Here is a 72089-nt window from a genome sequence, read left to right as displayed (position 1 = left end):
AAGTAAAACCTTTTTTCTTTTCTTTTTTTTGGCAAACAGGTTCAGAACTAAAAAAAATGTTACATAATAATTTTAATCTAAAATTTGTAAGAAGAGAAATAGCAAGATACCAAAATTGTAAAGATGTAAAGTTAGTTCCAGAAAAGATTGTGCCTTATTCTAAAATGAAATTTGGTGTACTTTTCCTCATTCAAATGGCCATTTAGAAGCCAAATGTAAAAATGAAAATCACTGATTTACACTGAAAATGGGTCTTCATAGGATATATAGTTATTACAGTGAATTCTTTATGTGAAGAAAACCTTGCTTTACATTGAGAAAAAGAACATCTTTTCTCTAGCCATATGTCTTTAACACATATAAAGAGGAAATTTATAAGTTGCAATGTACTTAGAAAAAGAAAATGCTCTTCCAAAAGTAAAGGAAAACCAAATATCTCTCATACTGAGACTTCTACAAATTAATTCATTTCAATTCAATTCAATTTAAAAAATTAGTTAAAAATTGTTCCAATTGTCACTTTGTGATAAACTCTGGGACATACAGAAAAGTGGGGGTCTCCCTAAGTGTCTATCATGGCACATCTCTTCTTTCTTTTTATTTTCTATTTTATTGGGCTCATCAACTTTAAACTGTGCAAATAACTCTTAAATATATTCACTCAGGTCTAATCTCTCTCTTGAAATCTTGTGCTACCAACATCCTGATAGACATCTTAAATTTATTATTTCCCCCTAACATATCCCTCTTAAAAGGTCCCTATGTTTTTGTTAATTTGTAGCTTACTCAATATGCAGCCTTAGGGGATTTGTTTCTATTTGAGTTTGATACCACTGATCTCCAAAAATGCTAAAATAACCTGCCTCAAGCTTCAGTCTGATCGTGTCACTTCTTTTCAATCCATGGGCCGTATATGATTCTCTGACAAAATATAAACTCCTAACTCTGGTATTTAAAACCTGACATAGTCTAAGTCCAACATAACTTTTCAAATGTATGGAATGGTACTGAAATTAAACACTGAATGCTTAGGAAATATATGAAAGAATAAAGTTTGGATGATGACTATGGTTGTCTATTGCCCAAACTTGGCATTCCCTTTTCCATCTCTCTGCTATAGCCCATGCATGGAATTCACTCCCTCTTCACTCTGCCTTTTAGAATAACTGGCTTCCTTCAAAACCTAGTCATTCATCACCTTTTGGAAATCTTTTTGGATCCTCCTTAGCTGATAATACTCCCTCTCTTTCCTAGTAATACATTTTCATTTTTTAACCATTTAATGTTATAGCACTTAAGTAGAGTATAAGCTCCTTGATGGTTGGGGTGTTTTGGCACCTTCTCTGCAATTTATAGTCTTAGAACACTGGTAAGATAGGTGATTTGCTCAGGACTTACAGTAAGCCTACCTGACTGTGAGGTCAGTCCCCTATTCATATCCCACTCTGAAGCTAGGTGGTAGAGTGGATATAGTGCCAGGCCTGGAGTCAGGAAGATTCATCTTCCTGAATTCAAATCTGGTCTTAGATTCTTACTGGCTGTGTGAGAATAGCCATTGAACTCAGTATCAAGAATTGAGAATCAAGAACTCTCAGAACTGTGGGAGGAGAGGTTTTGCTTTTGGGGCTCACTCATTGGAAGAGTGTTGGTGTGGAGACTCTAAGTAGCCATTGAGGAGCCCCCCAGCTTTGAAAATCCAGATGGTAATGTTTCTCTCTCTGGTAACTATGTATGTATAGCTTTGGTCAGACAGCTAGAAGGCTGTCTGTTGATTTGTGTTATTTGCTCTTTTTATATTTTCTCTGTTTGTAACTTCTGTTTGTATTTGCTCTGAAGTTCAAGGTGCTGACTTTTCCCCCTGAACTAAGTGAATCATATACATATGCTTGATTCAAGTGAGATTGTAAACCCCTTAAAGTTGCCTTCCTTAGAAAAGCACATCAAAGAACAAATGCTGGCAGCCTAGCTGGTGTTATTGGCCTTACACAGCCACAGTAGCAGCAAGTAACATTGTTGTTACAGCTACAGACGAGAAGCTTTATAAACTTATGGGGGAGAAATGAAAACCACAATTATAGACTAAAATGCTGCTTAGTCATTCCCTTTAGTCATTGGGAAGTTAGATGTAGACTCTATGTACAGAAGATAAACCCATTTATTCAGTAACATTTGAAAGTATATTTCAATGCCATACAGTTTCTTTAGAAAATTTGGACAGGCATAGGAATGAGAAATGAAGCATGAAGAATATTTTCAATTGAATTTCTTTTGAATAGGGAAAAAGTATTAAAATGTCTAGTTTGAATTCTGTGGATTAAAGAAGAAATTTAAGATAATTTAGTCCTTCAGTTCTCAAAATAAAAATAAACAAATTATCTTGGAGAGAAATACTTATAGCTGTAAGCAGTTAAAAATAATTAGTTTTCCAAATATATGTTACCTAACCACATTTATACTGGTCCTACTAGTACTTGGAGGAAAAGTTCTGGAACATCCCACTAATCCCTCATGGTTTTTAGTGCAGGCCTATGGGAGTGGCTATGCCTATTTGAGTACCGGTTTGATTAGTTTTTGAGATACTCAAAAACCAGATATTTGGCCATTAGTTTGGCAGATTTTTTTTGTTACAATTTGTTTGGTAATTTTCTGGTTTTGTACAATTGTTTGCTAGAAGACACATTAAGTCCTTAGATGTAATAATGAGCAAAGAGTTAAAACAGACATTGAAACCATAAACAAACTTTGGTACCTTTGTTCTTTGTATGGGTGTGTGACTACCTGTGCAAATGAGAATTTCTTAGAAGCAAGCCAAGGTTATGAAGAGCAAGCTCCTAATTCTATGAAAATAGTCCCAACCAGAAAAGGTGTGTCATACTCTCTATCCTTTCCCATTCTCTATCATCCAGGAAATATTTATTGTGCATAAAATATTGATCCAGAAGTGGAGGTGATAGATAATTCTATCAAGGAATAATTCTATCAAGGAGTCCTTGATTCTTTACAAATTACTATTCTAAACTCTTAAAAGCTGATCTAAGTTGAAAAGGAAACAATGTGTATATCTAGAAGGGGTGTAGAAGTTTTCTGGACTTGTACAGAGGTGAGAGGCCTGGGGGACAGCGTGGGAAATGGTCTTTTATAAAGGTGTGTAGATTAAGAATTAGAAGGGCAAGGGAAGAAAAGGGAGAGATTATTAGAAGGGTGGGTAGAATAAAATATAGGATGGTAACACAAGATAAGATAACTGGGATAGGGTAAAAAGAGGTTGAGAACAATGGTGAGCAAAAATAAGATGCAGGGAAATTCACAAGTAGTGCTTATAACTTTGAATGTGAATGGGATGAACTCATCCATCAAATAGAAATAAATAGAGAATGGATTAAAAATCATTCTGATTTTAACATAAATAATATAAACAATGTGTTGTTTATAAGAAACACATTAAGAATGAGAGATACACACAGATTTAAATTGGAGGGCTGGAGTAGAATTTATTATGTTCCAGTTGATACAAAAAAGGCAGGGGTTGTAATTATGATCTCAGACAAAGTTATGACTAAAGTAGATTTAAATAAAAGTGATAAACAGGGAAACTGCATTTTGTTAAAAGGTACAATAGAAAATAAAGCCATAGCAACACTGAATCTATATGCACCAAATACTATAGAATCAAAATTTTTAAAAGAAATGTTAAATTACAGATGGAGATGGATAGTAGTACAATGATAATGGGGGACTTTAATCTTCCCCTCTCAGAACTAGATAACCTAACCAAAAAACAAATGAGAAAGAAGTCAGGGAATCAAATAGAATTCTAGTTAAGCTATATATAACTGCTATCTGGAGAGAATGGGATGGGAATAGAAAAGAACATACTATGTTTTTCTCAGTGGTTCATGGTACCTTTACAAAGGTTGATCATATATTAGGACATAAACATTTTATAGTTAAAAGCAGAAATATTTAAAATATCTTTCTCAGATGACAATGCAATAAAATTATATTTAATAAAGGATCATGTTTCTTACTGTCTTTCAGAGGGAAGAGGGTAAGTGGGGAGGTAGAAAAATTTGGAACTCAAAATCTTATAAAAATGAATGTTGAAAACTACACATAATTGGAAAAATAAAATACTATTTAAAAAATAAAGGATTGTGCAAATGTATATTAAAAACTAATTAGAAACTAAACAACCTAACCTTAAAGAATGAGTGCATACAACAAAGCATAGAAATAATCAATAGTTTCATTAAAGAGCATGACAGTAAAGAGACAACATATCAAAACCTATCAGATAGAGCAAAGGCAGTGATCAGAGGAAAATTTGTATTTCTAAATGCTTACATCAGTAAAATGGAGAAAGAGCAGACCAATAAACTGGGTATTCAATTAAAAAAAAACTAGAAAAAGAACTTAAAATTACCAATTAAACACTAAATTGGAAGTCCAAAGCTTGTGTTTGTCTTTCATTTTCAAAGAGAACCATGACTTCACGCAAATGATGACATAATTTGCAGTTGACTTTGATTTGAGTGAGGGAGGGCTGTGCAAGGGCACCAGTCTCACTTTCTCCTCCAGAGCCATGTGGATACAGTGACCAGATATTCATCAGGATGACTGCAGATGATCCAGGATTCAATGGGGACCCTGGCCCTTTTAGGCTAAAGCCTTTTCATGTACTCAGTTAGAGTGAGGTAACGCCCATGGAGTGAATAGGCCTCCTTAAGAAGTGAATAAAGGCACGGCCCCTTCAATTAGAAAAAAAAATCAAGCTGGAAGTCCTAAAAATTAAAGGTCAGATTAATAAAATTCAGTGTAAAAATCATTGAATTAATAATTAAAAGTAGGAGTTGGTTTTATGAAAAACCAATAAAATAGATAAACCATTGTTTAATTTGATGAAAAAGAAAACCAAACACTAGTACCAAAAATGAAAATAGTGAATATACTACTAATGAAGATAAAATTAAAGTAATTACAAAGAGTTATGTTACCCATTTATATGCCAATAAAATTAACAATTTAGATAAATGGAAGAATATTTACAAAAATGAAATTGCCTAGGTTAGCAGAAGAGAAATAGAATATTGAAGTTTCATGTGCAATCATCTTTTCTAAAAAATTATACTCTGTTACGGAAATGCTTGTTGTATTCCATAAAATAAAAATAAAATAAATGTATTTTGTTAAAAGCTAGGGAGCATTGGTAATGCAACATGAGATTGGACTTTTCTTCCAAAAAGGGAAGAGCTCAGAAACCATATTGGGAGGAACTATGACCTTTTCACCTCAATCTGGCCACGGACTTGGAGATTTGCAGAATTTCTTTGTCTCCAACCCCTCTACTGAGGCCTATTTTGACTGTAAAAAATATATTTTAAAAAATCTCTTTTGGACATGTGTTCTATCCTTGTAGTGTTGATTCTGTTTTACAATGTAATCATTCATTTAGAGCAGCCTTTATTGAAATGTTTCTGTGAAACTGATCAACTCTTCATTTTAAAACTCTTAGAACTGTCACAGTCTCATTCATATCAATGCAGAGTAGCCCTAACTTACAAAATAAATTAGGAAAATTATCTTCTCAGGTACAGAAGGACTGCAATAGGCTTCAGCAAAGGGGGAATCTCATTGATACAATCACAGATCTTCACTGTACTGAAGAGTTATTAGCATTTTATATTTAACACTGCACCTAATCAATATGTGTGGGAAAACTGATGCTTTCCATTGACTATTATCTTGTCTAGGTGGGGGAGCATGATTGACCTACACACATAAGAACAAAAACAATGTAGAATCCACTGATCGCTTAATTAAATATTCAATAGCGGTGTAAGAGCTGGAGGAATTGAGAAGCATGAATGACCCACAAGGGTTAAAATAATCCAGATTTCAAAGAACAGTTGAAAGTTGACCTGAATATTGAAGTTTGGACAGAATTCGGAATGACAAAACAAAAACTAAGAACATTCCAAATAAGGGGAACAACATGGCTAAAAGAAAAAAAATGACTAGCAAGTAAGGCACAGAACAAGATATCATATTCATTTGAAATCCAAAGTCAGATTGCATTAGGACCATAATGATCTATTTTAGGCTCTTGGCCATAGGCTCATACTTACTTTCATGTCTCTATGTTTCTAATATGAGAAAGTACCATCAACTAAAAGATTATAAAACATGCCATTATAATTTAGAAAAAAACAACCGGAATTAAGATTTCGCTTGAATTTTTTTCTGTTTACATTTTATTGCTTGACATAAGGTTTTCCTAAATGTTAATCCATTTGTACATCATTTCTTATTCTTTTAAACTTTGAATATCAAATACTGTATACTCCACTTAATGGGCATGTACTTTCAATCAGGAAATGTACTTAATTGGGACACATCCCAGGGAACTAAATTAAATCTAATGATACTTAATAGTAAGACCTTCTACTTAATTGGGATGGTAATTCCCTTTAATAGGGACACCTGCAGGTAATTAGGTGAGGCTCAAATGTGGCTATTGAGTCCTTATGATGCTTAGAACCTGTTGGCATTTTATTTGCCTGCACAGGATCTCTGTTATCAATAACATTACAAAGTGAAGCCACTTTAACACCCATTTTAAGGCATTTTCAACTGCTTCTTAAATTTAATTATGGAAGTATGTGTCAGGACCTCTCTACCACAAACTGCATCTTTCCCTTATGTATACATTCATTTTGCTTCATCCAACTATTCCCATTCATGCAGGGCAAGGTAGCTATAGTTGTATCAACTCCTGCCTCAACTAGAATCATATAAAAATGTTGTTCCTGAGCTATCCAGAGCTGACTTAATGATCAAGTTATCTGGGTTTTAGTACTATGCTTCTTAATGTCCACCCAAATACTGTGGATTGAGTAATTGATCCTAACTCAGACATTCCATTTGACATTAAGATACTTTTATGTGCTCCCAACTCTAGCCTGTTTACTTGGCTCTAGACACTTAGTTCCACTCATTAGGTAGAACTCATAATTAGGCTCATTTTCTGGTTTGATATACTCCTGTACCTATCTTTTTCTAAAATCTCTCCTAATCTTGGCTTTTTGCTTGTTACCTGCTGTCATTTACTATACCAATATAGGTACACAAGATGTAATCAAACTCATTATTAGATCTGCCAAATATATTGATCTTTTTACATGGAATAAAAGATGTTTAGAACCTTTTTATTATTTCCATGTTTGTAAAACAATCAATCAACAGACATTTATTAAGTACCTATTATGTATGAGCCTCATAAATACTCATTATTCTCACTGATGATGGATATATTTATGGAAGAAAGTGCCTAACATTTTGGAGAGAAATGATCTATTGCAAATCTCCTTACTATGTCTTTTTTATTAAATGTATTGGCTTTGAATTAGTTATATCCTCTGATTGACTAAAGAAAAAGTAAGCACAGTAATGGAGGCTCATTAGCTATTCTTTTGAATAGATGAGGACCTACAGAATACTTTGAATCTGGGGTAGTCATTTTTGCAAACCCCCACATGTGAGAAGGCAGTAATACTGCTATTCTGTGCTTCAAATTCCATTCATTGAACTACCCTATTTGCCTGTTTTCTTTACATTTTCTTTTTTCCTGCCCTTTCTCTATCCTGAGGTGAGATATAGGATGTGTTCAGAGAAGACAAGTACCTCTGATGTCAGGTCTGCTGATCTCTTTTCAGGGCTGCTTTCCACCTTTGGTGTCCACCTGACCCAATTCTTACCTGGGGCTCCAAGAAACTGTAGCATGCAAGTCATGCACATCCTGATAAACTGTTTTGTCAGAGAGATTGAGCAGGAAGGGGCTTCAAGCCCTTCAGTGAGTTAGGGGAGTATCTACCCCAAGTGTGTGAAAACTTCCCCTAGCAGAATGGGCAGATGTGAACAATTTGTTCTAACAGCCATGAAGGTGGCTGAATCAGGTAGCATGGAGCACTTAGAGCTTGGTTAGACATCAAAGATGCCAAGTTCTTCCACTGTACCCCAAGCTATCACCAATCATCTTAACTTTGTCTTTCCACTGGACTTTGATGACTCTGGAAGAGAGAGTGAGGCCAAGGACTTCACACAATTCTGCCTCACCTATATCCAATTTATTCACAATTCAAAATACATTACCCATACCATTTTATCATTTTTACCTCTCTCAGAGTCCTGTGGGTAACAGACAAGTGACAAAGCAACAGGTACCAATACACTGGAAGCTGTAGTCACAACCCTGCAGACAAACATCCGAGGCCATAAGGTCATCTTCTAATTGGAAGCAGCAGTGAGATTTGGCAACTCCCTGAGTGTCAGAGCAACCTTTCCTATGGACAACACTGCTCAACAAATAATGTGACGAAGGGGCTAGAAAAGATGCCCTACAAATTGTCTGCTAATCCCAACCCTGGTCTGCTTACCATGACAGCCAGGGATTCCACTCTGTGGTCAAAACACAAAAAATGTGTACAAAAATCTTTGCAAAGAAGATGTTATATGGGATTGTGATACATAGGGCAAACACAAAATCGAGTAGCCTTGAATGATGAATAGCTCTTATTGCGAGAGAACTTAGCAGGTATCACACCCAAATAGTGGCTCCTAGTGAAACAAGACTGGCAAATAAAAGCCAGCTTGCTGAAGTCAGAGCTGGATACATGTTTTTCTGGAGAGGTCACAGTGAAGAGGAGTGTCTTAAAGCTGGTGTACATTTGGCAATCCAAAATAATCTAGTAAAGAAGCTTATATGCCTAACAAAAGGAGTGAATGACAGACTCATGACCATGCCATTACCACTTACAGGAAAAGCACCATGTCACCATCATCAGTGTATGTGTTCTCACCGTGACAAACACTGATCAAGTCAAACTAAAAAAAAAACTATGAAGACCTGGAGACCCTCATTATCAATGTGCCGAAAGAGGAGAAGTGTATTATTCTGGGTAACTTAAAATGCAAGTGTAGGCACAGACATCCAGACATGGCAGGGAGGAGTGGAGTCAGAAACAGCAATAGCAGTGGTCACTTACTACTGAAGACTTCTGCATCTCATGGCCTTATCATCACCAACACTGCCTTCTGTTTACCTAAATGTAATAAAACTTTGTGGATGTACTCTAGCAGCAAACACTGGCATTTAATAGACTATGTCATTGTAAAGAGAAGAGACAGACAGGATAGGAGATGATGAAGGCAATGTGTGGCACAGAGTGCTGGACTGATCATAAACTTATCCTCTCCAAGCTAAATATTCCCATTCAGCAAAAGCAGTGCCCCCAAAGCATAATACTTAATGTCAACAAATTAGAGCGCTTCTCTGAGGTGGAACAGTTCCTTGCTAACTTGAAGAAAAATCTGAGCCAATACAGTGCTGGTAACAGTCAAGCAGAAAGAGTGGGCAACTTATAGAGATTTGCTGTACAGCACTGCAATTTCCTCATATGGGTCAGAACACTCGCAAACATCAGGACTGGTTTGATGAAAATGATGGGGAAATTCAGAAGCTGCTAAATAAAAATTAAAAACTCTACAGGTTTTGCCAGCTGGATAGTTCATCCATCTCTAAGAAGGTAGTGTTTGACTCCATCAAAAGTAAAGTAAAAACAAATCTTAGAGAGATGCAGGATTCTTGGCTTAGTAAGAAGGCAGATGAAATTCCATTTTATGCTCATAGTAAAAATCCAAAGTGCTTTTACGATGCCCTAAGGGCCATTTCTGAAGAAAATACCTATGGTATTTGAACCTTTCAGTGCTGATAGAGCCTGGAGAAATGAGCTGAATACTTCCATAGTATTTTCAATAGACCATCACTGATTAATGTTGAAACCATCGACCATATACCTCAGGTTCAAGGCAATCTCTCTCTAGCCAGATTTCCAACTGAAGGAAAGGTTTTGAATGCCGTTAGGCTCCTCTCATGTGGCAAAGCTACTAGTGCTCATTTTATTGCAGTTGAGATTTACAAGAAGTCCACTGTTCATGCAAAAGCTGACAGAAGATTTCTGGGTTATGTGGCAAGAGGGGTTTTCCCCCAGTAGTTCTAGGATGCCCCCATTATCTCTCTATAAAGATAAACAAAATAGATTGTCCTGTGACAATCTTTGGGGGGCAGGGCAGGTGTCTCTCTCCTAATCATTGCTGGAAGTATTCTTGCTAGAGTCCTCCTTAATAGGCTTATTCTTCTCCTGGAAGATGTTCATCTACCTGAGAGCTAGTGTGGCTTCAGAAAGGGCAGTGGAATGGTCGATGTTGTCTGCTGCCCAATAACTCTGGGAGAAATGCCAGGAGCAGAACAGACATCTATAAACAAAGCTTGTGGATTTGACCAAGGCTTTTGATACCGTCAATGGCGAAGGCATGTGGCAAATTATGTCCAAATATAGTTGCTTAGAGAATTTCATCAGTATTGTACATCAATTTCATGACAGTATACTTGCCTGGGTTCTGGATATTAGATGATGCTCTCTCATTTCCCCAATCACCAATGGAGTGAAGCAATGCTCTGTTCTTGCTCTCATGCATGATGTTTTAAGCAATCTTATCAGATGCCTTCAAAGAAGAAGAAAATGGCATCAAGGTCAGCTACTGCACTAATGGTAAATTATTTATCTTGAAAATGATAAAGCCAAGAACAAAGTAGAAGAAGACATGGTCCATGATTTTTTGTTTGCAGAGCCTCTGAAGCTGATACGCAACAAAATATGGATTGATTCTCTACTGCTTGTGCTAATTTTGGCCCAACAGTTAACACGAGGAAAACATAAGTTCTCCACTGGCAAGTACCACACCATTCATATGTAGAACCATCAGTTACAGCAACTTGAGAAATTTTGAATACTATGCATATTCATTGACCTTGACAGTATATTTTCCAGGGATGTTCACATAGATGATGAGGTTGATGCATGCATTGCCAGAACTAGCTCATTGTTTGGGAGGCTCTGAAGGAAAGTATGGGAGAGATGTATTAGACTATCTGCCAAACTGAAGATCTACAGAGTCATTGTGCTGACTTTATCATTGTATGCCTATGAAATCTGGACATTATACTAGCACCATGACAAGAAACTAAAATGCTTCCATTTGAATTGTCTTGAGAAGATTCTGAAGGTCACCTGATAAGACAAGGTACCAGACAGTGAGGTCCTTTCTTGTTCCAAACTGCCAAGCACTCAAACACTAATGCAGAGAGTGCAACACTGATGGTCTGGCCATATTCTTTGAATGCCAAACATATGACTGCCTGAAAGACTGTTGTATGGAAAACTAATCCAAGGCAAGTGCTCACATGGTGATCAGAAGAACCAATACAAAGACACTCCTGAAGAACTTTGGAACTCATTACATGACATGGGAGACACTGGTAAAGGACCACCCAGCATGGATTCCTACATCATAAAAGGTGCTATACTCTATGAGTGAAGCAGAATTATAGTAGCTCAAAAGAAACATGAAATGTAGAAATTTATATACATCTTTCCTCCATATGTCCATATGGACTATTTGTACCAAACCTGTGGTAGTACTTTCTGAGCTCACACTGGACTGATCAGCCATAGTAGGGCACACTGTACCTTGACTCTGACATAGTGATACCATTTGTGAATGAAGGACAACAACCAACCAACCCTAAGTATCCAAAATACATCCATTTGGGTACTTCATCTACTCATTTTATGCACTCCTGCTCCAGGGCTAAATTGTCCTTTCAGTGAATTTAAAGTGAAAACTCACACTGTTAACCAGATCTAGCTGTTCTCAGACCTGCATAGGTTTCATAAATGATTTCAGCTGTTCATTCCAACCATCTTCTTGCCACTTGCTTTGCCATTCATTATATAACTTCCCCTAACCACTCTAGCATTTAATTTCTCTGGTTACCAAAATAAAAATTGCTATCACCATTGCTTTGGAAAGGTTATTTTAACCTACTCTATATAAGTCAAATCGATATTATTGCAACTTCCTAGACCAAAACTTCCTTGCATGGCATTATTCCCTTATGTGTTGTTTCCCCCTTCTTAGAATGAATGTCAACCATACAAAATGTTAGACTAGTGTGAAGCAGTAATGCCTAACTCTCCCCACCCCGAACTACTACAATTGTAACTTCAGACAAATGCCAGACTGAATAACGATTGGGAAATTGAAGAGTAAATGATAGCAAGTCATCTTTCCAGTACAAAATCACAAGTTCAACCAACAGGGAAGTGAATATGATAAAAAAAATGTGCAAGTAGGGAGAGCTGGGATCAGAAACTCCATACCCAAAGTTCTGCTCTAGGAGAGCAAAACCAAGTTGCCTGGAGTTGGTCATGGACACGGTCTCTGGGCCAAGGCAGAAGAATAGTCTTCTAGAATGGCCAGTGCCAGAGAGTCCATTCCTAGATTCTTGAGAGTGGGTGAAACAGAGTAGAACAGAAACTCAGGATTCTGCTCAGCACAGCAACACAAGTATTTCTCAAAGGCTTCAGGATAAAAATTTAGCCTTCAGATCTCACAGTTAGGCCAGAAACAGTAAATTGTGGACTGAATTCAGAGGCCATAACAGTTCTAATCAAGCAGTACTACAGGAGTGAAGCAGGGACATGGGACTAGATTCGTAAAAGGGCAATGTGAGCACCAAAGTTGTGGGCAAAGTTATTGAGCCTTCCAGGTATCTAATGGACTTTTATTATAGCATCTATAGTAGCTTGATCAAGGTCTAGGATTAGAACCTAAATAAGTCAAGAACGGCTGGCATAAGAATATGCCCTGGACTTGACTACATAAGGCCCACAGAAAGTTTGGAGTTCCCAGGATCAAGCTGCTACTGTGATCCTGGAAGACTCTAGCAATTAATAACAAAAAAATCATAAGGGCAGGAGTAGCAGGTCAAAAACAACAGTCAAGATTACAAAATATTTATCAACAACTATTATAAAAAAACAAAGAATATAGTTTGTGGCATTCTAAATGGCAAAAGATATAAGCTTATAACCATGCATAACTTTCCCAGAAATACTCAATATAATATTATTGGATCTTCAATGAAATACAGGACTTTTGAGAATTCCTAATGAAAGGACAAGAGAAAAGTAGAAATTTTAAATATTGTTATGGGAACAAATAAAAAAATATTAAAAGGAAAAATACAAAAAAGGATGAGAAAAATAGTTTGAATAAGTAGAATATTCGTATTTTTTAGAGAGTGTATGATACAAGTATCTCCTAATAATCATAATAATGTTGTTTGGGTTTTGAGGTAGTCTAATGAGATCAAGGATGTGAGAGATGATCTTCAAAAGAAGAAAAAAGGAGAAAATAACACTTTACGAAAAAAGAATGTGAGGGGAAAATTTATCAACTCAAATACATTTGTAGGTATTCAAGGATAAATCTAAATGGACAACGATGTGAGGGGATGGGTGTCACTTGAATCTCATCTGTATCTAAATTTGTCATAGGAAAATAGAACACATATACATATTCACACAAATTATTTGATATAGAAATACATTCAATCAACAGGGAAACAGGAAGAAAAGGGAGGTAGAAAAAGAGGAAATAAGAAGGGTAAATTTAGGAAGAACTGATCATAAGCAAAACATCATATTTCAAATGAGAGATCACAAAGAAAGAATTAAAGGAAAAGAAGAAAGCAAGAACTTGTGATTGGGAACAAGATAAGAAGAAGAACAGGAAAGTGGAAGCTGTTTGCATCAAGCAATGAGCATTGGTGTTGAATACACTTCTGTTCCATGTCCCTCTTTTTGTAAATAAAGAGGAGATATAAAGAAGAAAGAGAAAAGTATAATACAATAGACAAGAGCAAAATATGCAATTAAAGATCACAGCTGTGAATGGTAATAGGACAAATTCACCCACAAAAAGGAAGAGAATAGAAGAAAAGATGAGAAGGCAAAATTGAACCATAAGTTGTTTATGAGAAACATACTTGAAATAAAATACATATTAGATGAAATAAAGGGCTAAAACAAAACCCATTCTGCTTCAGATGAATTCAAAGGAATCATAGGTAATAGTCAAGATCTCTGACTATGCAACAATAAAAAATATATTTGATTTAAAAATAGGGATATTACATCCTGTTGTGAGATACCATAGATATTTAATTTCTATATTTTACATAGATACACAGTAAAACATAGCATCTAACTAATGAAAGAATAAGCTAAATAAGTTGGAGGGGAACATATAATAAAACCAAATTTACTGAAAGACTTCAATCATCTCTTTTTCCAGTTTTGCTGTTTTATTTAAATTTCTCAAAGATTTTAGAAATTTAATACTTTGCCTTTCTGGTAATAACACAAACTTTAAGTTTTCCATATTGAACTAGTGATTCCCAATTTTATTTTCTGGTGAACGGAACCTACTCAGCTAGCTTATTTCCTGACAAATTAACAATATTTTTCTACATTTTTCTGAAATAGAAACACTTCAGTACTTCTAGTGTAGCTGAACTCTTAAAAAATAAAAGTAAAACTTTAATTTCAGATCACATTGAGTTTATCATGTTATATTGTGGAAATAATAATAAGGACTTTTTTTAAAAAATAGTATCTGAAATCAACCCATGAACAAACTTGTTTATCTCCATTTATTCTCCCACATTCTCAAGTCCTTTTTTGAGGGGGAATAACTTCTCTCCTATTGTTACTGATATTTTGATACTATCACATAATCTCAGTGTTGGAAGTAAATTTGGAGATCAATCTAATCCAATGTACCTGGAAGAGGAATCTCCCTTCTAAAAATGCCTGAGATAAGTGGTTATTGTTGGTCTGCTGAAGATTTCCCATGATGGGAACTCATTACTTATTGAAGATGCCCATTTTAATATGTATATCTAGCTTCTTAACAATTTGTCATTGTTAAGAAATTTTTCCCTTATAGAGACAAAATTAGCCTGTGTTCAACTTCCATACATTGCTCCTAGGGCACTTCTTTATCTAAGTTTGTCAGCTTAATGCAAATTATTCCTATTTAAGAACTCAACTTAGCCTTCCTAACTTCAGCAATATCCTTTCCTCCCCAATCTTAACCACAAAATTTATCTATAGTCACTTAAATTTATGTTGGCAAATATGATTTTGTTTAAATCTCTGCTTTTTAGTGCTCTCCACAGATATCATCTAGGGTGGTTTTCAAAAAACATTTCCAAACACAACATCGTCATGGAAATATAAATATATAACCTTTAGTAAAATTCAAGACTCTCTTTAGTTCTATGGAATGACATCAAGTTTTTATTTTCCCTCATCCATTCATGCATAGAATTAAAAATTTTAATATACCATAAACATTCAGTCAAAATCATTTTGGTACAGACAAAAGATGGCAGATGTTTCTACTATAGTCCCTTTCCCATAGTACCTGTTTAAATAAATACTTACTATTCAACAATTATAAAGTTACTATTTCAAAAGATAAAGGAATTGAAATTTAAACTTAGGTCAGATTTGTATCCAAAAGTCTCTAATATAAACTAAACTCTATTATTGCACTGAACCATGACACTCCCTTAAAAAGACGTATTAAGGGACACTTAGATAAAAATATAAACAGACGAGGGTCATGGTCATCCTCAAGAAGTATAACAAATTTTTGGTACTTTGCATATGTTAATTTTCAACCTTTCTTTGAAGCCAAATATTCCCTACTGCTTAATCACTAGAATTTTGGAGAGCACACTAAGGGCAACACTCAAGACTTCATACTGTTGCAGATGACAAAGTTAGAGATGACTAGACCAAATCATAGTGCTAAATGTTGCAAACAGAATTTCTTGAAATTATGATCATTTTAACTAGAATTAAATATCCAAATTAAAAAGAAAAATATATGCGACTACTGATTGTGACACCAACTTGTATTTCAAGGAATATTTACAGAAAATTGAATATATTTCATACCTTGTGCAAGCATGTTTAATTCCAAGAACAGTGCTATGTGATAAAGCTCCATTGCTTCTTGAGCCCTAGTCAAATTTGGCTTTTCTACTACCAGAGCTTGAATTTCATTCAGACTCCCCACAGAAGGACTGGAGTGCAAAACTGAGAGGTTGACTTCGTTGGTATACATACAGTTTAAAATAACTTTAGCATATTTTTTTTTTTGGTATGGTGGACTCATCTAGTATAATTCTAGTGGGAGTCCGCAACTTTTGGTATTTAATTTCTTCACCAGTACATATTGTCCTTTGTAAGAAATTTGGAAAAAACGGGGACTGTGCTGAAATAATATCCTTATGAACTCTTAAGTTCTTCATTTAAACAGTTCTGATTTCCAACAAAAGCTTCAACTACAGGGTGTTCCTAGAGTCTGGACACACAGACAAAATGCATATTTTCAAGAAATGAAATGATTAAAATTTTCAACAACATTTTATTTAATTGGAATACTAACAAATAACATCTTCAATATTATTTCCACTATTTGTGATGAAAAGGTTGATGTGCTTTGCAAAATTCACTTGAACTCGATGGAATAACTCAATAATTCCACATCGCGATCAATTTTAGCACATTCGCTCTTGGAATATGAATATTAACTCATATAATGTTATTTGAAGTTGAAGATGTTATTTGTTAATATTCCAAATAAATAAAATGTTGCTGAAAATTTCATTTCTTGTAAATATGCATTTTTTCTATGTGTCCAGATTTTAGGAACACCCTGTATTTCAGAGTCTGACAAAAAACTGAAGACAACATCATCGTAACACATATAATCAAATAGTCCACACATATCTATATCAAGAGAATTTAGAGTTCCATCCTCATCAGAGAGCTGCACTACTATATCAACATTCTGAAATCTTGAATCTTTCACTCCAAATTATCCTGTATAAAGATAATGTAAGAAGGTAGAGAACATGGGCATATCTATACCTGCTGTATTGATATCCATTATTATCTCTGCTCCATACTTTGGGAAGGAAGAATGCAGGGTCTTAAAGGATGGACAGCTTCATGTTAAAATGGCCCCATGTACAGGAAAACAAGTTTCTTGAAATATTAAATCTACATCCATACAATACTTGTACTCATCTGGTCAGGCCATGCTGGTTTGCAGAGAAAGTTCCTTTAAGGCTGAAGTTCCCTCATGTTCCTCTACTAATGCATTGCCATCTCTTACATCCCACCCCTGAGAGGAGTTTTTGCATCTGCTTAGCGTGGTCATCAGGGTGACTGGATTTACAAAGTTTAATATTTTTTTCTTGAGGGTGGCAAGGCCAGAGGTTTTCTTTTTCTTGTCTTGTAGCTTTTCATGGCTTTGGTCAAGTCTATGTAATTTTGATTCACATCCATACCCTTGATGAGAATAGGATGATGTTCCTATAAATGTTTGTTGGGCTTATCAATGTCCCCCTACCCTTGGGGAGCATGAATGGGGATAGTTAGATACATTAGCACTCATTTTCTTCAGTCACTCAGGCATTTCACCTGCTGGCTCTTCAGAAGACAATCCCACAATCCATTTTGAGGCTTCAACCCTGGGTCCAAAAGCCTCTTTTCATTCATTTCCAGCAAGCTCCTCCTGCCACCATCACTGACCACTGCTCCTGCTGCCATCACCTTTACCACTACTGCCACCTCCCCCAGAACCTCCCTCCCCCCAAGGCATGCACTCCAGGCCATCCTCCAGCAGCCTCCATGGCTTCCTCCTCCCTTCCCATTCCTGTCACACACAGACTCCAGATCTGCCACTGCTTTGGGTTCCTCTCACCACCATTTTGACTCTTCAGTAGGGTCTCACTCAGCTTGGCCCTAGGGACTTCTGAAAGGCTCTGCTGAGCCTGCCTGGAGTGGGAGACTGAGCTCAATTATCTCTTTAAGAGATAGACAAAAGTAACAAAATAAACAAAAAAACCCAAAAAACAAGAAAAAAAGTTAAAGACATAAGTTGAATTTTATATAAGTGAGATCGATATATATCTAGAAATTATTAAATTGAAACAGAAAAGAGTTACATATTTCTCAGATGTAATGAATGGTACATTTCTAAAAATTAACCACATCTCAAGATATAAAAAAAAATAAAAATGAAACATATTCATTTTGATTGAAATCCAATGAATTTAATAAGGGGCCATTGATTAAGGGATTAAAATCAACTGGAAACTAAATAGCTTGTTCTTAAAGAACAACAGCATAGAAACAATAGATTATTCCATTGAAGATAACAAAAATCATGCAACTTACCAAATTTTTAATGATGCTACCAAAACAATCCTAGTGGAAAATTTAAATATCTAAATATAAGAAAAAAGGCAGAAAGGACAATAAGAAATTCTAATTCACCAACAATATGGAAATCCTGAAAATCAAAGATGAGATAAAATTGAGAAAAAAATTAATTAATAAATAATATTAAGAGTTTCATTAAAATCCATGAAACATACTAATCTTCCATTAGTTTGATAAACAAATGAGAAAACTAAATTATCATTATCAAAAATTTAAAAGGAGAATTCATAACAAATGAAGAAATAATGTATATATCAGAAAAGTCTTTTGCCTAACTTTAGGCCAAAAAAATCCCCAACAAAGTAAATGAATATTTACAAAAATAAAAAAAAATGCTCATATCCCTAGAATGAGAAACAGAAATTTTAAATGACTAAATCTTTAAAAACAAAAATGAAATAACAATTTATAAATGAACCAACAAAAGGGTGAAAAAAAGAGAATTGTATGGCTTTACAAGCAAGAGTCTGTGTATTAAGAGCCAGCATCATAAGTAAAGAAGTTAAACTAGAGCCTTTTCCAATAGACAACACTAGCATTTGACAATGCTAGAAATGCTACTTATAACAATAAAAGAAATTGACAAAATAGCTATAGACAAGTACAAAACAAATATTAGTCTTTAACATATACACTGGAAAACTTAAAAATTCAGAAGTCAACTAAAATTAATTAAAATAATTGTTGTTGTGTTTGTCCTTCATTTTTGAAGAGGACCAGGACATTAGGAAAATTCAATGTTTTGTTTTTTTTTTTACTTTTAACTTCATTAATCTCTCCTTTGATTTTCAGGATTTCCAATTTTATGTTTAATTAGGGATTTTTAATTCATTGTTTTTATAGTTTTTTTTTCCAAGTTGCATACCCAATGCACTAATCTGCTTATTCTCTATTATATTGTTGTAAGCATTTAGAGATAGAAATTTTACCCTAGTTACTTCTTTGGCTGCACCTCATAAATTTTGGTGTCTTGACTCATTGTTTTCATTGTCTTTAATGAAATTATTGATTGTTTATATGATTTGTTCTTTGGCCCACTTATTCTTTAGAATTAGATAATTTAGTTTCTACTTAATTTGTAATCTATATTTCCATGGCCCTTTAATGAATGCAATTTTTATTGCATTATTGTCTAGAAAGAATGCCTTTTAATATTTCTGCCTTTCTGAGTTTGATTGCAAGGTTTTAATTCCCTAATACATGATCAATTTTTGTGCAGATACCATGTACTGCTGAGAAAAAAAATACATATTCTCTTTTTATTTCCATTCAGTTTTCTGCAGAGGTCTATCATATCTAACTTTTCTAAAATTCTAATAACCTCCTTAACTTGTTTCTTTTTTTATACTTTTGGGTAAGATTTATCTAGTTTTGACAGAGGAAAGTTGAAGTCCTCCACTAGTATATTTTTACTGTCTATTTTTCCTGTAACTCATTTCACTTTAAAAATTTGGATACCATACCATTTGGTGCATATGTGTTTAGTATTTATATTACTTTATTGTCTATGGTACCTTTAAGTAAGATGTAATTTATTTCCTTATCTTTTAAAAATTCAATCTATTGTTTTTGCTTAGTCTGAGATCATGATTGCTACCTTGCTTTTCTTTTTTTGTTTCTTTCTTTCTTTCTTTCTTTCTTTTTTTTTTACTTCAACTGAAGTATAATAGATTTTGCTCCAACCCTTTGCCTTTACTCTGTGTGCAGCTCTCTGCTATTAGAGTATAAAAGGGAAGTAATGTATAATGAGACTATGAATATATAACAAGGTTTAAGTTGTTATAATTGAAAGACAACTGTCTCTTGAGTCATATGAGCTGAGTTCAAATCTAGCCTATTCCTTATTACCAGTGTGATTTTGGACAAGTCACTTCACTTGCCTGGGTCTAAATTTCCTCTTCTGTAAAATGAGGGAGTTGTATTTGATATCCTTTATGGGCCCTTTCAGCTCTGAATCTCTGATCCCATGGCTATTAAAAATTTTTTTAGGAATAATGAATTTGGAATATAAAACAGAATAATCAGAAATAGCATATAAGCAAATATGACATACTTGATTCATGTGCCTCAGTGGTTCTCAACAGGTGCTCAATGATATCATTTACAAAATATAATTCAAGCTATATACTTCCTCACTGATTTCACTGTTCCTCACAGCTGCTCAAGCAACTTGACTTTTGGTACAAAATACATGCAATATGCATCACTGACTTTACTAGGCAACTAGATGATGACTCAAAAATGTAGATGGAAGTTATTAGAAAATATTAAAAAGAGGCTCAGATTCAATCTAGCTCAGCTCAGATTGATCTGACCTGCTTGTGAAAACAGTCATCACAAAGGGTGGGATTTCTTAAGACAACCCATTATGCAGAATCTTTAAAAAACTTTGTCTTTATCCTTGGCTGAAAAGGCTTGGGTTGAATTCACTCGGCAGGACCCGGCGTGTCTGTATTTCAGGGTCTTGAGTACCCCTCAACCGCAAACCTCATAAATATTATCTTCTAGGCCAATCTGAAGTCACTAAAAATCTGTACAGCTCCTTAGCCCCTTTTCAAGTAGGGCCTGAAGCACATCCAAAATCAACCCCCTATGTGGTCTATGCCCTAAGTCATGTGGCTTGAGATATCTTATGCATTTACTCTGGAAGTGTATGATAGATGTGTATTTCCTTTGGTCCAGCCCTTCTCTATTGCCTCAAAACTCCTAAAATTCATTAAGTACCACAGTCCTGTTTTTTTTCTCTCAACCTAGGAACATGGCTGCCATTTTCAGAGATGGTTTTGAAAATCTCATGGAAGAGCTCATCCACTCCCATCTGCTTAGACAAGTTCACTAAGCCAGTGACTACTAACTGCGGCCATCAGTTTTGTAAAGAGTATCTGCTAAGGAACCTGCAGGAAGGCCTGCTAAAAGTGCAGGGGAATCATCAACTCTAGGGACCACATACCCAGTCAGCACCTGGGGAATCTGGTCATAGTTGCCAAATATCTCCAACCTCTTTTCCACAGTACATCAACAGCCTGACCAACCATGACACATACAAGAACCGTAACTCTTCTGTGCATATCAGCATAGTCTGTGGCAACTATTTGCCAGTCTTGGAACACATGGAACACCACATCTTTCCCTTGGAAATGGCTACTGAGAATGACCTGGATAAACTCCAAGAGAAGTTAAATTATTTATGGGGAAAGAATAAATAAGACTGCAAATGCATTAACTGAGAAGAATGTGAAGTGTGCATGGTGTAAGGCAAATGTGCCAATTATGAAACAGGCTGTTGTATCAAAATATAGTGGAATGTACCAGTTCTTGGGAAAGGAAGAACAGCAGGACCTATAAAGACTTGACAATAAAGAAAGAAAGAACTTGGGAAAATTAAAGAAGATTGAGTTAAAACTGTCCCAACAAGTTCAAGATCTACAGAGAATGGCCATACAACTTGGATTGGATTTTAAGAAGCTAGATTTGAAAATGGTACTGGATGTGAAAGACATGTTAAATAAGAGTGAAGTATTGCTACTTCAATATCCACAAGATGATTTCCCCAAATGGACAATGTGCCTTGTCGCTGGGCTGAAGGAAATGATGACAATCTTCCAGAGAGATGTAACACCGGATCCTAAAACAGCCAACCCCTGTCTCATCGTGCCTCCTGATCTGAAGAGTGTGAAACACTCATGTGTCCCCCAGCATGTACCTGACCACCTAGAGAGATTTAACTACTCTGCCACTGTGTCGAGTGTTCAAAGTTTCTCCTCAGGTATACACTACTGGGAAGTGGAGGTGGCCAACATGACTGAATGGGAAGTGGGGATCTGTAAGGACTCCATTAACAGGAAGGGGAACCTCTCATTGTTACCTGGAGAAGTAATTGCCCTGAAAACCTTTAAAGTGGGAGATAGTTTTAGCCTTGCAAACTCGCTCATTGAAGGTAATTTTCACATAAAGAAACCCATGCCAAAGATTGGCATTTTCCTTGATTATGAAAATGGACATATATCATTTTACAGTGTTACAGATGGGTTCCTTATCTATAGTATATCAGTTATTGCCTCTTCCAAAGACCTCTTTGGTCTTTCTTCTCTCCTGGTTTTCAAAATGAAGATAACACTGCGAGATCTCTGGTTATTTGCCCATGTATACCCATTTCTTAGCAAGTTCATTTACCTAAACCTTCAGACCTAAGACTAACAAAGAGCTGATAATGATGATAATTCTCCCAGAGACTCAATTACAGGTGACTGAAAACAAGTGGGAAAATAAGTATTTTTTCTACAAATTGGAATCTATTTTGAATTGATCAATAAAAAACTTGAGACTTAAATGTCAGACCTTATTCAAACTCTGCTTCAAAGTCCAATTGCTTTAACCTCACAAGGTACTGGCAACCACCTTCACCAAGTGAAACCAGCCCCTCCCTCCCCAAGGGACCACTACTTTCCCTATATCTCAAAGAATCTTGGCTGCTTAGGTAGGGCACTGATCTAGAGTCCCTTTGCTGAGTTCAACTTGATGATCTTATCAAGAGTTACTCCTTTGTGCAGAAGTTTTGTTCAGAGTGATGGAGGGGATTTGACTACATTTCCTTATAGAACATGGGTTCTTAACCTCACACCTGTAAACTTTTATTCTTAATATTTTGACAAATTTTAATATATTTAATTTTCTTACAATTCTATGCTTGTATTTTCTCCATTAAACGTTGTGGGAAAGAGTTTATAGGTTTTGTTGGCCTAAGGGAGTCCATTACACACACACACACAAAAAAAAAAAAACTTTAGAAGCCCTGCTGTGGGGAATGGGATGATTCAGTGACTGGAGGATTGACTCTTAGGAAGATGGACATTTGTCATAATAGTCATCCCACTTTGCTGGCTTATAAAATGGTGAAGCCCTTGCAGCTCTCCTATGTTTTTTTTTTTCCTTTTGAAGATCGACAAAACCACCCTGTGAGGCCTCATATTCCCCCTGGGATAAAGCACACTTTTAGAGTTGGTCAATAGAAAATCTTCCCATTGCACCCCTGAAAAAAACATCTGTAAAGTCAATTGCACTGTGTGAGTGTACAGTCTATCTGATATACTAAGATGTACATCATTTCGCTTTTTATGTGAACATCTGATCTGTCATTGTATCTAATGAAGACATGTTAATGACTTGAAAAAAAAGAAAATATTAAAAAATATTCCTTCCTATTGAATAGAAAACCAGTAGTGATATGCAACAGATATAATGATAGCTTTGAAGTTAGGAAGACCTGATTCAAAATATGCCTTTGGAACTGGCATTCAGCATGATGTTAGATGTCATTTAATTTTCCATTACCTCTGGTGACTCTATAGAATTTATCTCCTAAATTAAAGTAAGATTGCTATTTGATTTGATGGAAGGAGTTACCTATTCTTATCAAACAATTATGATCCTTCACATATTTTCATGTTAGAAAAATAGTGACTAACCCATGATCATATGAGTTAGTTACATGTGACATAATTTCCCAACATAGTCTTTTCAAAATGCCAGCAAACAGTTTGGTATGGAAGTCCTGTATTCTCGTATAGCAGAAAAGAAAGTGTTACGAAAAAAATGTAGCAAAAGTACTGAGGAAAAGAGGAACAAGTAGGGAGGCAGCTAGGAAGAACAGATTGATTTATATTCAATCCTTAAACCAATACTGGAATGATTGCATATAGAAAAGGGAGAAAATGAGAGAAAAAGCAATTAGCTGCTAATCCCTTCATGAGTAAATTTGGTTCAATTTGGTTGACCTCTGATATGTTGACTATAGAATGAAATCTAGGGGTGACTACCCCAAACAATTGACTATTTACAAAAAGTCTTCCTATATAACTGACAGAATATTGTCTTTGTAACTTGGAGACCTTAAGTAAATTTTACTTGAATATAGAATAGATGTAAGATACCATTTTCTGTGAGTCTACAATCTTTTCAAATAATATCATCTTTCACTATCAAAGCAATCGCTATTCTGGGGTGAGGAAAAAGTAGGTGTATTATAATCATATATACACTATTTGATGCTTAGTTTTTTTGGAATATCCAGACTAAGGAAATTTATCTTTAAATTATCTCTAAGGAAGTAGAAACTGCAATTTTACATTATCTATTAAGAAAAGTTACTACATATACCTTGTTAAAAGTCTTTTAATTTAATTTACTTATTGTTTAGTTTTCAACATTCACTTCCACAAGATTTTGAGTCCTAAATTTTCTCCCCATCTCTCCCCTCCTCCCACTCCAAGACAGTGTGCATTTTGATTACCTCTTCCACCAATCTGTCCTCCCTTCTGTTTGTCACACACTCCCTTCTCTTATCCACTCTCCCTTCTATTTTCCTGTAGGACCAGATAGATTTCTATACTCCATTGCCTGTACATGTTATTTCCCAGTTGGATGTAAAAACAATTTTTAACATTTATTTTTAAACCTTTAAGTTCCAAATTCTCTCCCTTTTCCCCTCCCCACCCACCCTCATGGAGAAGGCAAGCAATTCAATAAAGGTTATACATGTGTAGTCATGCAAAACACTTCCATAATAGTCATGTTGTGAAAGGATAACTATATTTCCCTCCATCCTATACTGCCCCCCCATTTATTCTATTTTTTCAATTGACCCTGTCCTTCCTCAAAAGTGTTTGCTTCTGATTACTCCCCCAATCTTCCCTCCCTTCTATCATTCCCCCCTCTTATCCCTTTCCCTCCTACTTTCCTATAGAGTAAGGTAGATTTTCATATCCACTTGAGTTTGTATGTTATTCTCTCCTTAAATCAAATCTGACGAGAGTAAAGTTCACTCATTCCCTTTCGCCTTCCCCCTCTTCCCTTCCACTATAAAAGCGTTTCCTTGTCTCTTTTATGTGAGATAATTTAGTGCTTTCAACCTCTCCCCTTAATTTTATTTTTTTAGATATCATCCCTTCACATTCAACTCACTTCTGTGCCCTCTGTATGTATGTATTCCCTCCAACTACCCTAGTACTGAGAAAGGTCTCATGAGTTACAAATATCATCTTTCCATGTAGGAATGTAAACAATTCAACTTTAAAAAGGCCTTTATGATTTCCCTTTTCTGTTTACTTTTCCATGCTTCTCTTGAGTCAAGACTTGAGTTAAGACTTGTATTTTACATTCAGCACTGGTCATTTCATCAAAAATGCTTGAAAGTTCTCTATTTTATTGAATATCCATGTTCTCCCCTGAAGGATTATACTCAGTTTTGCTGGGTAGGTGATTCTTGGTTTTAATCCTAACTCCTTTGATGCACAGAATATTATATTCCAGGCCCTCTGCTCCTTTAAGGTAGAAGCTACTAAATCTTGTATAATCCTGTTTGTATTTCCACAATACCTGAATTGTTTCTTTCTGGCTGCTTGCAATATTTTCTCCTTGACTTGGGATCTCTGGAATTTGTTTACAGTATTCCTAGGAGTTTTCCTTTAGGGATCTCTTTCCAGAGGTGATAAGTAGACTCCCTCAATTTCCATTTTACCTTTTGGTTCCAGAATTTCAAGGCAGTTTTCCTTGATATTTTCTGGAAAGATGATGCTCAGTCTTTTTTTTTTTTTGATCGTGACTTTCAGGTAGTCCAATAATTGTTAAATTTTCTCTCCTAGATCTGTTTTCTAGGTCAGTTGTTTTTCCAACAAGATATTTCATTCTGTTGGTTTTCATTTCTTGATTTTACATAGAGTCATTAGCTTCCATTTATGCCATTGTAATTTTTAAGGAATTATTTTCTTCAGTGAGCTTTTTGACCTCCTTTTCAATTTGGCCATTTCTGCTTGTTAATGCATTATTCTCTTGTTGGCTTTTTGGAAATTTTGCCATGTAGGTTAGTCTATTTTTCTGTTTTTTAGTTTCTTATTTTTTAAATTTATTTTTAGTTTTCACCTTTCATTTCCACAAGATTTTGAGTCACAGATTTTCTCCCCATCTCTACCCTCCCCCACACCCAAAGGTGGTATGTATTCTGATTGTTCCTTTCCCCAGTCTGTCCTCCCTTCTATCACCCCTCTCCCCCGATCCCCTTTCCCCTTAGATATCTTTACCCCATTGCCTGTATATCTTATTTCCCAATTTCATGGAAGAAATATTTTTAACATTTTTTAGAACTTTGATTTCCAAATTCTTTCCCTTCTTCCCTCCCCACCCATCCTCCTTGAGAAAGCCAGCAATTCAATAGAGGTTATACATGCATCATTATGAAAAACTTACAATATAGTCATGTTGTGAAAGATTAGCTAGATTTCCCTCCATCCTATCCTGTCCCCCTTTATTTTTTTCATTCTTTTGTTTCTGTTTTATAATTTCTTGATTTATCATAAAGCCAATAGCTTCCACTTGCTCCAATCTAATTTTAAGGTAGTATTTTCTTCAGTTGTCTTTTGGGCCTCCTTTTCCATTTGGCAAATTCTGCCTTTTAAGGTATTCTTCTCCTCATTGGCCTTTTGGAGTTCTTTTGCCATTTGGGTTAGCCTATTTTTTTTTCACAATTCCAGACTTTATTTAATATACAAAACCCCCACCATGTACCCCTTGCTGCGGCAGGCCAGCTAGGGACTGCAGGGGCAGGGCTCCCACCCCTGTTTCCCTCTCTGCAGTCTATTTACTCTCCCTTCAGTAGTTCATTGTAGAGCATGGCCAAGGCTCCCAGAAAGGAGATAAACTCCTGGAAGTTCACTTCCTGATCTTTGTCCCGGTCCAGACTGTCCATCAATGCTGCAACATCCGAATCTTCTATTTTAGCTCCCAGGCTGAGTTCGTTCTGGATCAACTCCTTCAACTCCTTCTTGCTCAAAGTGTTCTTATCACCTTCCCTGCTTGAATATTTGTGGAAGATGCCGATCATGGTACAAATAGATGCATCCAGCTGGGAGGCCATAGCTGCCAGGTAGCCTTGAGGGAGTGAAGGCAGAAGAAAAGCAGGGACGAAAAGTGGGCGCCTAGGGATGGGACGGGTCACTGTCCAGCCACTCTTATAGTCCGAGCCCCTTGCCGCGGGTCCCCTACCCCCACCCCTCCTGACCCGCGGGTGGGCCTTGCGAGCGGGTTAGCCTATTTTTAAGGTGTTATTTTCTTCAGTATTTTTTGGGTCTCCTTCAGCAAATAGTTGACTTGTTTTTCATGATTTTCTTGCATCACCCTCATTTCTATTCCTAATTTTCCTCTATTTCTCTTACTTAATTTTCCAAGTTCTTTTTGAGCTCTTCCATGGCCTGAGACCAATTCATATTTTTCTTGGAGGCTTTTGATAGAGGATCTTTGACTTTGTTGACTTCTGGCTGTATATTTTGATCTTCTTTGTCACCAAAGAAAGATTCTATAGTCTGAGTCATTTTACATTGCTTGGTCATTTTCCCAGCCAATTACTTTATTTTTTAAGCTTTTTGTCAGGGTATGACTGCTTTCAGAGTGGAGAGTGGTTTGTCCCAAGCTTAAGGGTTTTTGTGCTGCTGTTTTCAGAGCTACTTCTATTCTGAGGTGGTATGATACTCCTCTTCTGGCCTGTGCTCTGGTCTGTGAGTTGCAAGCACTCCTTTCTGCCATGTAACAACCAGTAGGACTGCCTCTCCACAGCCACCTCAAGCTCTTGCACACCAGCCTTTTCCTTCCCCAAGGACTGCCAAGCAGGATTGCACCCCAGATCCAAGCAAGGAAAAGCAAGAGAAAGCTGCCTCAACTCCAGCCAAGAGATCTCTGCACTCCAGGTCTGATCAGCCACTTGATTCCCCCCACCTCTGGGCCTGGAATTCTGGAAGCAGGTGCAGCAGCTGCAGCCACCTCTGTTGCCATAGAGCTCATCTCGGACTGTGCATTTCTTTCACCCAGGTCCAACAGTTTTCCCACTGACCTGCTAAGTTGTCATTGGTATTTGTGGGTTGAGAAGTCTGGAAACTGCCACAGCTGCCAGTGATAAAGTGCCCTGAGACCTGCTCTGCCTGTTCTACTGTGGCCTGGTCTCTTCCAGTGTGGCCCATGCTAGGCTGTGCTCCGCTCCCAGCACAGTGTGATAGATACTTTCCAGCCACCATGTAGACCATCTTGGGTTGGAGACTTGTTTCACTCTCATTTTGTGGGTTCTGTAGCTCTAGTATTTATTTAGGGTAATTTTTTACAGATGTTTGGAGGAATTTGTGGGAGAGCTCAAGCGAGGCCTTGTTTTCACATTGCCATCTTGGTTCCACCCCTCCAAAATGCCTAGTCTATTTTTCAAGGGGTTATTTTCTTCAGTATTTGGGGGTCTCCTTTATCAAGCTGTTGGTCCATTTTTCACGATGTTCTTGCACCACTCTCATTTCTCTTCCCATTTTTTCCCTCTACTTCTCTTACTTTCTTTTCAAAATCCTTTTTGAGCTCTTCAATGGCCTGAGACCAATTCATATTTTTTGAGGCTTTGGATGTAGGAGCTTTCACTTTGTTGTCCTCTTCTGGTTGTATGTTTTGATCTTCTTTGTCACCAAGTAAGATTCTATATTCTGAGGGTTTTTTTGCTGTTTGCTCACTTTCCCAGGCAATTTCTTCACTTTTTAACTCTTTGTTTAGGTAAGGCTCTGCTTCCAGTGTAAAGGGCGTACTGTCTCAAGTTTCGGGGGTTTTGTGCAGCTGTTTTCAGAGATACTTCTAGGTACCTGTACTTTTCAGTTTTTTCAAGATGGTGTCAACAAAGGAGAGATGTTTACTTCTCTGCTGACCTGTGCTATGGTCTGTGAGCAACCACAAGCACTCTCTTCTGCCTTGGAACTGTGAGGAGGATCCCCTCTCTACCTCTGCTACAAGCTCCTCCATGCCAGGGCTCTTCCCTGCCCCGAGCCCTCCCCCCAGGAATGAGACTCAGATCCAAGCATGGGCAAAGCAAGAGAATCCTGCCTCAACACCAGCAAAGAGATCCCTGCAGTCTGCCTCTGCTCCATCATTTGATCCCCCCACTGTCTGTAGACCCAGAGCTCTGGAAGCAGCCACTGCCGTCACAACTGCCACTTTTCCTGCTGGCCTGGGGATGGGGCTCTACCATGCTCCTCCCTCTCCCAGGTCCAACAGACCTTTCCTGACCTTCTTGGCTCTCTTTGGCATTTGTGAGTTGAGAAGTCTGGAAACCACCACAGCTGCCAGTGATTCAGTCCCCTGATGCCTGCTTGGGGTTTGCTGGGGCCTGGTCTATGCTGGCGTGTTTTGTGCTGGACTGTTCTCTTCTCTCATCCTGGTGCAACAGATCTTTACTGTTGACCTTCCAGGTTGTTTTGGGCTGAGAATTTCTTTCCCTCTGTCATTTTGTGGATTCTGCTGCTCAAGAATTTGTTTAGAGTCATTTTTACAGGTATTTGGAGGGATTGGGGGAGAGCTCAAGCAAGTCCCTGCTTTACTCTGCCATCTTAAAAAAATCTATTTTCTACATACAAATGTGTCATTAAATGTTTGCAAGAAAAAGGAACTGGCGCTAATGAACAATTTAAAGCAATTCTTTGATAGAGAATAGGTTATAAAAGTGCTGGAAAATTCTCTGCTAATGTAATCTATTCACACTGTGAAGTCTAATCACAATTATATTATGTTAAACTTATTGCTTTTAATGACATAAAGCACAGATCAGTACCACTGCTTCATTGGGGAATGACTTAAGGGAAGCAAGTCTTAGCTATTTATTTAGAGTTTATATTGAGCTAGAACTTTCTGACCTCATCTCAGAATCCACTTCTAAAGGATAGTCTCTCTGAGGCCCCTCACTTCCTTTCCAATTTTTCTTCTGAATGGTTGCTAGACATTAGCAGTTTTTCTGAAAAAATCTTTAGGCATTTTGTGGCATGTGATGTCTATGTAATTCAATAATATGCTATGGCATTTATTCTTGGGCAATGTTCTGACAGGCATAGTACTATAATATTCAAGACTGAGAAAGTGAATGTCCCACTGTATATTCTACCATGCTCAGATCACTTAATTTTCACTTATCAATACAAAAATAGACATTGATAAACTAGGGAGCATCTAGAGAAGTGTGACTAGGATAGTTGGAATACCTTGAGATCGAAGAACAAGAAGAAAGGTTCAGGGAATGGGAGTAGATTTAAAAGGAACCTGGTAGCTACCATAAATTATTTGAAGGGCTCTCATGAAAGAATTTGCTTTGTCAGGGAGGTCAGAATTAGGAGTATTGGTTAGATATTGAAATAAGGTGGATTTAGGCTTGATATAAGGATATACTTCCTACCAAGAAAAGCTATTCATAGATGTAATGAGGTACTTGGGAGTTATTGGGTATTTCTTCTATATACTTACACACACACACACACACACACACACACACACACACACACACACAAAGTTTGAAGACTACTTGTCAGGAATGTACAGGATATGTTTATGCATGTATGGGTTAGCTTTAAGAACTTCTGATGTCGTTTCCAAGTCACTTACCCTAGGATTTTTGTTTATACCTGAAAGCAAGATAATGCTATAGGAACATAAAATTGACTTCTTAACCACCCCTCACCCTAACCCAATCCATTTTAACTCCCTATACCTAACATTCACATCTATATACTAGAATTTGGTACAATTATCAGAGACAGTGACTGGTATCCACTTACATTTTTAAGCAATTGATCTAGCATTCCTAGTTTCAGTTTTCTGAGTCACAAAATCTGTTCTGTACAGGTAAACTGCTGTAATTTTCTGTTTTCTATTGCTTGCTAAGTAACTTAGTAAGCCTGCCTACTTAAAAATTAAACATAATTTATTTTCCCCATAGAAACTTAGAAGATAGACATAACAGGGATATTCTGGTAAAAAAGAATTAAAGACCTGAAAATACAGGAAAAAGACTTTCATGTTTAATCTGCATTATTAATATTTTCCCCTCACTTTAATTCTCAACATTCCTCAAAACAAGGAATCAGGCCCTGCTTTGTAACATCTGCCAATTTACAATGATTAAATGCTCACAACGAAAATTTAACAATTGGCTCTTGAGCAGGTATGAGCTGGCTTAAGTACACTCCTAGATATCTATAGTTTTTTTAGACTTCCTGATCATTTTGGCTTGAGATGATTTGGTTTATCTTTGTCATTTTTTTTATTATAAATTTCTTTATTTATTTTTAGTTTACCACGCACGGTTCTACATAGTTTTGAGTTCCAGTTTTTCTCCCCTCCCTCCCCAAGACGGCATGAAGTCTCATATAACTGTCATGTATAACTTCGCATTGAATTAATTTATGCACTAGTCAAGTTGTGGAGAAGAATTTTGACCAATGGAATGAATCATGAGAAAGAAGAAACAGAACCAAAAAAAAACCAAAAAACCCAAAAACAAAAACAAAAGAGAAGAAGAAAAGGTGAGCATGTAGTGTGCCTCAGTCTGTATTCAAACTTCGCAGTTCTTTGTCTCGATGAAGATAGCATTCTCCATCGTGAGTCCCCTGGAGTTGTCCTTGCCCCTTAGGTTGCTGAGAAAAGCACAGTTTGTCAGGGTTGGTCCTCACGGAATCCATATATCTGTGGCTGTGCACAACGTTCTCCTGGCTCTGCTCCGCTCACTCAGCATTATGTCGTGTAGGTTTTTCCAGGTTGTTATGAAGTCTGCATCATCCCCATTTCTTATGGCACAATAGTATTCCATCACCTTCATGTACCACAGTTTGTTCAGCCATTCCCCAATTGATGGGCATCCCTTTGATTTTCAATTCTTGGCTACCACAAAGAGAGCCGCTATAAATATTCTTGTACATATGGGTCCTTTTCCCGCTTGCGTGATTTCTTTGGGATACAACCCTAGAAGTGGTATTGCTGGGTCAAAGGGTATGAACATTTCTATAGCCCTTTGGGCATAGTTCCAAACCGCCCTCCAAAATGGCTGGATCAGCTCACAACTCCACCAGCAATGCAATAATGTTCCAATTTCCCCACATCCTTTCCAGCATTTATCATTCTCCTGATTTGTTATTTTAGCCAATCTGACAGGAGAGATGTGGTATCTAAGAGTTGTTTTGATTTGCATTTCTCTAATCAGCAGCGATCCAGAGCATTTTTCCTTATGCCTGTAGATAGCTTTAATTTCTTCCTCTGAAAACTGCCTGTTCATATCCTTTGACCATTTCTCAATTGGGGAATGGCTTGTATTCCTATATATTTGGCTCAGCTCCCTGTATATTTTAGAGATGAGGCCTTTATCAGAGATACTAGTTGCAAAGATTTTCTCCCAATTTTCTGCTTCCCTCCTAATTCTTGTTGCATTGGCTTTTTTTGTACAAAAACATTTCAATTTGACATAATCAAAATTATCCATTTTGCATTTTGTAATGCTCTCTACCTCTTGTTGGGTCATGAATTCTTTACTTTTCCACAAATCTGATAAGTAAACTATTCCTTGCTTTCCCAAATTACTTAGAGTATCAACTTTTACTCCTAAATCCTGAACCCATTTTGACTTTATTTTGGTATATGTTGTAAGATATTGGTCTATTCCCAGTTTTTGCCCTACCATTTTCCAATTTTCCCAACAGTTTTTGTGAAATAGTGAATTATTAGCCCAGAAACTGGCCTCTTTGGGTTTATCAAAGAGTAGATTGCTAAACTTGTTGATTTCACCTATTTGTGTACCTATCCTATTCCACTGATCCACACCCCTGTTTCTTAACCAGTACCAGGCAGTTTTGATGACTGCTGCTGTGTAGTACAGTTCTTCTCATAGTCAAAAGAATTGCCGATTGATTTTTTTCTTTTCACATTTTCCTAAACGTTTTAGCTTTGATTTCAGAAAATATGCAGGGTCTTATGTCAAAGTGGGTCCAACTAAGATTAGAAGAGATATCTCACCATTTTATTTTTTAAAATAATTGAGTATATAATATTTTTAGGATTGAAAAATTCATTTTCAAAAAACTTTATATGTAAAATGTTCTCTTTATGAATTTGCATGTTTATGAAAAGGTAGTCATATCACGGTATTAAACAATGTGCTTCATAATTCCTTTGAAATCCTGTTCTTTTTCTCCCTCTTCCTTCCTCTTCCATAAGTTTGTATTTATTTTATTTGGATTCAGTCTGCCAGGCACTCCATTGAAGACTTCCAATAAAGATCTCTAAATGAAAAGAGTACTATCCTTCAACCTGCTTGATGAATCACAATCTTCTTATCCTTTTTTCCTCCATGATTACTTCCTCTTCCCCCCATTTCTCCCTGTGTATGTGTGTGTATGTATAACAGATAACAATAATATAACTACCTGTATAGATAAATATCTATTGACATGTGTATGTATTACAGATACCTATAATATAGGTACCTCTGTAGATACTTACCTATATATCTATCAATACATATATGTGTATGTATTATAGAGAGCTCTAATTGCATTTGCAAAATGAGGGGATTAGACTAGTTTATTTCTAAGGTTCTATGTGTCTCTAATGTTTTATAATTCATGTGCATTTGCAGATGCACTGAATTATTACATAAAACAATGAAAGCCTTTTATTAACACCAAAAATAGAGATTTGGAGAAAAATGGATGAAATTCAATATCCTCCAAAAATCCATTAAGGAAAAAGATTTTTAAGTTTGAATGAATCAACATCAAATTATTTTAAAAGAATACTAGAAGAGTTTTCTTAGCTGAAAAAGAAGTAATTTTCATCCATAAAAATCACAACATCTGATACTATACTGAGTTATTTAATGAATTAAAGGGAGACTTTTTCACATCAGCATGATAATTGTTATTCTCATATACAACATCTAAATAGATAGCTAAAGTGAAAGTCTCACATGTTAATGCCCAGAGATTCTTAATCAAGGAGATCCTTGAGAAGTTGAAAAATAAAGATAAATAGAAAAATAATGAACATTTATTGATAGTGACAAAACAAAAGTGAATTTCAGAAAATCATCTCTGAATGTTTTTGAATTCAAATTTACTATGAATGTTTTTGTATGTATCTGTATTGCATATGCCAGACAGGATTTTTATTTTTTCTTAAAAATATGTGATTAAGAAATATTTTTAAAATTACAAGTTTTAAAGAAAATTATGATACATGGTAAATAGATGAAAGAAACAATTTATAACAACATAGCATTATAGATTAAGAGAAGGAAAGGACCTGAGCTCCACCTGATCAAATACTTTTATTTTATTGATGAGGGACTGAGGAATGGGAGACAAACTTCACCTCACAACTTTGTATAAATTATTCAGCTATTCACCCATACTTTCTTTCAGAAAGTCTGAGTTCAAACTGGTCAATAAGTTCTAGATGGTTCTGAGAAATATTAATGAATTTCATGGTTCTACTTTGAGCAGAGTAAATTCAGTGTTTCCCCAGGAGGATATAACCTTGTTCTGGCCTCCTATATTTGTAGTTCAAGCTACCAAGACAGCCTGACACTACAGAACAATTCTGAATGTAAGAATACAGATGAAATAGCCTATGAACATTCATTAGCAGAAAATGTAGACTAAAAGTTATACCTGTGTTTACAAAAAACACAGTTAAAAATCTTTTCATAATAAAGACATCACCCCATAACTCCTAGTTGCCACATCTAATTATCTTTTCTCAGTCACCCATTTTAGAATGCAGCCAACTGGTGTAATACATAGAGTGCTGAATCACAGTTCAGAAGACTTGACTTCTAATGTGACCTTAGATTCTAGCTGTTTAACCTCTCTTCACCTCAGTTTCCTTCTTTTGTAAAACAGAGATAATAATAGGCTATGAGATATTACAACATTATTGTTATAATAAAATGAAAAAATGCACATGTAAAATGTTTTACAAAATTAAGGTACTCCCTACTATTGTTTTTATTATTCTGACAGCTCAATACATTTCAAAATTGGACCACTAACCTCTTCTTGACATTCTCTCTTATAATATAATTTGTATATAATATAATTCATAATATAATTTTAGGTTAAGTAATTATCCTACTTCACTTCTTTTGGGACCATCTTTCTCTCCTACAATTGTACTATTTTTCTTCTTACCTCTCTTTGTTAATGTTTCCAATATGCATACTTTAGTTCTTTGGGTTTTCCCCCAAACTACTACTAACCTATCACGCTTGGAGGTCTTCCAGCATTTCAACTATCAGTGCTTTATAATAGTGAAGCTTAGTGGGAAATTTGAATAAATTGTGCCCAAGTATCATATTATTAGAATTTTCCTCTAAATTACATACTGCATTGCATAATACCATTTCAGTCAGCCAACTTGCATTTATTAACCCAGGAGCCCTGAGAATACAAATATAAATAAAAGTAGAATAAAGACTGTTCTTGCTTTCAAGGACATTACATTTTGAAGACATCACATAAAAGGACACTGAAAAGCAGAGATGAAGAGCCAAAGGTACCCTGCCTCTGCAGCATGGTAGAGGAAATCCTGAAAGCAACCTGGAGAGGAATGAGACTTGACTGGCTTTAGTGCTTTCCTTAAATAGAAGTTTTAGGACAACCTACACAATTAGAACAAGAGGTAGTAGGAGAAGAGGGTACTTTTAATCTAGGGATTCCATGAATGCAGTGACATTTCAGGATGAAGAGATATGGCATAGCAGAGTAAGTTCTGCGTGCAGAATAGAGAGAACTGAGCATGCATATGGTAAGTACTTAATAAATTTTTATTGATTTGAATATGTTCATACACAATTCTGGGTCACAGACTCAGGGTGAAAGGGAACACTAGCATTCTGCTTCATGTAGTCCAAGGGACCAAGAGCCCTGGTCACAGTTCCAGGGCTCAGAGGAGTGCTTATGGTTGCTCATGGGATACTAGGGAGCCCTTTTCCCTGAAACAGGATGGATAAACTCTATTGCTTACATGAGTTGCACTTACAAGGCTCAAAGAAGAATGAGTGTTTTTAGCCACAGGGGATCAGAGGGCCCTAGAAGGATTCCAGGGCATAGAGGAGTGCTTGTGGAGGTTCATGAGCCAGAGCATAGGCCAGGAGAGCAGTGACCATGCCTCTTCATAGATCATACAAACTTGGAAGAACTGAAAACTTGCAGATCCCCAGAACTAGCTTTCAAAGCAGAAAAAAAACCTGAAGTTTAGGACAGTACCCCTTATATTTCAGCAACAGACCGGAACTTTAACACAAAATTAAAAGTCAAGAAATGTGCTGAAAAAAATGAGCAAACAAAAAAAATCTGTACCATACAAAGTTACTATGGAGACAGAGAAGATCCAAACAAACTCGGAAGAAGAAAATAAAATTAAAGTAGCTACACATAGAGCATCAAAGAAAAATGTGAATTAGACACAATCCCCCCCCCCAAAAAAAATCCTGGAAGAACTAAAAAGGGATTTTAAAAAATCAAATAAGAAAACAGAGCAAAAATTGGGAAAAGAGATGAAAGTGTGGCATCAAAATTATGAAAAGAGAGTCAACATCTTGATAATAAAGGAACAAAAAATACTGAAGAGAATAATGCCTTAAAAAAAGAATTGGCCACATAGTAAAAAGGGAACAAAAAGTTATTGAAAACTCTTTAAATAACAGAATTGGCAAACTGAAAAGAAGTCACAAAAAGTCAAGAAAAAATGATTCCTTGGGGCAGCTAGGTGGTGCAGTGAGTAGAACACTGGCCCTGGAGGCAGGAGGAGCTCTGTTCAAATCCAGTCTCAGACACCTGACACATTTACTAGCTGTGTGACCTTGGGCAAGTCACTTAACCCCAATTGCCCTGCCTTCCACCCTCCAAAAAAGTCAATTCCTTAAAGAGAATTGGGCAAGTGGAAACTAATGACTCCAAGAGGCATCAATAAACAATCAAGCAAAATAAAAAAAGAAGTTTTAAAAAATAGATGGAAATATGAAGTATCTCATTAAAAAAAAAAGAACTGACTGGAAAATAGGTCAAGGAGAGATACTTTAAGAACTATTGGAACACCTTAAAGCCATTATCAAAGAAAGAGCCTAGATATCATATTTCAAGAAATTATCAAAGAAAACCACCCTGCTATCCTAGAATCTGAGGGTAAAATAGAAATTGAAAAAAAATCTGATCACCTACTGAAAGAGATCTCCAAATGAAAATTCCCAGGAATATTATAGCCAAATTCCAGAATCCCCAAGTCAAAGAGATAATATTGAAAGCAGCCAAACAGAAATAATTAAAACATCATGGAACCACAGTCAGTATAACAGAAGATCTAGCAGCTTCTACATTAAAGGGATTGTAATATGATATTCTAGGAAGAAAAAGAGCTGGGATTAAAATAAAAAATAACCTACTCAGCAAAGCTTAGCATAATATGTCAGGAGAAAAAATGGATATTTAATGAAATTGAAGACTTTCAAGCATTCCTAATTAAAAGATTGGTACTGAATAGAAAATTTGACTTCCAAATAACAAGACTCAAAAGAAGCATTAAAAATAAATATGGAAGAGAAATCATAAGGGATTCATTAAAGACAAACTGTTTACATTCCTATATGGGAAGAAGATACTTATAAATCTTAAGATCCATATGATTATTAGGACAGTTAGAACGAATATACATAGATAGTATGGGAGTGAGTTGACTATGGTGGGATGATTTAAAAAAATCATGAGGAAGGGGGAATGCACTGGGAAAAGGGAGAGAAAAAATGGGAAAAATTATCTCATCAAAGGGGCATGGAAGGAAAGAGCTTTTACAATGGAAAGAAAAGTGAGAGTGGGTAGGCATTGCTTGAACCTTACTCTCTTTGGTATTGGCTCAAATTGGGAATAACATGGGTATAGAAGTTGATCTTACCCCACAGTGAAGTAGGAGAAGAAGGGGATAATAGAAGGGGCTGGGGCTGATAGACAGGAGGGCCAATTAAGAAAGACAGTGGTCAGAAACAAAACAGACTTTTGAGGAGAGAGAGTAAAAAGTGAGAGGATTAGTAGGGGGAAATAGGATGGCAAGAAATATACAGTAATCATAACTATGAATGTAAATGGGATGAATTCACACATAAAATAGAAGCGATAACAGAATAGATTAAAAACTAGAATCACCAATATGGTGTGTACAAGAAACTCATTTGAAACAGAGAAACACATACAAAATAAAAATAAAGGGCTGGAACATAACCTCATTATGCTTCAGCTGAAGTTAAAAAAAAACAGAAGGGATACAAATAATGATCTCAGAGATGTAGACTCTTCCCTACCTGGGATACCTGGAGGATTCGGCAATAGGTGAGAAAAGTCTAGCCTTTGCTACTCCCTTTCAAGATTCTCCATGCAATAGTTACCTTTAAACCCACATTGGGGTGTCTTCAATGTTACTGTCTTTTACTAGTCTGGAGGGCCAATTCCCTTTGGGAGCTCATAAAGCTTTGATTCTTCTTTGTTTTGCTTTTTGCTTCCAGGTTGGCTTCCAGGTTCAAGAGAAAAGATGGAATCGTCCAATTCCACTTTAGATTGCTGAAGGAAAAGATTTAGGGAAGGCATGGGAGGAATAGAAAATGTCTATCATGTCCCTATTTCCAGGTTGGTACTCTAGAGACTTTAGTTTTCCCCTTGGGTGAAAGCAAGGATACTCTCTCAGGTGAGCTGAGTTATCTTGCCTCCAAAGGCAGAGCTCCTTCATTTTGTATTGTTTTCACTTTTGGTCTGCTATGTTTACTTTCCTTGATTTCTGTTTTGCCTTGATTTGGATAAAGGGATTTCTTTGTTATTAACTCATTGTGGCTCATTGTAAAACAAGTATTAGGTAGGAAAGGGATTAAGCCTTAGACATAGTTTGTGGTCGCCTTTTCCCCCCAAATATCAAAGAAATCAGAAGTTAGATGGAACCCAATTATATCCCCTAGACTAATGATATTTAAGGGAAAATATATACTTCTAGCCTGTTACCCCCTCTCTCAGGAGGATAGCTGAATGGCCAGTCGTTCTAACCTTCTGCTTCCTCTTCTGGCAGGAATGACAGCTTCCCTTGGAGAAGGGTAGGAAATGAAAAGGCTAGAGATGTCTATTCTTATCTCTGTTCAAGTCCTACACAACCACAACTCACACCACAGATGGGTCTCATTACACATTTAGGGACCACTCTACTCATATTCCTTTACTTCCTTTCTCTGTTTCTCTCTCTCTCTCTCTCTCTCTCTCTCTCTCTCTCTCCATATATATGTATATTTATGTATATATGTATATATATGTATATTTGTATATACATATATACACACGTATTTAAATATATGAACATATACATATACACATATATGCACTGTGTAAATGTATATTCATTTATGCATGTGTACATACATACATACAAGATTGGATTGTTGGCTATAGACCTAATTTTTTCTAACCTATCCTTAGGAATACCTAATTCCTGGACTCACAACTTAAATAGTCACCATTGATATTCCCTCTCTATTCCCTCTCTGGTCTGCTCTACCTGCACATCAACTGCCTTGCCCCTCTGAGGATGACTCCATTTTGATGCTAAGCAATTGATGACTTCTTGCCTGGAAATGCCACTTCATTAGAAGTCCCAGACACATTGTTCAGTTCCCTCCTAAGTCACTTCTAAGTCAGTTGCACCTTCACACGATGGAGTACACCTTGTGTGAGTACAAAGTTGCTTTCCTTCTTGCCTTTAAGTATTGTTTTCTGACATTAAAATGTATGGTCCTTGAGAGAATCCACCATCTTATTTTTGTACTTCCAGTACTTACTACCTTTCTCAGCACATAGTAGTCCGGGAAGCACTTAACAAAAGCTATATAGCATTTCTTTCTTTGTCTTTCTATCTCTCTTTTGTTGTCTCTCTGTGTATCTCTGTCTTTGTCTCTGCCTCTCTCTTTTTCTGCATCTCTGTGTCTCTGTCTACATACATCTCTCTCTCTCTCTCTCTCTCTCTCTCTCTCTCTCTCTCTCTCCCCCCCCCCATACGTACCTCCTTGGAGAGATAGATTTAATTAACCTTGCAATCCCATACTTTTAAAGTAATTTTGTAAATAATGCAGCTACAGTTAACATTTTTCTACATATAATTTCCTATATTAATTTTTTCTGAACAAATCATTACAATTACAAAGCTCTATGCTATGGTTATTTCATTGTGCTCAAAAAGCTTCTGTACTATGCTCAGTAATTATAAACAATAAAGTCTCAGATACCATTGTCATAGTCAATATCTTTTGGCTTTCATTAGCCTTAATTCAAATCAGCTATTAAACTGCCAGCTGATTTCCCTCACTTTTGGTCTAAGAGTACAAAAGTTGAACAGAACTTTGCCTTGTCATTTTTAACATTGTTTCTGTCACTAAATGTCATTTTGTCATGGAGCCAAACGATGCTACATGGAAATTTAGAAGGAGATCTTTTACACCGGAGGTATCAATGGAAATGCAATCTCTTTAGAGATCCTTCAAGATGGAAATCCCAACAGCAGGTAAGCAATCTCCTCGCACTTCTTCATGGACCTAAAGCTATGAATTATAACCACAGAAGCTATTCATATGGTAGCTCTAGAAAGAAATCAATATCAGAAAACCTTTCTTAAACAAAGTTTAGGAATTATGTATAAATTCAATCCAAATTAACAACCTATTTTCTAACTAATTTCTGACTTTGGACATTACCATTTCCTGCTCCTCTGTTCTCCAATTTTCTCTTCTCCTCCACCCAACCCTTTACATTAACACCCTTCACTTTGTGACCTTATGCCATTCTTCATCTCATTACTAACACCATTTTGGGAAATTTAAAGCAGGATAAAGTGTCATTAATTTAACTTAGATTACTATTCTCTCACTGTTCTCTTAATAGTGACCACGTGAATCTACTTAAAATCTATTGTAAGCAAAGTATATTATTAAATCTTTTATTCCTCCTATGTTTTATCACCTCTGAATTTTTATTGTAGTACTTTTGAAAGTGTTTTTCTCAAAGTGAGTCTCTGTAATCTTAATTTAATTTTGAATTATTATGAATATAAAACTGCTCTGCATAGACCCTATAAAGCAGGTGATTCATGTACTCTGATGTATTGCTTCCAAAGGACAGAAACAAATAAAGGCAAGCTCCAGTTAAGTGAGTATTTGTCAGTCTGCCAAATGACATTTTGGTTTTTTCTCATGGGTGAACCAGAGGTACAAAAATGTTTGGAAAAGTTAGATAATTTTTTTTTCAATTCAGCAGGAATGACTGTTTTACAGTCTAGTTCAGCCATTTTTGATTTATTAAGGACCTCACACATGCATTCTGTATGGGATTCCATAGCAATCATATTTTCTCATATGGGTTAACATCTTATATTCCCAGTCAGTGAAAACATATTTTACCATAAATTATTGAACATTTTCCTTCAAGTCTTGCTAAAACTTAACCAAAATTATCATTTCTACACAACTGTTGCTGAAGTATCACCACTTCCCTACCAAAATTCATGGGTTGGAAAAGCTGCAGAAATTCAATCATACATTCAGTTGATCTCTTCAAAACAAAGTTTGACCATGACTATTTAGTTTCATCTATATTAATAGTATTCACATATTAATGAAATCAATTTTTTGATCTTTGTTTTACTAGTTACAGTCAAATTCTAAGGATTTGATATGTTTCATTTGCAATTTACAGTAATTTAAATAAAATTTAAATTTATAAGGTTACAATTGCTCTCTCTGTGGAGGTAGGGGTGAAGAGAAATGGTATCAAATATGACGAAATTGAAAATATCACATATCTACTTTAGAGAACCAACTATTCTCTTTACAACAGCTATCAATTTACAAATAATTCCATAGCTAGTCATTGAAGTGGATGCTAGGAGGATCTATAAAAGCAATACTCTGCCTTTTTTGTGACATTCATTCAATCATTTGACATTAAGATGGTGTCTATTAAAATTCAAGACCTGACAATAGAAAGTATAAGGTAATGAAACTATTTAGTGCATTTTAAAATTGTAAAAGTATATTTCATTAAAATATTTGAAAACTCCAGTTTTCCATTAATTCAAACTGACTTCCCACTATGTGTGAATCAGTGAAATTTTACTATATTAGCTAACACCTGTGTGATAGCTGAAATCAAGTCAATTTCCACAGACTTGATGAGCTATAGTAACAGATTCAACTCCTTTTACATCGTAGGAAAGGACTAATTCAGATTAGATTGCCTCCCTTCAGTCCTTCACACATGGAAAAGAACACAGAATAATAGAATTTCAGAGATGGAAAGAATGTCAGTAGTCCTCTTGTCTAACATAACTTATAACTTGAAAAGAATCCCCATTAAGACAGTCACCCAGGCTCTGATCAGAGACCTCCAATGAAGGAATGCCCTCTGCATACCAATTCTTAAATTTACTTCTCCACTCCCACATTAAGCCTAAATTTGGTGCTTTCAACATTCTTCCCTTGTTATTGGTTCTGTTCTCTAGAATCAAATAGATTAACTCCAATAATTCCTTTTCTACATGATAACTACACTTCAAGGCAGTTACCATGCTTCCCCTGAGTATTCTCTTCTACATACAAAACATCCCTAGTTACTTCAGAGGCCCCTTATATACTAGATGACACAGCAGATAGAGCACCAGACCTATGGTCAGGAAGATCTGAGTTCAAACCTAGGCTTAGGCAGTATTAGGTGTGTAACCCTGAGCGAGTCATTTAACCCTGTTTTTGTCAATTTCTTCATCTGTAAAATGGGGCAATAATAGCACCTACCTCCAAGGGTTGTTCTGAGGATCAAATTAGATAATAATTGTGAAGTGCTTAGTACAGTGTCTGGTTAATGGTAAGCTGTATGTAAATGTGTTATTATTAATATTATTTTTAATCATGGCCTCCATGTGTTTTTATATCTCTCGTTTTTTAGATGCTTTGCTAATCAATGCCATCTCTAAGTTGTGATGATCCATTAGTAATATCAAGACAAGTCAAGCAAGGTCCCCATCATGTTGTTGAACTTCCTGTAGTGAATGAATGGTATTATTTTGATGACATTTGCATGGATTGGGCAGGCTTGAATGACTTTCTTCATCACTGGAAGGAATGCATGAGATTACAGATACATTGGAGTATTGGTGTATTAGGTATTTAGGGAAATTGATTTTCTTTGCATGGAAGATTCACCCAGAAATTTAGATACTTGGTATATTGGAAACAATTGAAAATTTTTCTGCAGAAAGGTGGCCAGGATGAGATCTCTGTAAACAAAGGCACAATAAGGCAGCAATATAAAGTATAGCTTGGAGGAAGTAAACTAGGAATGAAGAACCCATCAAGACCAGACTTTTTCAACAGTCCAAGAAGACATTTGATGATAAGGCCTGATGATATTGTGATAGTAATGTGAATTGTAAGGATATTGAAGGCATATGAATTATTTTTAGACAAATTTGATAGGACCCAGCAATTGATTGAATACAGGAAGAGAAAGGACAAATCAAAATTTTCAAACTAGATAACTCCTATATTAATGATACCATGGACAGAAACAGAATTTGAGTTAGATTTTAGTCTTCTGCCTGTAAAGGACATAAGAATGCACAGAATGTACATTAATACTCCATTTTTCCTATTGGCTCCTCTCCCTCCTAGAGTGAATATATGATTACTTTCTTAGTGTGTACTGACACACCTAGCCCACATGCTATCCTTGCCCATGAAGAGTGATTGGGGACAATGTGAGGTTGCATAAGATTGCCAACAGAGAGAAAGTAGATAAATAGAAAAGAGAGTAAAGATCGAAACTCAGAGAGCCACCAATTTTAAGGAATCAAGAAGAAGAGGAGAGGCCAGAAATAAGACAATGAAAAAGATAGGAGGATTAGGAGGGCATGATGTTATGAAATCCAAGGAAAACATTTTGAAATTGTTTTTATCTCTGAGAGGATAAAAGGTCAAGGAAGATGAGTACTTAAAAATGTTCTAGACTTATCAAATAGCAGTTTTTTTTTCTTTGAAAGATCAGTTACAGTGGAATGGTGGGGGAGGAAGCCATAATATAAACGATTGAGGAATGAGAAAATAATGAGTAAATGAAGGCATAACATATGTTTTGTTTGTTTGTTTATTTGCAATAAATAAGAGAAGGGATGGAAGAAATGTTAGAAAGTAAGAGGGGAGGCTTTTATTTTAAGATATGGAAGAGCTCAGGCTATTTGTGGTTTTGAGAGAAAGAGCCAGAAGAAAAGGAACCATCTCAGAGTAGAAGGGACAGCATTGCAGAGTGAATAAGTTGCTCACCTTAGAGATAGTTTCTTAACCCCACCTCAGATTGTATGTATGTACACGGATACGTATATACATACATGTATATATGCATTGTATATATTATATACATGTACGTATGTATGTGTGCACACACATATGTAGCTTTACATATACGTGTGTCTATACATATACGTGCGCATGCGCAAGTGTGTGTGTGTGTGTGTGTGTGTGCGTGTGTGATGACTCTGGATAATTCCTTTAACTTTCTGAAGAAACTGATTTCTTCATCCACAAAGGCAGAAAATAATAATAAGAGTAAGAAAAAGAGTGTCAGGGTCAAATAAGATAAAATATGTAGAACATTTAGTGAAATTTAAAGCATTAAATAAATATTAGCTATCATTATTCTGGGGCAGCTGGGTGACACAGTGACTAGAGTTCTGGGCCTGGACTCAGGAAGATCCAAGTTCAAATCTAGCCTCAGACACATACTGTCTGTGTGACCCTGGGCAAGTCACTTAACCCTATTTCCCTTAGTTTCTTCATCTGTAAAATTATCTGGAGAAGGAAATAGCAAACCCTTCCACTATCCTTCCCAAGAAAACTCCAAATGGAGTCACAAAGAGTTGAACATGACTGAAACAACTAAACAATAAATTATTATTTCACATTAGTTCCCTTCAACCACTCTATATTCAACCAAAACCAAACTTCTAGCTGTTCTCTGATATCATCCTCTGGCCTCACACCTTTATGCATTTTTTCCCTTTTTTAAAAGTTTATTTATTTTTAGTTTTCAACATTTACTCCCATAAGTTTTAAATTTTCTCCCTTTCCTTCTTCTATCCCTTCCCTGAGATGATATGCAATCCGATATAGGCTCTACATATTCATTCTTATTAAATATATTTTCACATTAGTCATGTTGTATAGAAGAATTAAAATAAATGAGCAACCATGAGAAAGAAAAACAAACAAACAAAAAAAAAGAAAATAGTCTCTTTTGATCTGCATTCAGACTCCGTATTTCTTCCTCTGGATGTCGATGGCATTTTCCCATTTTCCATCATGAGTCTTTTGGAATTGTTTTAGATTCTTGCATTCCTGAGAAGAACTAAGGCTATCAAAGTCAGTCATCACACATTGTGGCTGTTACTGTGTACAATGTTATCCTGGTTCTGCTCACTTCACTCAGCAACAATTCATATAAGTCTTTCCAGGTTTTTCTGAAGTCCTCCTGTTCATCATTTCTTATAGAACAATAGTATTCCATTACATTTATGTACCACAACTTATTCAGTCATTCCCCAATTGATGGGCATCCCCTCAATTTGCAGCTCTTAGCCACCACAAAAAGAGCTACTATAAATATTTTTTATACATGTGAGTCTTTTTCCCATTTTTATGATCTTTCTGGGATAAGGCCCTTGAAGTGGTATTGCTTGGTTAAGGGGTATGTACATTTTATAGCCCTTTGGGCATAACCCCAAATTGCTCTCCAGAATGGTTGGATCAGCTTTAAGGAATTTTTGAAAACAGTTCCTGATACCTGGAATGCATTCCTTATAGATTGTTCATGAATGTCATTTTATTTTCTTTCTTTCAAAGTTGAACTGAAGAGCATTCCATGAAGCTTCTATATTTAATACTCCCTGCTGAAATTATTTACTCCCTCTTAAAACTGTAAAACATTGTGACTGGATGTCATTTTTTGTCCCACTTTACCTTGTCTGAAGTGTATTTGTTTACATTTTGTATACCATGTAGTAGATTATTTCTCATTCTATTGATCTTCTTCCTCATTCAACATGAGAATGAGAATCGCCTCCACACTGAAATTGCTTATCAGTATTTTTTACTTTGTTTTTATTGTTCTTATCAATAAACTTATAGCAGGCACTTTGGGTGGCAATCCTTTATAATTATGTAATTAAGTACTCTATTTTTTTAAAGTAAAAAATCATACTCACACATAAACTTGTAGGGGAAATTCTGTACTAAATTGTATATATTAATAAATTCCAGTTATATCATAGAATCACAGAGGTGAAGCTGGAAGGAACCTCAAGGGATATCAGCAGCAATGCCTTTATTTTACACATGAAGAAACTGAGATCCAAGCAAATTAAATAACTTGCCCAAGGTCACATAAAAAGTAATGATTAAAGGCTCATTTGAACCCAAGTCCTTTGCCTCCAAAGCTGAGTACTTACTACTATCTTTCTACCTCTCAGTACAAAAATTTTGCAAAGTACTTAACTCATTGGGATTCTGTCAACAAACAGTGCTATGCATACAAAAGGTGATATTGTATGCACTTTAAACAGGGAAAACAACTGAGTGAAAAGTGTTGTGCTTGCTCAGTGTCACAAAGATATTAAGTATTTGTTAAGGCTAGAAGCTATGTGATCTGAACATTCTAAAGACCAACACTCTATTCATTATGCCATATCACTTCATAAGTCTGTGCATATATATGATAATGCCTACCCCAAGAATAATAAATACTTTGTGAAAACTGATTGTTTCCAGCATTTTGATGCTTGCTGCTATTTTCTGGTTTAATTATATTAATGTAGATGATATCGCAGACCAGTAAATTATTTTAAAATTATCTGTTACATTTCCACACTGTCCCCAGGCTTCCTCTTCAAGTCAAAACAAAAAAAACAAAAGAAAATCCCATCTGGTATAGTGCTACAATAAAACCTGTTTATGAATAAATGAAAACATAACCTCTCTAACTTGGGTTACTTCTTCAGTTGCCAACAGTAATCATTCAATAAAAATAAATAAATCAGTCAAACAGATTTTTGGCATTGTGTTAATGAAACAATGGGTTGACTAGCTGAATTCTCTTTTCTACAAGTTCTTTTATTCTTTTAAAATTAAATGCAGATTATGATTCAGGTTGTGGTGACTCATTGAAGAAAAAATACGACGGAAGAACAGTAACAAGGTACAAAAGCAGGAAACCACGAATAAGGTGGAATGGGAGCAAAGTACAGCTGAACTATTCTGTTAGAAAGGAATGGATTAGACCTGCAAAATTCTTAACTTCCTGAATTAACAACCTGAAAAATATGAGTAAAAATCCTAAGAGAAGTGAAAAAGAAATTGTGCTCAGAGAAACGGACCAAACTAGTCTATCACAATTATATTAGCCAGAAAATTACCCAATGCAATCTAAAAACAAAACACTGACCAGTAGGAGAAATGACATCCGCACTTGCTACTTCAGCATTTCAATTAATTTGTGATATCATTGATGTAGGTGCTTCCTCCAACAGTGCAGATAAAAATTCGTTCTTTTCTTTTCATTATGTGCAACATTTGTTCAAGTCCTCTTATAAATCTATGCATCTATTCAATCAACCAAGACCATTTTGACAGAAATGCAGCAGAACCCAACAGTTGTTTTAATTTGTGTGTTTTTATTTTAATTATGTAGGATATTTTGATAAATTTCTTTTATTTATTTGAGCAATATCTGTTCATATCATCTAACCCCTAGCTTTGGGAAAATTGCTTCTGTCCTTATACATTTCTATCAAATCTCTATATATTTTGGACATCAGACCTTTGTAAAAGTTTCTATAAATTTTAATAGTTTAAGTTTAAAAATTTGAATGATTGAATATTAAATATACAAATAGATATTAAATATATAGATACATTAAATAATAACAATTATCTAATTTGAAATGCATTGATTTTTTATTCAAAAAAATTCCAGTTTATATTATCAAAATTATCATTTTTTCCTCTATGATCACTTTTGTTTCTTATTTGGGTAAAAATTGTCTCACCTACACATAGTTTTGAAAGATATCTTTCTGTCTCTGATATATTTTTTTGTGTTTTATGGATGTCAATGGAGCACACAGGCTATCCATCAAATATTCCTCACTTTTGACCCAGGAGTTGTCTACCATCCTTTCTGACCATACATTTCTTAATACATCTTTTATTCCTATTCTTTGTAATGTTCTGTTGACCTGAAAGCTTAGTTAAAGAAGGCAAACAAGCTATGTGATAGAAATTTTATATTACTTATTCATTTATTCCCTTAAAGCTAGCAGATACATACATGTATGGGGCCAGAAAAAGTCTGACTGTCTGAACAAAAGAATGAGAAGGTTCAAATAAATTTTTAGTCCCAACTCAGCATGCCTGCATTACTTCAATTTTATGATCCTCATGTATTTTTAACCATGATACAAGAAAAGGATTTTCCTTAATAGAATAGGTTGTAAATACAATAACATAAGAGAGCTGATGAAGTGTCAATTGAAATTGCAACATAGGATCTCTGTGTTTAATTTACCATTAACATGCCATAACATAGGATATGCCAATAAGATGTTAAGACAAGAAAAAAATCATATTATTCAAGATAGTTTCTTGGGTTAAAGCTCTCATCCTTAATGGCCACAGAATTAAGAGGAAAGAATGCTCTTAAGTCAGCCTGATCTGGCTACGTTGACATAGGAAGAGGTATTCTCTGAGTTTTACTCAGAGAACAAAGAAGCTGTTAGGTCCAGGCTCTTCTTCTGGTTGATTGATTCAGTCTCTGGCTCTTATTGGGGTTACTAAATTAATACAAATGATTATCAGTTCTTCACTTATAATCCATTTCACCTTATTTATACCCACAAGGTGCCACTTCATTTTCCTTCCAGTAAACCTCAATTTCAATCATTCAAGGACTTGGGCATTCCACAGCTTACCACCATACAGCCACAAATTACATAAAATTTGTTCAATTTATTTTTTTTCCTCTTCCTCATTATTGCCCTTACTCCATTTAGACCTAGAATAAGCCTTGTGGCATATGAACAGATAGATTTGAACTTCAAACAGTGTGAAGGAAAGGAAAGAGAAATAAAGGATGGTCCTTTGACATGTGAAGAATAAACTGACATTATTAATAATGATAAAAAATTATCTGGAAAATGGTTAACAGTCAGCCATTAAGCATTCCTAAGTGACTATTATGAACTAGGCACAGTGCTAAGCACTAATTAATAGTCAATTCAATCATTATTCTAGCACTTACCACAGTTATTCATCACTTTCTTGTGTTGATTATGTTGCTTTCCTATTGCCAGATTTTAAAACAAGAAAGACACTCACCATGGTTAAACATTCATCCTTTTGAACATTTGCTTTTAATCTTGTATTTAAAGCTTACAAGTAATGGACAGTTTAGTGAACAAAGCATATTTTTGAAAATATTAATTAAAATCAAACTTCACAAAGAGATCATTCATTCCTTAAAATATATGCATGCTTTTTGCTAAAGGGTCATGTTTGTAAATGAACCTTGATAATCACTAAATTCACCTTGATCATGAGTCTATGTCTATTTGATTTCTTTTCATAATGCCAACATGGAATGTCACTGCTGCTGAATAGAGTTAAATGTAGAAATCACAAAAATGAGCTTGTGTCAGGGCAGAAATCAGGAAATTCAAAATAAGAAAAATAGAATCTTTTTCACATAAACAACAGTTAAAAATTTCTTCTAAATTGTGTTTAATTTCACTTATTTGGACCTTGTTACTGAAATATCCAATAATCATACTTAAGGAATTGTAACAAACAAACATTGCTAGCTACTAGTTACAAAGGAAAGCATAAATAGTATTTTCTTCCATTCATTCCATATAAAAATAAAAACACTCCCAAAGACCAATAATTTTAATTGAAATAGGTTTACATATAACAAGAGTGATGAGCTGTAACCAGTGTGTTGCTGAGGCTTTCAGATGTATATAAAGTATACCTATCATTTGCTAAGGATGTTTTATGAGCTGGCAAAACATAGCAATATTGTGGATCAGTTGAATTTTTTCTTCCATTTTTTTGGCAGGCAGAAGGTAACATTTCACTGGAGGAAGAAACCTCAAAGTTGAGCTGTAACTAGGATCGTGTGATAAGGCCTTTGAGAGAATGCAAGTAAACTTTCATCCCTTCAGAAGTATAGAAAAAAACAAAACTCTGCACCTAACTAGCGATTTCCTGGCATGTAGTAAGCTCTTTTTTTTGGGGGGGGGGGAAGGCAAGGCAATTGGGGTTAAGTGACTTGCCCAAGGTCACATAGCTAGTATGTCACGTGTGTCAGGCCAGATTTGAACTCAGGTCCTCCTGACTCCAGGGCCTGTGCTCTACTCACTGCGCCACCTAGCTGCCTCATAAGTTCTTAATAAGTGTTTGTTACCTGAGTGTCTTGTTAGCCACAAAAATTAACTCAAACAGGAATCTACTATATGGGGAAATGAACCATATTTGCCCACTTTGTGCCTGGCTGCCTCACCAGATCATCCCATGTCATCTGTCTACCATTCCCATTGAGTTGAACAAAGTTCCTCCCTATCCCAACCCAGGGCATGATTCATACAGCTTTCTTGAGACCAGATGATATTAGTGTGGGTCAAAGAAGAGAGGCATAATTTTTGGTCACTGCCCATCGTAAAAGTTTCTAATTATGGTTATGATCCCTTGTTCCCAAATCTCCTTTCTTGTCTTGTTCAAAGGCCATAAGAAATCACAGAACTAAAGCAAAAGTGAACATTAGATGCAATTTAACCCAAGCCTCTCATTTTACAGATAAGGTCCAGAGGAGGTCATTTGACTTGCCCAGTGCCACAGAAGTAATATGTATCAGAGTTGAAGTTTGAGTTCCAATGTTTTTATTACCAGAATCAGTGGTAATTCTATTGCGTGGGTGCTGCCAGCCACAGATCCAAACTTCGTCAGCTGAAGAATCTAGTGCTCTTGGAAGCATTTGAGGTTCAGTAAACCTGACCCATGACAAATAGTTAACATTTACTGATGCAAGGTGCTGGAAAAAGGAGTGCATTTGTGTGTGTGTGTGTGTGTGTGTGTGTGTGTGTGTGTGTGTGTGTTTGATCTTTCAGATACAATCACAATTTTCTCTGTTCTGAATATTAAGTAATGACCCAAGGACAGACTAAGTTTATGTGAAATTCTACATATATCCTTGTGTGTATTCTCCACTTCTCCAACACAAAGAAAATCAAAGAATTTTTTTTCTATTGAGTTATCAGGCCTCAATTAGGGTGAATTTCCTTTTATTTGGCTAGAGTTCATCTAAATTAATCAAATGATAATAAATAATTCATTGAATACCTACAAAATTATAATTGGTATTCCCAGTCATTGCATTCTTTATCATTACACAAGTCAAATCTATTCTTCTTCCCTTTATCTTTACTTAACCCAATTCCTAAAAACTCCATCTTTCTAGCTCCTCTCAAAACCTAGTCTTTGACATTTCATACTAGAATGCAAATTGTTTTTAGAACAAAAGATTACCTCTCTTAGTATATGTGTACATCTTTGTTATTAATTTCTTCTTTGTACATTTTAATAGTATCAAAAATCTATTGTAAAAGACAAAAATCTGAAAGAATTTCAGAGATCTACCAGCAAATGGGAGATTTTTTGGGGGCACTTCCTTTTCTACCTACCAATAAGTAGGCATTTTTTCAGTGCTTATAGTGTGTATAGGGGATAGATTATACCACTTGAAATTAGGAAGACCTGAGTTCACATTTGGCCTCAGACACTCAGTAGCTGTGTGACTCTGGGAAAGTCACTTAACCCTGTTTGCTTCAGTTTCCTCATCTGTAAAATAAACTGCAGAAGGAAATGGCAAACTATTCCAGTATTTTTGCCAAGAAAACCTCTAATGGGGTTGGAAGAGTTGGACATGACTGAACAAAACAAACATGTACCAGATACCCCACTAAGGTCTGAGGATACAAAGACAGAAGAATAACAGCCCTGGCTCTCAATTTATTTTTTAGGAGGATACAATATTTTTATCTCAAGTTATGAAAGGATATTGAGGGTCCGTGGTGGTCCAGGAAGTTCTCATAATCAGAGTTCCCAAAACTGATGAACTCAAATATACTAGGAATATCTTTTATATATTTGCATACTTCCAAAAAGCAATCATGATAGAGAGAGAGAGAGCTGTATTTAGAAAATTAATATTGTCAGTAGAGTGTTATCACACAATGGATGCAATAGGAAACTAGTCAGAAAAGCACTTTGACTAAGAAGTGAAAACCTGGATTTAGGCAGGGGAGGTCAAATTTAAGCAACTCATGGGCGTTCTTTGAAGGCAATGCTGCTATGATAGATAAGGGAATTTCAGTAGCTACAGTATTTTTAAATTTTGAAAAGGCACTTAACAAGGTTAAACATTAGCGAGCAATGGCTAAAGTAAAGACTCTTGAAATTGAAAGTTAAAAAAGAAATCCTTAAAATTGAGTATATATATATGTATACATGTATAGAAGTATATGTATGTGTGTGCATATTTATATACATACACACACACACACATAAAGACAACGGTAGCAAGAAGTGAAATGTTTACAAGGAAGTTTTCTTAGAGACCTACTATATAATTCTTCATCTCTAATGGCAGACTTAAAAATCGAAAATCATATCCATCAAGTACTTTCTACCTATCTCAAAAAGTTTAGGGGCTAATCTCTCAAACATGACCTATTTTAAAAAATTAGGGGCTATTTATATACTTAGAGGGTAAGGGGATTTTTCCTTATTTTTTCACTATGAAAATTGATGTAATTACTGCTAAAATATTATGTTTAAGCACTCATTCCCAATCTCCATAAGAGCCTGACATAACAATTTACACACCATATACCCCTTGATAGTTCTGTGATTCTGTGATCTCATCAATGTTAATATTATCTCCAACAGTATATATTGCAAATTGTCCAGCAGTGAGGCCCAGTTGAAGTTATGTAACAACTGTGTAGTGGACCCATTCAGTCTGGTTTTATCTTACTTCACTAGCATGCATGTAAGAATGAAGACAGAATACAGTTAAGAGTGATCCCAGGGTGAGGCTTGTTACGACAAGATCAGCAATAAGATAAAGACCCATGGGACACAAAGGAAGAGGACAGTGTAGTTGAACTGGTTAACCAATAGGTAGGTCAAGATGGGGAGAACAGGAGAGTATAGCAGAGAATATTGAGCAGTCAAGGGATTGGAGGTCATAATGTGGATAGAGGACAGGGTTTGGTTTTGGAAGGCAAGGGGAGATATAGAATGTAAATCTATTATGATCAGATAAGTGAATGTCAGAGTTCACAAATATGGAAATTGTGTATTTGTGGGTGATGACAAGATCATGTGTATGCCTAATTTATTGTGCTGTTTAGGTATGTTGGAAGAGTAAATGGAAAATTACTAAGATGAGGTTAGGATGTCAGAAAGAAAGTCAGTATATATGTTGAAATTCCCAAGCATGAGGACAGACATGGGGGAGAAAAGAAAGATTGTGAGCCATGCACTGTACTCACTGAGAAAGGAAGGGAATACCCTGGGTGTCTGTAGACAATAGCTACCAGAATTTTGATTAGGTGGCATGTATGGATTGAGTAAAACTCAAACGAAGAAAGGTTGCTGAGTGGTGGTGGTAGGGTAAGAACTAGTATGTGGCAATGGGGAGCAAGGAATATTCCAACTCTCCTACTTCTACTAATAAGTGACACTGGGGTAGAGGGAGAGATAGAAGAGAAGACAGAGACAGAGAGAGAAGAAAAAATAAAAACTGGGGAATGTAGATTTCTACAATTTACAAACTGGGATAAAGTCTCAGAGTTAATTAAGTAGGAAGATATTTCATTTCAGTTAATTTGTAAGTGATTATCAGAACATACCTCTTACTTTTCTTTGAATCTAGGTAGAGAATTAATAAGAGAAGTCAATAGTAGTTAAATAAACAGTACTACCCCCCCCACACACATGCTTTTGTAGTAGTCTTTAATACATTATATTAAAGAAATAATAGCAGGATTACAATGTTTTCTAGGTTGATTTCTATTTGAAATATTTTAATGAGAAAAAAAGTTAGATCATAATAAAGGTAAAATGCTTTAAAGTTTATAAAATACTTCATACATGTAGCAGGTGTTATCCCATCTCTCATGGAGTATTCTTAGAACAAATGAAAGATTTTCGGGGTGGGGGGAAGAGACTGATTTTTCCCATGTGTTTACTCATTGTTGAAGAGATTGTGCTGTGTGATGGCAAAGAGCCTTCTAATTGAATGTAGAATCAGAGAAGTTTATCACTGAGTTCATATATAAAATGGAATTGCTCCTTGCCATTCATTTTGTCTATGAATATATGAACATTTGAAGTCCATATCATGCCTAAAACAATCTCTCTCTCTCTCTCTCTCTCTCTCTCTCTCTCTCTCTCTCTCTCTCTCTCTCTTCCTCTCTGTCTGTCTATTTGTATGTCTGTCTGTCTGCCTATCTCTCTTACTAAATTTATTTTTCCTGATTTAGGTAATTGAGTACCTAGTCTGAGATGGATGAGTTCGGGATTAGAGATAACCTTGCGACTTCCAGAGGTTCTTGGTCTGATGAAAAGAATGAATGGCTATTACAGTGGCAGGCTTGATTTGACAGCAAGGAAAGTTTGTGCATTGGAGAGGTTGAATACTTAAAAGAGGAATGGCCTACCCCTAAACCTGTTTATTTTATCAGCAGATATACCAGGAGTTGTTTAGGAGACTACCAAGCTTAGTGAAATGTCAAATGCCTAGTTAGCATTTCTGAAAACTGCCTTTTTGTCTAATAAAGTGTAAGTGTTAGCCTCTCTGCCAATTGTAGCATTACCTATAAGTAGTTGCTGAATCTTATTTTAAGTTTGTTTCTTGTTATATAAACACTTGTGTTTATCCTGTGTTTAGAATTTTTGTGTATATGAGTAAATTACCCATTCCATCACTGATTCATATCATACTCCGAATTATTTTTTCTATTGCCCCATTTTTGGGGAATTCTAGACATGAACCATAAATAAAATCATACCAGGGGCATTGGGGTGGGGTTTGGATAATCAAATGAGTCAATATGAGAAATGAAACCTCTTATTAGAGGCCAGACTCTATATGACTAAATTTGGTCCATAATAACCACATGCCTAGGTATAGAACCAGGAGTAGGTACAGTACCCATAAGCCCTATGGTGACCCAGCAACAGTTCTTCAAGGTTAAATGACTATTACCATGATTATTATTTTTATAGAAAAAATATTATATGTATACATACATATACATTATATTTTATTACCATGATTATTATTTTTATTAATCTATTACTTTTATAATTGTTTCATACTTTCTAGTCATTCATTTGTTAATCAACATTCCTCATCAAGGTTCTAGAAGGTATATCAAAATAAAACAATGGGGGGGGAGAACCAAGACTGTGGATAAGGGGCAGCCACCCAACTGACCTCTCCCAACATTCTTGTTTGAACAACTTTAAAATAAAGTCTCATATCAAATTTTGGAGTGGTAGAGCCAAACAAAAGTAGTGGTGAGACATTTTTTCTGGCCTAAGAAAGATTAATTGGTCAGCAGGATAAGGCTGTAACTCCCAGGGTGGAGACCTGTCTGGAGCCCAAATGTATGGCTGTAGCAACAGTAACTGCAGCAGCCTCAGGAGTTCTTAGCCCAGAGACAGTAAGAGGGTAAAACAACTGGTCAGAAAGAGATTACAGGGGGCTCTTTCTTGGTACTAGGTACAGGATGTGCTGACTGACAACTCTATTGTTAATACAAATTTCTGGGTCACAGTTCCAGGGTGAAGAGGAAAGGTGGTGGTTGAATACAAGGGAGCAGGGACCCTGATCACAGTTCCAAAGCAAAGAGGAGTTCTAGTGGCTTTAGGAGATGAAAGGCCCTTACCAGGTAAAGACTGGAGTACAGACTAAGAGAGCAGTGACCATACCTCTCCCAGAGTCACATCACCACGGAAGTACCAAAACTTGCAGAGCTCCAACAAGAATTCCTGGAAGAGTTGAAGAAAGAGATAAGAGTGGTAGAGGTAAAACTGTGAAAAGAAATGAGACTGATGCAGTGAAACTCTGAAAAGAGAATTAACAGCTTGGTAAAAGAGATACAAAAATAGTGAGGAAAATAACACCCTAAAAACATAATGGGCCAAATGGAAAGGGAGGTACTAAAATTCACTGAAGAGAAGAACTCCTCAAAACTTAGAATGAGCCAAATAAAAATTATGTATAAAATCTCACTGAAGAAAATATTCCTAAAAATTTAGAATTGGTTAAGCAGAAGCTAATGATTCCATGAGACTTCAAGAAACAATAAAACAAAGCCAAAAGAAAGATGAAACAGAAGAAATGTGAATTATCTCATTGTAATAACATCTGACCTAGAAGACTGAAGAGATAATGTAATTATAATTTACCAGCTTCCATGCTAAAGGAGTAGAGGATTTGTATTTTGATTTTCTAGAAGGCAAAGGTGCTAGGCTTACAACCAAGTACAACCTCACCAGCACAACTGAGTGTAATCTTTCAGGGGGAAAATAAATATTTAATAAAATAGAGAACTTTCAAGAATTCCTGATGAAAAGATCACAGCAAAATAGAAGATTTGACATTCAAACAGAAAATTCAAGGGAAACAAAAAAGGCAAACATGAAAGAGTATTAACAAGAGATTCATTAAAACTAAATTGTTTACATCTCTATATGGGAAGATTATACTTGTAACTCCTTAGAACTTTATCATTATTAAGGTAGATAAAAGGAGTTTACATAGACAGGAGGCATGAGTATGAGTCAATTATGCTGGAATGATCTCTAAAATTAATGAAGGCATGAGAAAGAGGGCTGTACTGGGAGAAGGGGGGAGGGAGAGGGAAAATAGGGAAAATTTTCTCAAAGGAGTAGAAGGACTAACAATGGAGTAGAAAATGAAATAGTACAGGCAATGCTTGAACCTCACTCTCATGGAATTGATTCAAATAGAGAAAAACTATATATACACACCCAGTTGTGTGTATAGAAATGTAACGCAGACAATAGGGAAATAGGAGGGTAAGGAAGAGAGAGAAAAGGAGGTGGGTTTATAAAAGGGAGGACAGATTAAAGGAGGTATGGATAGAAACAATATAGACTTTTGAAGAGGGACAGGATAAAAAGACAGAGGAAGAAAAATAGGAGAAAAGGGAATGGAGGGAAATGCACAGTAATGAGATTGAGTATGATTGGAATGAGCTTACCCACAAAACTGAAGCTGATAGCAAAATGAATTAGAAACAAGAATTCAACAAGGCATTTTTTTTACAAGAGACACACTTTAAAAAGCAAGACACACATGGAGTTAAGGTAAAGGACTGGAACAAAATATAATATACTTCAGCTGAACTAAACAAAGTAAGGGTAGCAATCAGGATATCAGACAAAGCAAAAGTAAAAATGAACCTAATTAAAAGAGATAAGCAAGGAAATTACATCATGTTAAAGGTACCATAGACAATAAAAACATGTTAAACATTTACATAGCAAGTTTCTCAGATAAAGACTCCATTTCTCAAATATATACTGAGTATAAAATTGAATAAAATTTATAAAAATAAGAGCCCATTCCTGAACTGATAAATGGTCAAAGGATATAAACAGGCAGTTTTCTGAAGAAATCAAAGCTATCTATTTTTATGTGAAAAAAGCTCTAAATCACCATTGATTAGAGAAATGCAAATTAAAACAACTATGAGGTACCATCCCTCACATATCAAAAATGACAAATGCTGGAGTTTATGAGGAGAAAATAGGTACACTAATGAACTTCTGGTGGAGTAGTGTACTGGGCTAACCATTCAGGAACAATTAGGATTTATGTCCGAAAGGATATAAAACTGCCTACCCTTTGACCCTGCAATACCATTATGAAATCTATGTCCCAAAGAGATTGAAGATAAAGGAAAAGGATCTATATGTACAAAAATAATTATAGTAGCTCTTCTTTGTGGTGGCAAAGAATAGGAAATTAAAGGGATGCCTATCAATTGGAGAATATGGCTGAGTAAGTTGTGGCATATGATTGTGATGGAATACTATTTTGCCATAAGAAATGATGGAGGGGGTGGAATCAGGAAAAAAAAAATGACAAGAACCGAACGAAGTGATGCAAAGTAAAGTGAGAAGAACTGGGATATCATCATGCCTAATAACAGCAATGTTATAATGATGATCAACCGTGAAAGACTTGGCTAGTCTGATCAATACAATTGCAAAGCACTCATGTTGAAAAAATACTATCCACCTCCAGAGAGAGAACCAAGGAAATTTGAGTGCAAATTGAAGCATAATTGCTCACTTTATTTTTCTTGCTTTTTTTGAAATATATGTTTTGTGTAATTTCACCTGCATAATTAATATAATCCTTGCCTTTTCAGTGGGTATGGGAGGGTTTTTGAGGGAGGGAGGGAATTTGGAACTCAAAATTTAAAAAGAAAATAATGTTTAAAATAAATAAGTGTTTTGAAAAAATAAAAATAAGTATAAGTCAATCTGATAAAATTATATACTTCTCAACCACTCTGCTAGATTAGGGACTGGCAATTGAAATGAAAGAAAATTTGAACTTTTTTTTTTATTAAAATAAGGGCATTCTTTTTAAGTCTCATTTTGGAATATTTGTCGAAATGCATTTCATTCTCCCTAAGTGTTAAGGAGGGTGAGGCACAGAGAGATCAATAGGATGATTTATTTAAAGCTTCAACCAGAGGGTTTGACTAAATGACCTCTGAGGTCCCTGCCAACTCTGACTTTCTGTGATAATGTGTTCTTCCACCCTTCTCAATCTCATTAACATAAAACTAAAGTTTCGATTTTTGTTCTCCCCTCCTTTTTATTTATTTGAAGTACTTGCAAATGGGTTCTCCAAAGGTCATTGTGGCACACAATAAAAATCCTGATGCATCAATGTCCAAATATATAAAGCTAAATTATATTTTAAAAAAGAAATACAGTAAACCTTCCTAGAACATTTTTGATAGGACTTAAGATTCTAGATTGAGAACAAAGCCCATGTACATCAACTACAGCTATTGTTAATATTTTTTGCCCAGTTTTTCAATATTTGTTAATTTTCATGGAATATCACAAGGTAACAAAATATATACAAAATTATATTTAGAATTTACAGAGTTTTTCTGCTTTATGAGTAGACCTGCCTATTAAGTTAGGCAAAATCTAGGAAAAAAAATATTCGGCAAACTCCCAACATATGAAGTATACTCTCCTCCATTAAGCTTTCTGGAGCCTTTCAATTAAACAACTTTTGTTATAGAATGAATCTAGTGATATGCATATTAGAAAATTTTCTCAATATTTATTCAAATTTTAGAATTTCTATCTACTATCTGATTCAATTCTAACAAATAATATTTCTACAATACCTACACTACAATGCAAGTTTCTTGAGAGTAAGAATGTATATAATTCCTTTTTTGTTCTTGGAGCCTAATGCAGTATTTGTCACAAAGCTGATGCTTAAATACTTGTTGATTGTTTAACCTATGTACAGAAATGCGCATTGGACTTCGAGGATGGTTTTCTTTTCAAAATATATTGATATATTTTGTTTTAATCCAGCAAAAACTTTCTCCAAAACATGGAAATAAACTTCTATGAAATCCATTGCTTGAGAAATAGAGAGTCTATCATTATTAATGGAAAGGAGGAATAGGTCCTATAAGGTTAATAAGAGGACAATAACATTAATTTATATATTTGATTAAAGTGTGGTTGCCTCTTCACTTTGAGGTGCTTGACACTGCTGTTATCTCTGTTCTTTTGGATATCATTTCTTTGCTGTGCATCACTTCATATAACTTTTTTTGCCCATTCTTCTGAATTGATTTTATTTTTCATTCCATGTGGCACACTAATATGCCAGAATAGTCTTGTGCAAAAGAATTATTTAGCCATTTTTTAAGCATTGGATAAAAATTTTAGTTCCACTTTTAAAAATCATGAATATTTCTTCTGTGAACATTTTTATTCATTTGGTACATTTATTAATGTCCAAGTAGAAAAAATCTATATATCAAAATATATGAAAAGTGTAGTAATTTTTTTCTGTGATATTCTAAGTTACTTACCAGAATTATTGAACTAATTTTTAGGTCTACCAACCATGAATAATTGAGCCCATTTTTGCACATTTCCTCAAAAAATGATTTTTAAATCTTTTCACATATTTGATGGGTTGTAGGTGATATCTTGTTTGTTAAAGAAGTCAACACCTCCCTGATTAGTGATCTGTGGATTTTCTCACACCATCATCATAATTATTATTATAATTATTATTATTTTGAAAACTTTGTGTTTGAATTTTTGAGTACTTTTCTATTTCATAATGATTAAATGTAGGATACTTGTGTGAATTCCTTTGATATTTTGTATGTCCAACATTCATCAGAGATGTCTACTGTAAATCATATTTTTCTGAATCAGTGCCATTTTTTTGTGATGCAAGTTATATTGATTTTATTACTGCAAATTTTTAAATTTTATGTAGTTGATATTTTTCTGTCCATTATATCATGTTGCTTCTTAGTACTTCATTATATTCATCGAATTGTTAGACATGTCTATGAAGTAAATTTTTTCTGATAATGACAACAAAACTATTAAGTACCTATTGTGCTGTGTGCACTCTGACAGGCGCTAATGGATATACAAAGTTGGCATGAGTCATGGCTCCTTTATTAGTGGAAACTGTAGTCTAGCACAAGATAGTGATCTCTTTTTTGAAGCAGATTCTTTAAATTTAAAAGATCATCAAATATGTACTAAGTCTATGAGAAATACAACTCAATAATTATTATAAATTACTTTTTAGGAAAAATTCCCATATATTTATCACCATTGCATATGGTTATTACCGAATAAATAGCAAGCATCATTATAATTAAAACATTATTAGTAATATTAAAATAAAATTAGTATTACATCTTTAATTTTTCAGTATTAAAAAGCTTTCTCTTTGATATACCTTCCAATCAGAGATTATAATTGTCAGGTTTTGTTACCGCTGTCAATATGGTCTTGTATAGAATTTATTTTTATAAAGCAATTTTATTGAATAGGGTAAAAGAGAGATAGCAATTACATTTTGATGGTGTATTTAACTAAACGATCCATATTTATCAATGCTGATTCTGTAGTTTATGGTTTTCTATAACCACTGTGACACAGAACTCAGATGATTATTAGCATTTTATTTGTGGTATATGGTTTAATTACATTTTGAGGCTGCTTTAAATGTAGATACCAGTGAAAAGCCTTTAAGAAATAGAAATCAACTTCCAAAACAACTGAGTGTAAAGTTCTTTATAAACCTTCCCCACTAACCACACTTTGAATCACTTAGAAATGTGACTGTTGGCAGAGCCAACATGGCAGCGTGAAAACAGCAACTTACTGGAGCTTGCTTACAAAATCTGCCAGATACCTCTAAAAAAGTGAATCTGAGCAGATTTGAGAGAGGCAGAAGACACTAGGAGACTCCAGAGTCCCTGCGGGCTGAGAGAGTGATGGGCATGGGGAACAGTACCTGACCACAACAGGATGAGAGCAGCAGCTGAACTCAGCCAGCAAACTGGGCTGGAAGAGCATGGAACGAAACCACACTGGAGCAAGAATGCAAGCTGGCCCAGTGCTGAACTGCCAGCTGGGGTGGGGATCCCCAGGGCTCTTAGCCCAGGACAGGAGTCTGTTGGAACTATGTGAGGCAATAGCACAGACCCTGCAGCTGTGGCAGAAGCTATTCCTGAGACATTCAGCCCAAAGTCTAAAGGTATGAAACTTGCCTTCTTGAACTTCTGGGAGCCATGATGACCAGGTAAAATGACTCTCATCCCTCCTTTGCAAGGATACTTGCAAGGAAACCCAAGAATACTGCTCTAGGAGAAACCATGAAATAGAGGATGCAGAAGTGGAGGTTCAGTAATCGTATAGCTCAGGAGGTTAAGGAAATGGCCCCTCTTGTGGTGGCAGGAGGCTGTTGCAGGAAGGGAGGCATCCCAGCAGAACCAACTGAGGCAGACCAGCAGGAGCTCCTGAGCCCCAGGGAGGTGGAGCTGGTGAGTGCCAACACCAGGACCACAGGTGTGCCTTTGCACAGCCAGGGGAATTGGCAGACGCCAAGGTAGACAACGGCTAAGACCACCACATGCTATACCACAGCCAGACCACCCCTCCCCCACACCTCACACGGTGACCCCCCCAGGGAAACTCAGAAAGGCCTCAGTGTGCCTTGATCCTTAGCACACACCAGCCGGCTCCAACTCAGCACTAGGCAAACAGCAGTACTAAAGAGCCTCTACTGAAAAAAAAACAGAGGTCACACCACATGAAACCAGTAACCAGGCCCCCAGTTGCCAGCCCAAGAAGCTTGAGACAAAGAAACCTGGGACCCATAAGCAGAGATACACTTAAAAAGCCAGGAAAAAGGCAAACACCATGAAGAAGGAATCTAGAAAAGGAAAACAAAAGACATTGAATCATGTTATGGGGACAGAGAAGATCAGAATATGAATTCAGTAGAGCATAGCAATGACACTATACCCACATCTGAAACCTGAAAAGGGAATATGAAGTGCTCTCAAGCCCCAAAAGCATTCCTGGATAAGCTCAAGGAAGATTTTAAAAACTAAATTAGAGAGGTAAAAGAAAAAATGGAAAACAAATCATTAATGAGAATAAATCTTTAAAAAGTAATATTGGTGAAATCGTTAAGCTGGGTCAGAATCTAAATAGAGAAAATAACTTCTTAAAAAGTAAAATTAACCAAATGGAAAAAGAGGTACAGAAGCTAAATAAAGAATATGACTAATTAAAAATCAGAGTTGGCCAAATAGAAGTTAATGACTGTAAGAAGCATCAAAAAGCAGTCAAACAAAATCTAAAGAATGAAAAAATAGAAGAAAACCTAAAATATTTCATCAGAAAAATAACTGACCTGGAAAATAGATCCAGGAGAGAAAATGTAAGAATCACTGGTCTACCAGAAAGACATGATGAAAAAAGAGCCTGCACAGTATCTTCCAAGAAATCATTAATGAAAATTGCCCCAAGGGCCTAGAACTATAGGGTAAAATAATCATTGTAAGAATCTGGAGCCAAGATGGTGGCTGGAGAGCAGGGACCTGCATGACCTCCCCACCAGGTCCCACCAAACACCTATAAAAATAGCTCTGAACAAATTCTAGAACTGCAGAACCCATGAAATAGCAGAGAGAGCAGGGATCCAGCCCAGGACAGACTAGATGGTTGCAGGATAAGGTCTGTCGCACAGAGCTGGGAGCGGAGGGGAGCAGATTCAAGCATGGGCTGTACCCGGACCAACAAGACCTAGAGCCAGGTGGAACAGGCCCCAGTGCCCTGAATCAGTGAGCTGTGGTAGTTACCAGACTTCTCAACCCACAAACACCAAAGACAACAGAAAAGGATAGTGGGAAAAACTGCAGGGGACCGGAGCGAAAGGAATTTGCAGTTCGGCCACTGCTCTGGGTGAGTGGAGGTGATGCACCTCTGAGACTGCTTACAGAGCTAAAGCTTCAGTTGCTTCCAGCCCCAAGCTCACCTGGTGGGAGGAATTAAGTGGCAGATCTGAGCAGGAGTGCAGAGCCAGCTTAGATCTGAGTCTGGTCCTGGTTGGGGGTTCTTGGGGGAGGAGTAGCACTGGTGTGGCAGAGCTTGCTGTGTAGAAATAGCTCTGGAAACAATAGCACAGTGCCACAAGCTTGGGACAAAGTACTCTACTACAAGCAGTTATACCCCGACAAAAAACACAAGGGTCAAGTAAGTTGTCTGGGAACATGGCCAGGCAGCAAAAACAGACTCAGATTCAATCTCAGACTTTGGAACCTTTCTTTGGTGACAAAGAAGACCAAAACATACAGCCAGAAGAAGTCAACATAAGTCAAAGAGCCTACATCAAAAGCCTCCAAGAGGGGTGGAGCCAATATGGTGGCTGGAAAGCAGGGACTAGCATGACCTCCCTGCCGAGTCCCTCCAAAAACCTATAAAAAATGACACTGAACCAATTCTAGAGTAGCAGAACCCACAAAACAGCAGAGGGAAGCAAGGCTCCAGCCCAGGACAACCTGGACGGTCTCTGGGTGAGGTCTATCCCACATGGAGCTGGGAGCTGGGAGCCGAGCAGAGCAGAGCACAGCAGGAGCAGCGCGGACCAACCAGACCAGGAGCTGGGTGGAATGTGACCTACCACCCTGGATCAGTGAGCTGTGGCAGTCACCAGACTTCTCAACCCACAAACACCAAAGACAGCGGAGAAGGTTAGTGGGAAAAGTTGTGGGAGTAGAAGGAGTTCATGGTTCCGCTATCAGCCCTGGGGGCAGCGGAGGTGGGGCAGCTAAAGCTGTTGTTGCTTCCAGCACCAGGCCCAACTGGTGGGAGGGATTAAGTGGCAGATCAGAGCAGGAGTGCACAGCCTGCTGAAGATCTAAGCCCAGTCTGGGTTGGGGGATCTTGGGGAAGGAGCAGTGCAGGTGTGACAGAGCTGGCACCTCCCCCCCAAACGTGGAACATAGAACTCTTTAGTCTACAAGCAGTCATACCCCGCTGAAAAACTCAAGGGTCAAGTTAGTTGGTTGGGAATATGGCCAGGCAGCAAAAACGCACCCAGATTCAGTCTCAGACTTTGGATTCTTTCTTTAATGACAAAGAAGACCAAAACATACAGACAGAAGAAGTTAACAAAGTCAAAGAGCCTACAACAGAAACCTCCAAAAAAAACAGGAACTGGTCCCAGGCCATGGAAGAGCTCAAAAAGGATTTGGAAAAGCAAGTTAGAGAAGTACAGGAAAAATTGGGAAGAGAAATGAGAAGGATGCAAGAAAACCATGAAAAAAAAGTCAATGACTTGCTAAAGGAGCCCCCAAAAACACTGAAAAATACACTGAAGAAAACAACACCTTAAAAAACAGACTAACTCAAATGGCAAAAGAGCTCCAAAAAGCCAATGAGGAGAAGAATGCCTTGAAAGGCAGAATTAGCCAAATGGAAAAGGAGGTCCAAAAGACCACTGAAGAAAATACTACTTTAAAAATTAGATTGGAGCAAGTGGAAGCTAGTGACTTAATGAGAAATCAAGATATTCTAAAACAGAACCAAAGGAATGAAAAAATGGAAGACAATGTGGAATATCTCATTGGAAAAACCACTGACCTGGAAAATAGATCAAGGAGAGATAATTTAAAAATTATTGGACTACCTGAAAGCCATGATCAAAACAAGAGACTACATATGATCCTTCAAAAAATTATCAAGGAGAACTGCCCTGATATTCTAGAACCACAGGGCAATCTTAGGAATATTGTCGCCAAATTCCAGAGCTCCCAGATCAAGGAGAAAATACTGCAAGTAGCCAGAAAGAAACAATTTGAGTATTGTGGAAACACAATCAGAATAACCTGATATCTACCAGCTTCTACATTAAGAGATCGAAGGGCTTGGAATATAATATTCTGGAGGTCAATGGAGCTAGGATTAAAACCAAGAATCACCTACCCAGCAAAACTGGGTATCATGCTCCAAGGCAAAATATGGGCTTTCAATAAAATAGAGGACTTTCAAGCTTTCTCAGTGAAAAGACCAGAACTGAATAGAAAATTTGACTTTCAAACACAAGAATCAAGAGAAGCATGAAAAGGTAAACGAGAAAGAGAAATCATAAGGGACTTACTAAAGTTGAACTGTTTTGTTTACATTCCTACATGGAAAGATGACATGTATGATTCATGAGACATCAGTATTAGGGTAGCTGAAGTGAATATGCATATAGGTATATATGTTTATGTATATATATATATATATATATATATATATAAGTGAATGTGTATGTATGTATATATCTATGTGTATATATATATATATAGAGAGAGAGAGAGACAGAGACAGAGACAGAGAGATAGAGAGACTGAGAGAAAGAGAGACAGAGAGAGAGAGAGAGAGAGACAGACAGAGAGAGAGAGACAGAGAGAGAGACAGAGAGAGCGCAGACAGAGGAAGAGTTGAAGATGAAGGGAAGATATCTAAAAGAAATAAAATCAAATTAAGGGATGAGAGAGGAACATATTGAGAGAGGAAGATAGGGGGAGTTAGAATGGGGTGGATTATCTCACACACAGGTGGCAAGAGGAAGGAGTTCTGTGGGAGGAGGGGAGAGGGCAGGTGAGGGGGGAATGAGTGGATCTTGCTCTCATCAGATTTGGCCTGAGGAGGGAATACCATACATACCCAATTGGGTATCTTACCCACAGGAAAGAAGAGGGAAGAAGAAAAAAAGGGGGGGGATGATGGAGGGGAGGGCAGATAGGGGTGGAGGTAATCAAAAACAAACACTTATAAAAGGGGACAAGGCCAAGGGAGAAAATTCAATAAAGAGGGATGGGTTGGGAAGGAGTAAAATATAGTGAGTCTTTAACAACATGAGTATTGTGGAAGGATTATACATAATGATACACATGTGGCCTATGTTGAATTGGTTGACTTCTTGGGGAGGGTCAGTGGGAAGGGAGGAGGGGGGAGAAGTTGGAACTCAAAGTTTTTAAAAACAGACATTCAAAAACAAACAAAAAAAAGTTTTTGTATGCAACTAGAAAATAAGATACACAGGCAATGGGAAGTAGAAATTTAGCTTGCCCTACAAAAAAGGAAGGTAAAAGGGGATGGGAGGGGATTGGGGTGACAGAAGGGAGGGCTGACTGGGGAACAGAGCAACCAGAATACATGCCATCTTGGAGTGGGGGTAGGGTAGAAATGGGGAGAAAATTTGTAATTCAAACTCTTGTGAAAACCAATGCTGAAAAGTAAATATGTTAAACAAACAAAGAAACAAACAAATAAATGAATGAATAGGTAAGTAAATAAATAAATAAAAATAGACAAGACTTAAAGGTCAAAGACAAAAGCCTCCAAGAAAAACATGAACTAGTCCCAGGCCATGGAAGACCTCAAAAAGGATTTGGAAAAGCAAGTTAGAGAAGTAGAGAAAAAATTGGGAAGAGAAGTGAGAGTGATGTGAGAAAACAATGAAAAACAAGTCAATGACTGGCTAAAGGAGACCGATAAAATATACTGAAGAAAATACCACCTTAAAAATAGACTAACTCAAATGGCAAAAGAGCTCCAAAAAGCCGATGAGGAGAAGAATGCCTTGAAAGGCAGAATTAGCCAAATGGAAAAGGAGGTCCAAAAGTCCACTGAAGAAAATACTACCTTAAAAATTAGATTGGAGCAAGTGGAAGCTAGTGACTTTATGAGAAATCAAAATATTATAAAACAGAATCAAAGGAATGAAAAAAATGGAAGACAAATGTGAAATGTCTCATTGGAAAAACCACTGACTTAGAAAATAGATCTAGGAGAGAAAATTTAAAAATTATTGGACTACCTGAAAGCATGATCAAAACAAGAGCCTAGATATCATCTTTCAAGAAATTATCAAGGAGAACTGCCCTGATATTCTAGAGCCAGAGGGTAAATAGAAATTGAAAGAATCCACTGATCGCCTCCTGAAAATATCCCATAAAGAAAACTCCTAGGAATATTGTTGCCAAATTCCAGAGCTCCAAGATCAAGGAGAAAATACTGCAAGCAGCCAGAATGAAACAATGTGAGTATTGTGGAAACATAATCAAGACAACACAAGATCTAGCAGCCTCTACATTAAAGAATGGAAGGGCTTGGAATATGATGTTCCAGAGTTCAATGGAGCTAGGATTAAAACCAAGAATCACCTACCCAGCAAAATTGAGTATCATGCTCCAAGGCAAAATATGGATTTTCAATAAAATAGAGGACTTTCAAACTTTCTCAGTGAAAAGACCAGAACTGAATAGAAAATTTGACTTTCAAACACAAGAATCAAGAGAAGCATAAAAAGGTAAACAAGAAAGAGAAACCATAAGGGACTTACTAAAGTTGAAGTGCCTTGTTTACATTCCTACGTGGAAAGATGATGTGTATAATTCAAGAGACCTCAGTATTAGGGCAGCTGAAGGGAATATGCATACATACATACATACATACATACATACATATATACATATATACATACACAAACAAACATATATATATATATATATATGTATAGACAGAGAACATGGGGTGAGTTGAATATGAAGGGACGATATCTTAAAAAATAAAATCAAATTAAGGGATGAGAGATGAATATATTGAGAGAGGGAGAAAAGGAGAGATAGAATGGAGTAAATTATCTCACATAAAAGTGGCAAGAAAACTCAGTTCTTTTGGAAGGGAAGAGGGTGCAGGTGAGGAGGAATGAGTGAATGTTGCTGTCATTGGATTTGACCTGAGGAAGGTATAACATACACACTCAATTGGATATCTTACCACACAGGAAAGAAGGAGGAAGGAGATAAAAAAGGCAGGATGTTAGAAGGGAGGGCAGATAGGGGGAGGAGATAATCAAAAACAAACACTTTTGAAAAGGTACAGGGTCAAGGGAGAAAATTCAATAAAGGGAGATAGGATAGGAAGGAGCAAAAGATAGTTAGTCTTTCACAACATCAGTATTGTGGAAGGGTTTTACATAATGATATTCATGTGGCCTATGTTGAATTGCTTGTCTTCTTAGGGAGGGTGGGTGGGGAGGGAAGAGGGGGAGAATTTGGAATTCAAAGTTTTAAAAACATATGTTCAAAAAGTTTTTGCAGGCAACTGGGGAATAAAATATACAGCAAAGGGGCGTAGAAATTTATCTTGCCCTACAAGAAAGTAAGGGAAAAGGGGATGAGGGGAGAAGTGGGTGACAGAAGGGAGGGCTGACTCCATCTTGGAGTGGGGGGTAGGGTAGAAATGGGAAGAAAATTTGTAATTCAAAATCTTGTGAAAATCTATGCTGAAAACTAAAAATATTAAATAAATTAAATAAAAAAAGAAAGAATCCACTGATCAACCCCTGAGAGAGATCCCAAATTGAAAACTCCTAGAAATATTGTAGACTAATTTCAGAATTATTGGGTCAAGGAGAAAATATTGCAAGGAACCAGAAAGAAACAATTCAAATATCACAGAACCACATTCAGGTTCACACAGGACATGGCAGCTTCTACATTAAAAGACAGGAAGGATTGGAATATGATATTATGCAAGGCAAAAGGAGGTTGAACTACAACCAAGGGTCTCCTACTGTATCAGGAGGGCCGAGTTTATAATCTCAAAGAGGATCATAAACATGTCTGAAAGGTTCGGAATCGCCGGATAGAAGAAACTCTCAAAGTAGAAGGCAGAAGAATCAAAACATTTATTTAGGCTCCACAGTAACCAACCCATGAACCAGAAGCCCCATTTTGATATGTTGATCATAATCTTCCAGGCCCAATAAGTACGCCTTGAAAGAGTAACCAGGAGGCTACAGAGAAACATGATTGCGTAAAGCAAAATCATGTTTCCCCCTTTTATGGTAATAAGATTACCCACTGGACTGAAGTCTTTGTTCAGCTTCCTCCCGTAGGTCAGCTCTGCTACTGGCAGCTCCTGCCTCAGCTGTGTCTGTGTCTGCAACTGAAGCTGCAACTGTAACTGATGATGTAACGGTCGCTGTAACTGACGTAACTGTCGTAACTGTCGCTGGCTCCAACCGAAAAAGGAAAGAGAGGAATCTTCAAGCTGTCCTCTCCCCTCTTATGGGGTTTTTGACATCATCAAGCTCCGCCCTAATGACCAGGGCCGATTGGTTCCTGAGTTGGCCCCTCCCCCTAGGGTAGCCGTTAACACCTCCCCTCAGCCAGCCCCATGACTCCTCACACAGGAAGCTGTCTGCTTCCCGGCATGCTCCCCGGGCCTCCTGCCCCGGAAGAGCAAGCCACAGTGTCCAGAGGCTCAATGAGGCAAGCTGAGCCATTCAAAGAAAACAAAAGCCATTATGGCTACACCTACCCAGAAAAATTGAGCATAATATTTCAGGCAAAGAAACGGACATTCAATATAATAAGGCAATTCCAGACCTTCTGGAGGAAAATACTAGAGCTCAACGGAAAATTGGATCTTCAAAAACAAAAATCAAGAGAGACATAAAAAGGTAAACAAGGAGGGAAAAAACCTGTTATTCCATAAGGACAAAATGTTTACATTGTTATAGTAGGATTATATTGTTTTATTTATTTAATCTTGAGAATGGTATGGTTATTATGACAATCAAAACTGATATACATAGACAGAGGATGTGAGTATAAATTAGCTGATGTGATGAGGAGAAAACATAATTAAGGGCTGTAAAGTGATGGTTCTAGGAGAAGTGGTAAGGAGGAGGTAGAAAAGGGTAAATTATATTATATGAGAAGGCACCAAAACATATTATAGTACAAGGAAAGAAGAGAGGGGGAAGAGCAAAATTAGAGCTTTACTCTCATTGGATTTGGTTCAAGGAGGGAACAAAATAATCTGATAACTGTAGCAATCAAACATGTCCTACATGCAGTAGGAAAAGATAGGGGAAAGGAAAGGGGTGGTTAGAAAGGAGGGAAAAAGTAGTAAGGGGAAAAGGGTAAGAAAATGGAGGGACTGAAAGGGAAAGAATATGGAGGGAGGTGGTATTGAAAAGGAAGAATCTTTTGAGGAGAGGAAGGGAGAAGGTAGAAATAAAAACATAAATGGGGGAGAATCGGATAGAACAAAGCACAGATAGTAATCATAACCGTGAATGTCAGTGGGATGAATTTTCTCATAAAACAGAGGCAGATAGCAGAATGGAGTAAAAACCATAATCCTATAATATGTTGTTTACAAGAAACACATTTGAAACAGGAGGATACACACAGGGTAAAGGTAAAAGGCTGGAGTAGAATATATTATGCTGCAGCTGGAATTAAAAAAACAAAGCAGGGGGAGCAATCCTAATCTCAGACAAATGAAAAGCAAAGATAGATCTCATTAAAAGAGATAAGGAAGGACACTATATCCCGCTAAAAGGCACCATTGCAATGAAATAATATAGGTACTTACCATATATGCACCAAGTGGTATAGCATACAAATTCTTAGAGGAGAAGTGAAGAGAGTTACAGGAAGAAATAGACAGCAAAACTATTACAAAGGGAGACCTCAACCTCCCACTCTCTGAACTTGATAAATCTAACCTCAAAATAAACAAGAAATAAGTTATGGAGGTGAACAGAATTTTAGAAAAGGCAGATATGATAGACCTCTGGAGAAAACTGAATGGGGATAAAAAGGAATATACTTTCTGCTCAGCAGTACATGGCACATACTCAAAAATTGATCATGTACTAGGGCATAAAAACTTCACAAACCAGTGCCGAAAGGCAGAGGTAGTCAAAGCATCATTTCCAAATCATGGTGCAGTAAAAATGACTTGTAACAAAGAACCATGGAAAAATAAGCTAAAAATTAAATGGAAAGTAAATAATCTAATTCTAAAGAATGAGTGGACCAAACAATAAATCATAGAAACAATTAATAACTTCAATCAAGAGAAGGCCAATAATGAGACAACATACCAAAACTTATGGGATGCAGCAAAAGCCGTTCTTAGGGGAGTTTTCTGTCTCTAAATGCTTACATGAATAAAATAGAGAAAAAGAAGATCAATGAATTTGGCATGCAACTGAAAAAGCTAGAAAAAGAACAATTTTAAAATCTCCAATTAAATACCAAGTTAGAAACACTGAAAATCAAAGGAGATTAAAAAAATTGAAATCAAGAAAACTATTAAATTAATAAATAAAACCAAGA

The 72089-nt window shown here is 36.3% G+C and overlaps 1 protein-coding gene and 2 pseudogenes across 1 annotated transcript; 1 reads left to right on the top strand and 2 right to left on the bottom strand.

Annotated features, from left to right (window-relative positions):
- Positions 1 to 12812: 12812 nt before the first annotated feature.
- Positions 12813 to 17436, bottom strand: LOC118847197 (annotated as a pseudogene).
- A 3967-nt stretch (positions 17437 to 21403) lies between these two features.
- Positions 21404 to 22426, top strand: LOC118847196 (annotated as a pseudogene).
- Positions 22427 to 26792: 4366 nt separating this feature from the next.
- LOC118848727 (protein S100-A6-like) lies at positions 26793 to 27202 on the bottom strand. Its single transcript, XM_036757746.1, has one exon. The coding sequence runs from the start codon at positions 27172 to 27174 to the stop codon at positions 26899 to 26901; it is 276 nt and encodes a 91-aa protein (XP_036613641.1). The 5' UTR covers positions 27175 to 27202; the 3' UTR covers positions 26793 to 26898.
- Between the last annotated feature and the right edge of the window lie 44887 nt (positions 27203 to 72089).

The sequence above is a fragment of the Trichosurus vulpecula genome, chromosome 4 (genome assembly GCF_011100635.1).
Source record: "Trichosurus vulpecula isolate mTriVul1 chromosome 4, mTriVul1.pri, whole genome shotgun sequence".
In the NCBI taxonomy this organism is placed as follows: Eukaryota; Metazoa; Chordata; class Mammalia; order Diprotodontia; family Phalangeridae; genus Trichosurus; species Trichosurus vulpecula.
The sequence above is the reverse complement of the archived record's forward strand: the minus strand, read 5'-3'. Positions and strand labels throughout refer to the sequence as shown.

Bases quoted from the DNA above. Each gene is read 5' to 3' on its own strand.
- LOC118848727 (XM_036757746.1), bottom strand. From the start codon at position 27,174: ATGGCCTCCCAGCTGGATGCATCTATTTGTACCATGATCGGCATCTTC.